We start from the raw sequence: 61,918 nt of genomic DNA, 5'->3' as shown, positions 1-61,918 counted from the left end.
AGATCATTATAGATTGAAAAATAGATCAATAGCTATGTATGTATACACAGTTTATTATAACTTGCACTGATTAGATTTACTGTTTTGTCCAAAATGAAGGGGTTTTTTTTCCTACAGCTATGGGGTACGACTATCATTTGATCTCTACAATAAACATATTCTCAGCCAGGGTATAGGTTAAGAACCCTTTTTCTAGTCGTATAGATGAGCAAAATGGAGGCAAACCTGGTGCTAAGTGGCATGTAGAGGCTGGCAAAGCTTTACAATTTTGCGCAATGTCAAATTCAAACTTTTTGTTCTATAAAAGTGTTTCTTTTATAGAACAAAAAGTTTGAATTTAACATTGTGCAAAATTAATAATTACAATTTTGTGTATCTGTTCTTGATGCTCCTGTGTTTGTTTTTGTTTTGTTTTTTATACTGGATATGTAAATATTGTTTGAGTTTTTAGTTGTTTGTTTTCTCGTTTTCTTCCTTTTTACATACTACTGATAACGGCATCCCCAAAGTCTTTCTTCATCTATACCACAAGACTCCCCGTTGAAAACATATACATAAGGAACAGAGCCAGAAATGTATTAATATGTATAGATTAATAATGTATTTAGATATCACATATTATAGACCTAAACAATGTTCTTGAAAAGCTGTATTTCCTTACAGTTGATGCTGCACTGAAAAATTCATATGTAAAGGCAAAGCTTGGAACGGCTACATGCCAGATATTTATGGTGCTGACTGCAACTTCAAGTTTGTGTATAATCAGATTAAGATTCTGAACTCTATTAAAGGGGAACTCCCACATGATTTTATGGCCTTCAGTTATTTCCTATGTTGGAGGAATATACATGTATTGGTGGCAAAAAAAGCACAGATAGTAAATCATGAGGGCCCACCTACCCATGTTCTTCTTTGTGGCGCTTTTTCTTGTGACTTGGATGCCTCTTGGGCCGCACTCATTGCATTGTACATGATGAAGTATTTGTGCAAATATTTATGCAGCTAATGTCATCACATGTCATTCTGCAAGGCCACAGTTCAATTTTATAGCATATGCGACAACACACTGTGTTCACGGACAGCGATTCTCATGTCTGCCCAGGCTAGTACAGCCTCTTAGCTTCTGAAGTCTGGTTAGGAGAGGTGATACTCAACCCTGGTGAAAACGGGAATCTCCTTCAAAAACTTACTTGGCCCATATCGCTCGGCATTCTCCTGACATTAAAATGGTGGGAGTTCCTCTTTAACATCACTTAAGGAACTAAAATGTTATTACTTAAATCTCTCTTTTGCACTTGCTCCTCGTTGCTAGAACTCTCAGGACTTGTGGGTGGCTGGAGAGGCTATATGGCATTTATGTATTAAAAAAAAAACAACAATGAGAATTTGTACTGTTGAGTGATTCTGCGATATAAGACTTCTTTATTTTGGATTTTTTTTAAGTTGGTGGTTAAGGCATGTGCTGTGATGGTTACCTATAATACCCTCAAATATATATCCCACTGAGAAAAGAAAGTACTTGTTATAATAGACGTTGACCATAAACTACGACCTGACCAAAAATATCTTTCAGAGCACAAGAAATGTCCTGGGGAGATGAGCTGAGGTATGATATCTTCAGAACCCAAACGTCTATGGAAGTGAGCCAGTGTTATTTGTGTGTGAGACCAGGTAATCTCTTCCAAGGCCACTCAGTGTGTCTTTACATCTCATTTGCCAATATGTTAAGAGCTTTTAGTCTTTTGTTGTGCCTTTGTCAGGCAGATGTCGCCTCTGAAGAACATATGCAAGTTTTTAGGCCTATTAATACTTTTCATTAGAATGACACTGTTAACCTATGGGTTTTCAGGGTTATAACCAGTCTTCTGGTGCCCCTACAGCTAATACATGCATGACATTCATATAACCCAGTGCTACCACCTCTTGTTTTCATACTAGCTGCTAATGAGCTCCACTCTTGTTTATGAAGAGCTTGGCGGTTATGCTGTACCTCAGGGAGAATGGCAACCATTCCTGTTTCTAGAACGGTGAGGTTATGAATTCAATAACTGTGCTGGCTTAGTAATTTGGTAACTGTCCCTGCCTGGGAGACACGAGTGGTGAGACAGCCACTCCATTTAACAACATAGTACAATTAAATATCTTCAAGTTGTTGTGATGTTGGACCAGAGTGGCCAGCTTGCAAACTGGGAAAATGCCCAGTGGGCTGATGGCACAGAGCACATACCCTTTCTGCTGTTCAAGTAGCACATCAAGCCCTTCAGTGTGCGTCCCTATTTTAAAGTGCTGCCCTGGCTCTTCATCCTTCATTTCATCACTTGGATCACTCCTGTCAACGCCCCCCCATGTATAACATAAACACTCAGCTGAGACATCAGTGGCGCTAACACCATTTGTTTCACTAGATCCTGGAAAGAATCTGGTGGGATTAGCTCAATGTAGATAAGGTTCTCCATAACTCTGAAACATCCCATTGCCAAGCTTTTCTTGAATGGATAACAAACTGGACACACTACAACAATTTCATGTGGCGTTTTATACTTTTCAAGAACTTAAGTGTAACTTAACTGGAAAAGTGTCACTTTTTTATTTTTATTATATTTGAAAACAGGGTCCAGATGTTGGATCGCAGCCAGTTGTTAAACTTCATGGGATGCACAATGTGCACTTGGGATGGGAACTAGCGATAATAGAGATCTCCTGACAACGTTCCCTTTAGTAAATAGACCTCCGGGAGTTCTAGTGTTGTTAACCACAAGATTTTTGGAATAGAGGAGAAACATGGTTTCTCCCTCTGGTCTCCTCTGCACTGTTCTCCTTGTTATCAGGAAGCAGAGCTCCATATCAATGGCTGATTTCTGTTAGTGATGCTGGCTCCTGTTGACAGGGGAGAGTCCAGCCTGATCTCCTATGCCAGGGGCGTCCAACCTGCTGCCCTCCAGCTGCTGCAGTACTACATCTCCCATCCTCCTCTGCCAGCCCCTTAGCTGAAAGAGCATTATGGGAGATGTAGTCCTGCAGCAGCTGGAGGGCCGCAGGTTGGACGGCCCTGTCCTATGCGGTGGAAAATAGCGAATATATTAATACTTCCTAAGGGCCGCCCTAGCACCTTTTTCATGGATGTGCATAGGGTGATCAACAGGTCAATTTGATACTAGCAGTAACCAAGGTGCTGGGTTATAGTACTCCAGCTGCATCTACTGACTACAGCCCCTATCATCGTTGGCCCAAGCCGAGCAACCCATTTTGAAGAAAGTGGTTGATGCTTAAAAAACTATAGCTTGGCCAGACATAATAGGTTTTTAAAGTCCATTTTATATTATAAGATTTTAGAATCTGAATCGTAAAAAAAAAAAAAAAGCTAGTAACTGCAAAACTGATCAATCTACTATTTATTTTGAAGATGCTACTCTATCTCTAAAATGCATATGATGAGTGTTACCTTATGTTTTATTCATCCTCTATAGACATTTAGGATTCCCCGTCCTCTCCTCCACGCCTTTGCATTGCTGGAGATACTTTTAGCTGAATTCTGCAATGCACAAGGTGGCTCTTGTGTGATTTCCAGGGGTCAAACATTTTACATATTTAAAAATGTCAGTAATTTATTTATTTGGCGTTTGAAAGATTAAATCTATAGAGAATTATACCGTGTCTGCAATTCCCTGTTCAACTCACTGATCCCTTGTATAAGAGGGGTGAGGAAGATGCCATGCTATAAAGTGGAATCAAGTTGCATTTTTAAAGATACATATAATTAACTCCATCACTAAGTGAAATGAAAAACACAGTTCATGGGTAATCTAAAATTTGAAAGACTGTTCACAAAGTTAGATACCAGGGAAACTGGAAAAAAAAACCCTGCTTGCCACAAATAAAGTTTTTAGCAGCTTTTACATTTCTTGCTCCATACATTATCGTCATCAAGGCACTCTTGCTTTTTTTTTTCTATAATTTTACTCAAAAAACATTTAAGAATGGGTTTCTAAGGGTTAAACTAAACAAATGTTTCTAATACTAGTTTTAGATGTGTAACTGCATTATCTTCAGTGGGTCAAGGACTCAGGGATTTTTTTCAGTAGTTTGACTATACTTGTACTGTATTTTTATTATTGTTTTTATGGTGGTAAGAGCGCTTGGAAACATAGAATTTGGCAGCAGATAAGAATCACTCGGCCTATGCAGTCTGCCCATTTATTCTGATGTAAAGACTCGGACTTTAACCAGTCCTCGGTCTCATCCTAGATCCAGGATTTTTTTTCCTGGAGCTTTTTGTCTATCCCATGCATATTTGAATTTCCTCACTGTATTACAACTTCTATTAGTGAGCTTCTTGGGCAAGAAAGATTGAGCTGACCTTGAATAACGTATAGATAAATCTGTGAAAAGTTGTAAAAAACCTTCCATGTTACCTATGCATTATACAAGACAAACCCAAGAAAGCCCCAGAGGAGAAGCTCACCAGGGTTTGCACTCAATCACAGACTAATATCAGGAAGCTTGTATGTTCAATTCTCCTTCACATGCCCTTTTTAGTGAATAGACCCAGTTGTGTATTCTGGCCCTATGGGGACAGTTTCAAGGGCTCGGCAGCCCCTCTTCCCGGGGATAGATTGTCCTACTGGGTTACCAAACTTCCCAATGCATCCTTTCTTCATGGGCCAGTTAAGGAGATAAACCATCCCTGGTTCAGACCTAGCACAGCGCCCTGCAAAGATACTGAATAGTCCTCTTTGTATAAATTCTAAGTGTGTATAATGCTAATTTCAGCAAGACAGTCCTGGCTATCCATTTTCCATTTCAACAGGAAACCTCCCCAACTTTTATGGGCTTGTTTTCAATGAGCAATCTCTTTTAATGACAGTCTATGAGAAATATTCAGAGCAGGTACCTCTACTTCTATAATTATTCATATCTTTGCTTCTTCTAATAAAGCAGGTTTTTACACAAGTTATTTTAACTTATATATATATATGTACCTCTTGCACCAAAGTCCTCTTATGAACTTCCTGGGGAAAAGTTTAAAGTTAGGTACAGTGGAACAATGATAAAAACTTCTATAACAGCGCAAATTAGCTTTCTTCAGCTTGCTGGGAAAATACAGCAACATATGACCCTTTATCATCTATCTTCCTAAGGTTGAACATACCATTTCATATAGGACAGGTTATATTTTAGGTATAGGTTTCCTTTAAGTAAATATTCAAGAGAAGGTACTTTAGTTAAAATAATAAAATAAACTATATAGTAAAAAAGTTTTATAATACAATACCTAAAATAGATATACTCGACTAAATGGGTTTTTAATGCAAAATATATGCTCAAATTCTGATGGCCTTTTGCATTTTTTTTTTGAAAGCCATGCCATAATCGTACATGCTTTCTGCAAATTTTCAACTTGGTTTCTCAACCCCAGGGCTATTAAGCAATCTTTGAAAATAAGGATTGCTTTATATAGTGTTTTATAGTGTTTATAGTGTTAGTGTTTTTTTTCCGGGCTACCAATGCAAATGTTATGCCCAACTGCTGTTTTTAACCTGAACAGTGTACATTTGTGTATATTCAACTGTAAATAAAATGTTTTTAATATTTACACAGTTTGTACTTTTGTCACTTTTCTTATTTAGTGTTTCTTTAAATGTTACCGTTGTATTACTCCATGGCATTTAAAAAAAAAAATCCAATTAAAAAGTAATAATTGTACTAACAGGTTTATTGCACATTTATAACAATTAATTTTAATTCTAAATATTAATTTAGGAAAAAACAAAAAGCCTGAATATAGGGAAAAAGTTTTACTAGTAAATATTAATTCATGTAAACAATTTTTTCATATTTAATAAAAGCTATGATTGAGAAAAATATATTTTTTTATTTCCTTTTATTTGCCAACCTGGCCCCCCAGTTATACACATCTGCCCCCAGAAATGCCTACCCCCTATTTGCCACTCTGCCCCATGATGTGCCTTTAACCCTCTATATGCCACTCTGCCTCCAGAAATGTCTTATACCCTCCTATATGCCACTCTGCCCCATGATATGCCTTTTAACCCCCTATATGCCAGAGTGGCATATAGGGGGTTAAAAGGCATATCATGGGACAGAGTGGCATATAGGGGATTAAAAGGCATTTCTGGAGGTATATATATATATATATACATATATAACTGCTAACAGCAATCACACTCCTATCAAGCCAAGGCAGCCAGTACATGCTGGAACCTGGGGATGATAGTAGTGTGATTACAGCCTCCCTATGCCATGCTACCACCCCTACCCCCCTTACACATCCATGCTATCACACACACACACACACACATTCACAAACATTTAAATACTCATTCGTTCCATTAATCACACATACTTGCTCAAAAACCCTCCCCCACCCCCTTACCTGAACTGCAGATCTCTCACTCGCAGACTTCTGCAGGGGCCCGGCTGTGCGAGCAACTTCTCTGGCCCCGCCCCCAGAGGAAGGAGGGGGAGGCAGAGTTATGTGAGGACTTTGCTAGCTTCCTGTTCTCCTGCAGATAGTAGGAGCGACGCTGCTCGCGACCAAAGCCCGGTAAGCATCCTGGCCCCAGCGGACATTTTTTTGAGGTCTGATTAGAAGCCGACCTCGATTATAAGACGAGGGGTATTTTTCAGAGCATTTGCTCTGAAAAAAACCTCGTCTTATAATCGAGCAAATACAGTATTTCATATTTAGGTTTAAATTACACCTCAAGAGGGACATTTTGAAATTTAGAGTCTATGTTTTTGTTCAACAATCCATATTTAACCAATTAATTATATCAATGCATTCTGTTCCAGGCTCATTTGGTAGGAAGCAGATAAACACACTGTGGTAACATTCATATACCTGTATTGACAATAACTGGAATACATAAGTTGTCATTTTCCACACTATGAACTTCCAACCACACAGCCAAGTTATAATAGGTGAAATTAGTTATAATTAGTGAAATACTGGTGATGGTACTCTTGTTTCATCCACGGACAGTCCTTGGCTCCAAGTATAAAGTTTCTCAGCTTCTTCTTCCCAGTCTTCATCTGAAAAGGCCACCTGATCCAGCTTCTCATTTAAATTGTAGACCTGGCTGGTGTTGACTTCTGTGGATGTGTGATCCTTGAATTCCAAAGGGAAGAGAATTAGCATTAGATTGAAATAGATTCTAGTTTGTGGTGTAACAGAACAAATTTACTTGACTAGCAAAAAAGACACAGACAATGTGAGGCATTGCTGTTTCATAGGGAGAACAATGTGCACGATTGTAGATAAGCCTGTGTGTCAATCCTCCTGGTTTAGTGGGAGAAACAGAAGCACAACCATAGCCAACTTAAGCACTTCCCCTGACAGCAAGACCTCGAGTACATGTGCCGGAATCACAATTCTGACTAGGGTCTACTTCGATTGTTTATAAAATGTGATCTGATAGAAATCTATATACTGTATAGATTCATACTGTATAGTAAAATGAAGGAGTTGAAACCACAACTCCGCTGCAAACTCTCCTGTCAACTCTCCTTTAGCAAGTAGACCCCAATGGCTCAGTATTCAAGTATTGTCTTATATCTGCTTTCATCTGGGTTTTTTTTTAGCAGTAAGTTGCACATTTTTTTATTAGTTTACCTCTTTATCTAAACCATAAATTCTCCTCATTTTTGCTACTTTCAAGCGAGCCTTTTGAGAGCGTCGTGATGAGTGTCTAGGAGCATGTGGAGAAGATAGAAACGCAGAGACTGCTGAAGAAGGTGGTGGTGCAGGAGATCTAAGACAAAAGTTGTTTATATAGATTATTTGAAATATCAAGTGCACACTTTGCAAAAAGAAAGTCACAATACACAATTTTGTTGTCTGTACATACAAGCAAAGATTACTAACTCTAGAGCCTCAACTTCTGCTCAGTGGATGACACATCCATACCTTGAATACCGATTCATTAGGTTGGGACTTGTGACATGCAGCTGGGTGAGTTGTACTGAGGTACCCTGGGGTGGCCTTGAGGCAATATTATGGGCTTTGTATTAACCATAGGGCAGAGGATTTCTGATGGCAGCCCTGATACAAGGCTTAGCGCATCTCAGCATACACAGTGTTCTATTAATGTTTTGCCTGTATCTTAAAAAAATGACTTCGTTAATGTGCAAGGTCCCTTCTCTGGAAGGGCTGATTTGGACCCGCATAAAGTATAGTTAAATCTAGAAGAAAGCTAAGCAATTTTACTATGCAGGCAGGAGAACGATGAAAACCTTAGCCAACTTTGACTTGGCATCTGCCTGCAAAATGATTGCTACCCCTGACCTACCTTATAGGGATTACTTTAAAATGTATCTGGGAAATTTTACAAACCTGACTTGGGTTATAGCACTGAGTTGCCTTCGTTGAATATCTTCTGTGTTAGGGACCTGCAGGAGTAACTTCATTTCCTGTTTAAGTCTATCTGAAAGCGTTCCAGACTCCGCGTAGTCTACAATATCATACATAATCGTTGTTCTTGGCACATTTTTGAGAGACAGCCTCCTCCAGCAGTTATCACGTCCTCCAAGGTGAGCAGGTGTCTCATCTAGGTGACTGATATACTGAAACGGCACAAATTGTAACAAAAAAGTATTCTTCTGGATATCTGTGAATATCCCACTTCCTCGACCCTCACACACAACGTTATTAAAGAAATGTAATGATCATTTTCATACTTGCATGTAATCTTTCAAAGTTGCGACATCTATGACATCTGTTATTCTATGTTTACGATACTCGAGTTCATCACATATCATTTGCTCGTAGTAAGCACGATGCCCCATTAGTTTGCAGGCATCCTCTGCACCCTACAACAGAATAAGATAAAATGGAAATATTACTCATATGATGGATGAATAATTCTATAATCTTCCATTCTATTAGTTAGAGCGCCTAGTGCCTAGTGTCCTGGTGAAATACATGGAGTCATGGTATGTGTGGGAGAAGTTGGGCAAGAGAATAAGTTTAAAAAAGTAGATTTTAGGGACAGATCCAAAAAAGAAGGCCATGTCTATGGTAGTAAGGTCTGAATAAGGATGTGGGTACGTTGGCTTTGGCATACTGTCTCTTAGATGCACTAAAATTTGACTCATGAGTTAAGGCTGTCTTCCAGACTCTGAGGCCAGTTGACCATGTGTCTGAATACTGCATGAGAAGCCCTTCTTATACATGTTCTAAAATAGTGGCAAGATGTCTGGAACATTTAATGTTAGTAAGGAATATCCGCAATTAATGCACAAGAGCTACACATATATGTGACCAATGTATATCTGTTACCAGGACTGGATCTATGTAGAATTTGGGAACCGTACAGAACACTTCAGAAAGCATCTTATGATCGTGACACCATAACATTTTTTTAAAAACTTTAATTTATAGTGTTGTATGGGACTTAAAATGTTAATATTATGTCATCACATAATTATTGTATATTATTTCAGAATGTAATAAACATAACAAGACAAAAAATACAATGAATTTTAAATTACCGCACTTGAAGGATTAATTATTCTCTTTCCACTTATGTATCGGTTTCCATAACCACCAGTATGATGAAAGATTTTAAAGACTATGAAAGGCGGAAACTCATAACCTGCAAATCTGTAGGGAAACAAAGCAACTGCTTAATTTTACTTACATTTTGCACATCAATCCTGAGTCCTGGACTTATCTCTTTAGCTGCCTAATTTCAAGGAGGAGGTGGGGTTCAGCGAGGTCACAAAACAGTGAAGACAGGATGTGGCTTTGCAGGGTAAGTGAGTAACATCTGGTTATGTTAGTGTAAGTGTGTGTTTGGGTATGTTAGTGTGTGTCTGGGTATGTTACTGTGTGTGTGGCTGGGTATGTTAATGTGTGACTCTGTGCATGTGTGTTAGTATGAGTGTCTGGGTGTGTGCGTTTACTATGAGTGCCCCTGCTAAGGTGAGGCTCTGAATCTGCCCCTGCTTGCTCAATTAGGTGGTCTTGAGGAGTTGAGTTTGGGACCACCATTGCGGCATATAAACAGGGGCATCTAGAATATTTGGCACCCGAAGCGTGCACTCCCTCCACTTTAAAATGCAAATACACCCACAAAAAAATTAATGTTGGGAAGAATATTTATTTCACAAATTTGTAAATTCTATGTCAACTGAAAAAAATAGAACTTATTAACATAAATAAATAACATTTACTGAACAGATATGGTACAGCATAACTCCCATCATTATATACTGAGCCAGACTTTGATAGTGGTACAGCATAACTCCCATCACTATACACTGAGCCAGACATTGACTGTAGTGCATCATAACTCCCATCACTATATACTAAGCCAGGGAAGCAGGAACCTGGGTCAGGCCGCAAAGACATCTTCTCAGCCGACCCCAGGCCTACCAGGCATGCCCCTGATGAGTGGCACCCAGGCAGACCGTCCTCTCACCCCTACGCTACTGCATATAATTTCTGATCCATATTTAAGTTAATGCAGCTTTGTAGGAAAGCACACACAAATACACATTTAAAGGTGTTGTCACACTAACAGGAAATAAACAGATGAGTCATTGTATTTTTCCCCTGAAAGATTAATGACGTAAAAGCAATAATTTTTTAGGAAACATTATAATTTATTAAAGTATTATTTCTGGGAAGACAATCAACAGTACTAAGAAGGATTTGTCTAATGTTGTATTTAGTTACAAAAGTGTTAAATTCAGCAACGTAGGTGGAAAAGCTCTTGTAACACTCAAATATAATATAAAAAAAAATATAAAATAAAAAAAGTGACATTCCATGAATTTACTGAACAAACATTGTATAGAAACATAGACTTTGATGTCAAATAAGAACCAATCAATCTTGTCTTAGATTCAGGAGAGTCATATCTCATGCATGTTTAAATTCTCTCACTGTATTAACTTTTACCACTGCTGGGAAGCCATTGTACGTATCTACCACCCTGTAGACAAAGTAAATCTTTAAATTACATCTTAACCTCTAACCTTCTAGTTTTCGATTATGCACTCTTGTTCTAACCTCTATCCTCTGAAATAAACTTCCCTTCTGTACTTTATCTCCCTTTAAGTATTTAAATGTTTCCACTACATTTCCCATTTTTCTGCTTTCCCCTAAGCTATACATATTGAGAACCCATTGTCTTTCTTTCTTCATTTTTGTCCTACAATCAAGGTAACATGTTAGTAGCCCTCCTCTGGACTTTTAGTAGCTCTTCTCTGGACTCTCCCCAATATGTCAATATCCTTTTCGAAACTGTGTGTATTGTACCTATTACTCTATCAATACCATACCTGAATCTGACCTTACACTGCATGCCAGGATCTCTTAATAATTCTGCCTCTAATGGGCTAACTTTCTTCAATATATTATATGTTGCAGATGTTTCCTACAAAAAAAAAAGGGAAAAGAACAGATGTTTAGAGAAAACATATTCTGCAATGTAATTGATTTTTTTACTGCTCAAGAAAGTATATTTATTGTCCCATCCATGAACAGGCATTCATTGCATCATACCCATCCAGGAATACATACAACCTCTTCACAATGTGCCATTCCATATAACAATATGCAACAGGGTTCCGACGCACTTGCAAATAATTTAACACTAGAACACCACAGTATTGATGCTCCGTTATGGGTACTTACAGCAGCACGGGCCGCTTGCTTAAGAAGTTTAAACATCTTTCTATTGTGGTAGCATCTCCAAATCCTTTGGATACGAATCACTGCATCTCCCATCTCAATCCTAAAATATTAAATTATTTTAATTAAAAAGCTAAAGAAATATTGAGGATCAGGTTTCTTGAAGGCAAAGGTCTACTAAATGGCAGTAAAAAACTGAATCAGATTTCTAGTCCTGCTGTAGTATAATCAATATTTTGTTAATTAAGTCATATAAGTATAAAAAATATACACTACTGGAAAGAATGGTTTTATAAGGGTAAACCAAACGCACAAGTGCATAAAATGTGTGTAATATGTTCTCTTTGCCTTATAATCCGACTATATGGTTGTCAGCCATCAAATTCTGTATTTGTATGTGACATGATGGAGTGAGACACGACTATACGTAGGGAATTGTTAACTGAACTGACCTTAAAGCTTCAGATATTAACCCTTTCATAATTTATCAAAAAGACTGCATTGTAGTGACTCTAACAGCAGTAACCGAATGGTACTAATAACAGTCCTAAAGAATACCATTTACAAGTTAAGCCCTTAGTGTTATAAATAATAATAATAGTAATAATAATAATATGTATTAATTTAAATATGACTTTACTAGAGCAATTACCTTGGCCTTAAACCCAGCAGCGCACCCTTACTGTGATCTTTAAATTGAAAGGATTCTGCAGAAATGGTGCCGGGCAAACTTATTGCGATGGATGATGTAGACATGCGAGAAAAAGCCATGATCCTGCAAAACAAATGAAACAAAATAAAATATATTCTCAGAATTTTTTCGTGGAAATCAAAATCTTTCAGAATAATCTTTAGAGCTAATTTTAACTTTAACTTGATCCAAAACATTTTTTTTAAATTGTACATTTGGGGGATAGTTAGAAGAATGGCATGCATCCCCTAAAACATTTTCAGGATGTGATTATACTTAACAGTGTGAAATACATAATTTATTTGAAAGGTTTGCTGCCGGGGATGATCATCAGGTCGCTCCCCAGCTGATCTTCAAGCACAACTCTTACTATCCTCAGCCACACTTTGTCATCGCTTTCTATCCATCATTGTTATTCCACTGTGTCAAAATCATTACGAATTCATACTACTGATAATGAATCAAAACCAAGTTCCAAACATTCGACTAACCGATAACCCTCAGTAACGACGAGTCGTTTTCACGCCGTCTGGAATATGTCCAATAAGTGGGTGTAATGGACGGTTTCGCATATTGTCTCAATGCGTTCACATCGTGCTATCTGCCTAAGAGACCTGCTGTCTTGGTATTTATGATATACTCTCTGATTATGTGTTGATTATTAATGCATTCGGTACGGGTGGAGGAAGTTAGTCCCGCGTGAGTCGCCGTCGCTTTCTCGAAGTTGTGCTCTACAGTGGACGCGTTGCTAAGGGAAACGGGGCCTGTCTTCCTCCTGCAGCCTGCCTTCCTGTCTGCTGTCATGTTCAAGGTGAGAAATGAATGCAGGTGTATCGTAGTGTGTCCCGGGGCGCGCTTCTTTCCTCTTTGCAGGGTTTAAGCCTCCGTTGCCTGTAAGGGTTAAATAAGCTCGGTATTGCAGTGTCCCTCGTGTGTGACCCGTGTGTATGCCGTGACCGGGGCACACATTAGCTTGCGCTCTATAGCCTCATATAAGGCGCTTCAGTTTGCGTGTTTCTTGGATTAAATCATTAGCGCTGCCTTTGTTTCTATTGGCCTTCCTTTTGGGGATTCTTTGGTTTATTCTGTGCGTCACGGAGCTCTGAGTGTAATTTCAGGGTGTGTTGATCATTTGAACCATGTCAGGTTTATTGGTATATATGGAGCCGAGTTGTGTTTTAAACTCCCTCACTTGACTCTTCATTAGGAAGGACTATCGTTGCCGGGCTTCTCCAGCAAGAGGGGCTGAGCTGGTCCCTGTATAATGTATACCTCTGCGGTGAGGAGTCTCAGGAGAAATCTCATTGATTTTATTATACAATATACAGGGCCGGCCAAGTTCTTCATGCAGCAGAAGGTCACTATGGTTGAACCTTTACAATGTTTAGTAAAGTCCAGGACTTGGCACCACAACTCTACCTTTTGTAAATAGACCCCCGAATGTTTTCTGTGTGCTTTACCTGCATTACAAATACATTTTTATTTCTTGAGCATATTCACTATGTAGGCTGGTATGGGGTTAGAAAGTAAGGGAAGGGGGGGGGGCGCAATCTTCTTATCTTGGTGGGGAAGGCACCAAAGGCATTGCCTCGGAGCAGCATTGTGTGCATCAAACATACACTATATGAACAAAAGTATTGGGACACCTGGCCATTACCCCAACAGGGACTTTTATGACATCACATTCTAAATACATAGAGGTTAATACTGTATGTACAGCGATAACAGCTTCCACTGGCCTTCCACAAGATTTTGGAGTGTTTCTGGGGGAATTTTTGCCCATTCATCCAGTAGAGCATTTGTGAGATCGCAATCCCAAAGGTGTTGGATGGGGTTGAGGTCAGGGCTCTGTGCGGCCGGTCAAGTTCTTCTACACCCTACTCATCCCACCATGTCTTTATTGACCTTTCTTTGTAGGCTGAGGCACAGTCATTCTGGAATAGAAAAGGGCCTGCGCCAAACTGTTCCCACACAGTTAGAAGCTTAGCATGTCCCCTTCAGCATACCAAGACATTTTGGACAACGCTATATATTTGATGTGCCCACACATATTATTATACATCTTTTAAAAGTCATAGAAATACATAGTGAAATTAGTGATATTAAAAAGACTAAAATAGAAAGAAATATTGAAGTTATTATGTTCGGCAACATCCCCTGTTTACAGTAATACCCCACATACATTTTTTTATGTTCAAGAGGGTCACATCTGTACATATTATCTTATGTCAATAGACAGCTGCATCTCCTGTGCCGTGGCAAAGAGATGTCCCTGCTACAGCAAAAAAGGTCAGGACGAACAGGTACGTCCTAAAGGGCAACTGCAAGTCGGAAGCCTACACAATAATAAACATTAATATAGCCAAATTTAGCCCTAGAGAAAATGGAGTCATATGCAATGGATCATTCTCACTTCTGCATAGGAGGGCATCCTGAAGACATGCCATGTCTGAAAATAGATCTTGGGTAAAGGCATCATTTGTTTCGTGCTGGAGCAGCAGATCGGCATACCTGGGAGCTTCTCGGCTCCGGCTACCCGGAGCCTTCCCTTGTGGGATGCGGCCAGGACCGCACACTGACGTCAGTGGCCAGTCCCGCTGACGGCAGCGGGAAACACCCGCATGTAAAGGAAAAAATGGGCAGGGAGCGGGGCGTGTCAAGACCCCGCTTCCGCGACCCGGAGGATTCGGGTCTGGAACCGGAGTTTCCTTCTTCTAGTTTCCTGAAGCTATTTGCTTAGCCACTAGGGGGCAGTAAGTGCTTTGGGAAAAATGTAACCTTACCATTACTGTTGAACGCAATGCTTGCTTTGGAAGCCATTTACAAAAACACAGTGTTTATCTATAACATATTTGTATTTGTTTGCAATGAAAATAGACCAGGCAATTAAGATGTATACCTGGGAATGCAGCACACATTATATATATAAACAATACATTAAAGGCACCAGCACCAAGTAAGGTGAAGGGAATGAGTCCCACACGGAAAACATTAAAAACAGGGAAAAAAACTATATGTTTTCAGGTACCTTTAGAAACAGTCCTTTCAGACGTCTTTAAGACACAAGTGCTTTGTGCGTATTCCAGACTCATTGGTTGTGGGTATATTATTCATTGTTTTAAATAGCGCCATCAAATTCTGTAGCGCTGTACAATGGTATATATAGGTGATATGCAGTGCGAGCCCACTTCTCTGTTTATCCCAGCCTTGTTTTTGTGGCTCGGTTAACTTGTTCCTTCTATGAATTTGCTGTAGCTGGGGTATTCTATGCCGTTTCTTTTCCCCCATATACAGTATACAGAACATGTGATTTACGGGAGTAATAATGCCCTTTATTACATGTTCTTAACATTCTCTTGCTGTCATCTGCTAACATCTGGTCTTTGTAGTCAGCCTAGTTTTTTTATTTGTTTTATTATTTTGTTGGTTTGTAAGTGTGTGAGCTGTAGTGTAGTTGAACCAAGATGCTGATGAGAACAGTGAACTAAATAAGGTTTATTTGAAAGAATTATTCGTCTGAATTTAATACCGTAAATACACTACAATGATGATAAACTAAGAAACTACTGCTTGACATTATTTATATCCTGTATGTAACAATTTGCAAGTTTTTTCCCAAATTAATATAACCCCCCCCAAAAAAAACCTTGAATTTTTTTTGTCATCCAGCTTCATCTTCACCATACATTAACAAAGGGCCAACCGCAGTGAGCTTCAGTTCCAACGATGGCTTGTATTTTTAAACTAGGTAGAGCTCAGCTCTTTTTGCAGGAGAAACCGGTTAGGGATGGTCCCTTGTAGCATAAAGGTCAGTCTGTGGGGTTTATTCACTAAATGGAGAGTTGGTAGGAGAGTCTGGTTTCAACTTTGCTACTTTTCCTACTATTTAGAATAAGTAAACCCTGTATAACGCACAATTCATTTGGTGCTAATTTAACTATGCCTTATACAGGACCCACCAAGCTCTTCCAGCAGCAGAAATTCACTAGGGTCAGCCTTCGTAATGTATGGTGACACCAAGTAGCTGAACCTGTGACTCTCCTGGATAGGACATTGCTTGTTTAAGATGCTTCCTGTCACCCAATTTATACAGAAGACTGTTTGCAAAACACCAGCACTTACATTATCTGTGCCCTGGTTTTTCATCTTCAGTACAAGGGTGCCTTCGTTAAAACACAGGATGTAAAGCAGGGTGAAAGGACCTGTATTAGTATTAGTAAAAGTATTGTGCCCCCCCCGGTCTCTCTCCTATTTAATTTTGGACCGTAGAAATGATCTCTGCTAGTTGTTTTACATCCGCTCTAATCTAGCTGTTCATTTCACATAACATTTGCCCAAGGCCATGTTTTGTTTCTGCTTATGACCGTAATCTCGAATTTCATTATGTGCTCGTGAAAAATGAACACAAATCAAAACTGTTTTCTTTCCAAGTGAACGTCTCCTGCCCCGTCTGGTATTTTCCATGCACTTGCTGCTGAATAGACTCAGTGTTTTTAGTTTGAGGCTTGGATCACATGACTGGATTGTGTTTATTGCCTTTCGTCTGTGGAACGGAATACGCAACAACTTTAGCGTGACATCAATTTCTGATTTATGTTTTATTATTATCGTACAATCTTCTTGGTTACCAGAGTTATAGATCTAAACACATGTATACCTTTTATATATAAAAAAAAAAACAACCAATAAAATGTAAAATGTCATAGCATACAGTGGATATAAAAAGTCTACACACCCCTGTTAAAATGCCAGGTTCTTGTGATTTTAAAAAATGAGGATTTACCTGAAATTCGCTTAGTTGCATCTCAGAGCAGAAGCCATGGTCCGCAGAGAGCTTTCAAAGCATCAGAGGGATCTCATTGTTGAAAGATATCAGTCAGGAGAAGGGTACAAAATAATTTCCAAAGCATTAGATATACCATGGAACACAATGAAGACATCTTTATCAAGGGGAGACAATATGGCACAACAGAAACATTACCAAGAACTGGACGTCCCTCCAAAATTGATGAAAAGACGAGAAGAAAACTGGTCAGGGAGGCTTACTAGAGGCCTACTGCAACATTAAAGGAACTGCAGGAATTTCTGCCAAGTACTGGCTGTGTGCTACATATGACAACAATCTCCCGTATTCTTCATATGAATGGGCTATGGGGTAGACGGAAGCCTTTTCTTCCAAAGAAAAACATCCAAGCCCGGCTGAAGTTTGCAAAAACAAACATCAAGTCCCTCAAAAGCACGTGGGGAAACGTGTTATGGTCTGATGAAACCAGGGTTGAACTTTTTGGCCATAATCCCAAAAGGTATGTTTGACACAAAAACAACACTGCACATCACCCCAAGAACACCATAACCACGGTGAAGCATGGTGGTGGCAGCATCATGCTTTGGGGCTGTTTTTCTTCAGCTGGAACCGGGGCCTTAGGGTTGAGGGTAGGGCTGCAACAACTAATCGATAAAATCGATAATAATCGATAATGAAAATCGTTGCCAACGAATTTCATTATCGATTAGTTGAATCGATTTTTATCGATTATTAAATGAGGGTTTTTTCAGAGCAAACGCTCTGAAAAATACCCCTCATTATATAATCCGTTTCAGTGACTCACAGCAGCAGCTCCTACTTAACAGTCCCTCCCTGTAATCACTGTGACAACTGGCCCCGCCCCCTTCCTTCTCCCAGAAGGCCAGAACCACATGGCTGTGACACTCATCTAACTGTAAGTATAACATTAATATTTGGGCTGCTGAAAGTTAGGGGAGGTGGGGGTTAATTTAGGGGCAGTTATGGTTAATGGGGTGTTTAGGGTTAATTTAGGGGAAGTTATGGTTAATGGGGTGTTTAGGGGCAGCTATGGTTAATGGGGTGTTTAGGGTTATTTTAGGGACAGGTATGGTTAATAGGGTGTTTAGGGTTAATTTAGGGGCAGCTATGGTTAAATAGGGTGTTTAGGGTTAATTTAGGGGCAGCTATGGTTAATGGTGTGTTTAGGGTTAATTTAGGAGCAGCTGTGGTTAATGGGGTGTTTGGGGTTAATTTGAGGCAGTTTTGGTTAATAGTATGTTTAGGGTTAATTTAGGGGCTGTTGTGGTTCATGGGGTCTTTAGGGTTAATTTAGGGGATGCTGTGGTTGATGGGGTCTTTAGGGTTAATTTAGGGGCAGTTATGGTTAATGGGGTGTTTAGGGTTAATTTAATGATGAGGACTGAGGGTTAATTTTATTAATTTATTAAAGTTAACTTAAGGTGCAGTTAGAGATAAAGGGGGGCAAACTAAGGGGAATCTAAATCCTGGGGGCAGTGAAGATTAACCCAGTACTTATTTATAAAAGTATGGTCTGTGACTCCATGAGGGGACTATGAGATATCTGGGGGGTATAAGGCATATCTGGGGAGGACGGAGTGACATATCTGGGGGTATAAGGCATATAGGGTATATAAGGCATATGTGGGGAGGGCAGTGTGGCATGTCTGGGGAGGACAGAGTGGTGTATCAGGGTGTATAAGGCAGATCTGGGGCCACAGTGGCATATCTGGGGGTAGAGTGGAGTGGCTTATCTGGGGGTAGAGTGGAGTGGCATATGTGGGGAGGGCAGTGTGGCATGTCTGGGGAGGATGGAGTGGTGTATCGGGGTATAAGGTGTATCAGGCACAGTGGCATATGTGGGGGTAGAGTGGAGTGGCATATGTGGGAGGCAGCGTGGAGTGGCATGTGTGGGAGGCAGCGTGGAGTGGCATGTGTGGGAGGCAGCGTGGAGTGGCATATGTGGGAGGCAGCGTGGAGTGGCATATGTGGGAGGCAGCGTGGAGTGGCATATGTGGGAGGCAGCGTGGAGTGGCATATGTGGGAGGCAGAGTGGCATATGTGGAAGGCAGAGTGGCATATGTGGGAGGCAGAGTGGCATATGTGGGAGGCAGCGTGGAGTGGCATATGTGGGAGGCAGAGTGGAGTGGCATATGTGGGAGGCAGCGTAGAGTGGCATATGTGGGAGGCAGAGTGGCATATGTGAGAGGCAGAGTGGAGTGGCATATGTGGGAGGCAGCGTGGAGTGGTATATGTGGGAGGCAGCGTGGAGCGGCATATGTGGGAGGCAGCGGGGAGTGGCATATGTGGGAGGCAGCGTGGAGTGGCATATGTGGGAGGCAGCGTGGAGTGGCATATGTTGGAGGCAGCGTAGAGTGGCATATGTGGGAGGCAGCGTAGAGTGGCATATGTGGGAGGCAGCGTAGAGTGGCATATGTGGGAGGCAGCGTGGCATATGTGGGAGGCAGAGTGGCATATGTGGGAGGCAGAGTGGAGTGGCATATGTGGGAGGCAGAGTGGAGTGGCATGTGTGGGAGGCAGCGTGGAGTGGCATGTGTGGGAGGCAGCGTGGAGTGGCATGTGTGGGAGGCAGCGTGGAGTAGCATATGTGGGAGGCAGAGTGGAGTGGCATTTGTGGGAGGCAGAGTGGAGTGGCATATGTGGGGGGCAGCGTGGAGTGGCATATGTGGGAGGCAGCGTGGAGTGGTATATGTGGGGGGCAGCGTGGCATATGTGGGAGGCAGCGTGGCATGTCTGGGAGGCAGCGTGGCAAGCCTGGGCTCAAACGTGCATAAATTGGGGGGGGCTGGTTGCGAAATAAAGGCAAGAAATGCATTTTATCAAAGTTTTTTTATTATGCTGTTTGTATTTAATATAATTTGTTTATTAAATTATTTTAAATAAATGAAAAATTTACATTCATTTTTTTATCCGATTAATCGAAAAAATAATCGGCCAACTAATCGATTATGAAAATAATCGTTAGTTGCAGCCCTAGTTGAGGGAATTATGAACAGTTCCAAATACCAGGCAATTTTGGCACAAAACCTTCAGGCGTCCGTTAGGAAAGTGAAGAAGAAGAGGACGTTCACCTTTCAGCAAGACAACAACCCAAAGCACACATCCAAATCCACAAAAGCATGGCTTCACCAGAAGAAGATTAACATTTTGGAATGGCCCAGACCTGAATCCAATTGAACATCTGTGGGGTACTTTTGCAAAGAAGAGTGGGCAAATATTGCCACATCAAGCTGTGCCATGCTAATAGACTCCTACCCAAAAAGACTGATTGCTGTAATAAAATCAAAAGGTGCTTCAACAAAGTATTAGTTTAAGGGTGTGCACACTTATACAACCAGGTTTTTGTCCCCTCAAAGATTTCAGTTTGTTTTGCAATTGAATTGTTCATGTTATAGGTCACATTAAAGGTGGAAAAATCACAAGAACCTGGCGTTTCAACAGGGGTGTGTAGACTTTTTATATCCACTGTATACTACGAAGAAGCCATCTGGACAGTATTAAGTCAACTTGTGCAGATGGCGTGTGATTTAGCATATGGGCGTGTGATGTCATAACGGTTTCTCAGTATTTCTTGGCCTTCACTTTAGACTTTGTTTCCTTTCCGTAAAAAAATTGTAGTTATTTAGATATAGGCAATAGGGCAAGTTAAACGCAGACTTTTAGTGGTGGAAACCTGATCTATTAATGTGCCGGTTGCTAGCCTGGGTTTTTGTTGTGCCACAAACCATGGATAAAGAGAAACCAACATCCTTGATTTTGCGCGGCTGCCAAGAACTCCCACACACGAGGCTGGATCTGCAGACAGTGGCGGAGTATTCCAGTTACAGCTGACTTTTGGAATCGTTTTACTTGACATCGGAGGAACACGAGCCCCCTTTCTAAGATTCGCAGACAGGAAGGAAGGTGCTGCTGATTATATTACTGAATAGTCTGGTGTGATTGAGCAAATAATATATTTATTCTTTTCGTTAAATAGGAAGTCTGTCAATGCTGGGAACAAAGTACTGTCAAAGCATTCCTTTTGAAGAGCTAGAAAAACACGTCAAGATATGCGTATCATATTATTCCCGTCTGATCTTTCTGCGACCTTACTTCCTGCCCACAAATAATTATTCTTTAGCTTAAGGTTATCGGGGGTTTTTCCTTTCTTTGTTAAATGTTATAATAAATTTGGAATTGTGTTGGTATATTTGGTGTATGCCCGCTCATATCCCAGCATTGCCACACTGTCCTCTTGGGGCTGGAACCGACCTTGACTTAGATTGTGAGAAAGTAGGGAGACCGGTAAAACAATATTGGAAAGAAACATAAAGAGGGTGCGGGTAGTTAGGAATGGATCATAATGTAAAGTTCTGTGCAGTAATAGTTAAAAAAATATATAAGCTTTGTGGTCCAAAACTGTCTGTAATTACTAAATTTAAATTTGTTAAATAAGTTCAGCCTATACTTGCATCTTATCCTTCTACTTCCAAGGTCATCAAGACCCCTTTAACTGTTTTTCAACATTACTGGGGTACCATACACCTGATTACCCTAAATACAGTTTTTTTTCTTGGTATCATGTATCGGTGGTGTAGCGTGATCTGTGAAGGTCCAGGTGACCCGTTAAAATAGATAGGCTGCCTTAAAAAGTAAGCTATGACGAACAAACTAGCTCTTATTTAATCCTTACATCTGAGCTATTGGTCAAAGATCCAATACAGAACCCAGCAGCTGCAATGGCAGAATATTACTGTCACGTAGGATTACATTTATAAAAGCTGATTCTGTAGCGTTATTACAGTAGCGGAGTGTTGATGATGTACAGCGTTAACATGAACCGGTACAGGAGGAACATGGAGCCCTACTCTTCTACTTTTTACAATGCCTGCACGCCTGGATGTAGTGATGATAAACAAGTTGCATATCATGTAAGTGAAAGACAGGACTTTACAGAAAAACACTTTCACTTATCCTTTAAATATTCTAAGGGTTGCCTGCATTTTCAATCCGGACATCAGGAAATACTACTGTGGGCATTTGTAAATTATGCTCGAAGACAACAAATGGTCCAAAACATTTATTACCGCTTTAATGACATTTCGAATACAGGATCGTTGATTTGCTATTGATTTTTTTTTTTATTTTAGTTTTTTACTGTTGTATGTATATATTCATGCTATGTGTTGTTTCATTTAATTTGAACAGGTGCTGAGACTGGTGGCTGCTCCGGCAAGCCTGAGCTTTGTAGCCCTCCGTGTGCATGCTTCCAGCGAGGAGAAGACAACCCCTAAAGCACTAGTAAAAGTGGAAGAGGTAATGAAAGCCATATGGCTCTGCATAATACATTAAAAGCTACCGGCTGAGATCCTTGTTAACTTGGAGAGTGAAGAGCAAACAAAATCATCCATCTGAGGTGCTGGCCAAGTTTCAAACATATGTATAGGCCCAGAGATAAGTGTGTCTTAACACGTGACACTGCCGTTTTTTATTGATTCCGTCTACTGTCACAAATTGGTGGGCATTAACACCTTTAAAGACTTTTATTTATTCCTGACCTATTTTTTTGCTTGAAGTACTGAATTGATTTCTTATTTTTAAAATGAACTGTATAGACAAGACCCCTTAAAAACCACTGTGCACCACCAGACCTATGTAGCTCCATATGAAATAACTATGGTATTTCTCTATGCATCCGTGTATATGCTTAATGGTTCTTCTGATTAACTTGGTTGCAAACAACTACTTTAGAACATGGTGTATCTGCTAGTGTTGTACAGTGCAATGTACACCCAAGCTTCTTAGCATAAGCACTGTTTATTCTTATTCACATTAAACAAAAAAAACAGGTTTACTGGAAATATGGTTCATTAGCTTCTCTGATATTTTGCCAGTAACAAAGTGTACAAAATATCAGAGACAACAGACGCTAAGGCTTTGCATGCATATTTATAAAAGATATGTTTAGAATTGAAGGAAACCTGGTTACCTGTCTTCTTCAGGTTGCTTGGTCAATCATTCAGAGATCACGTGGTACGAAGGGCTCTAAATAACAAGTATACTTAGTGCTGTAAAGGAATTCCATTTACACCAGTACACATCTACTGTGGTTTTTGTGGATTAATCACATTGTACTGTGGTTTTTGGGGGTTCTGCTTTCCAGTAAATACTTGGTACATGTGCCACATCTAATAAAATGTCATTTTCTAGAGGCATAATTGGCTGTATAAGCTTGTTTTGAAATTACCTGAAAACGAGTAGAAAAAGTCCTTGGTCTTTAACCCCTTAATGACAATTGCTGGTCCTGGCACGGCACGGAAAAGCATGTGCTTTACGACAATTGACGTGCCAGGACCGGCACGTCTTTAAACGGGTGCAGAAAGCGATCTACTATCGCTTTCTGCACCCAAAAAGCGTTGCTGAATGCCTCGACCTCGAGGCATTCAGCAACGCCGCGATCGGCACGAAGGGCATCTCTGGCCCCTCCACGGGGCGTCAACATCCGCCATACTTTGTATGGCGGCGGACGCCCGTTTTAAAAGCGTTTAGGAGGCGATCGACGATCGCCTCCTAAACTTAAATGGTGTCGCTGGAATGCCTCGATCAGGAGGCATCCAGCGACACCAAACACTAACCTTTTGATGGGCTGTGACCGCTCCGGAGAGCGGTCACAGCCGCAGCTGCCGGCAATCTTCGCCATCAAGGAAGATGGCCACCGTCCTGTAACAGGAACCACAAATTTTAAAAGTTCGCTAGATGGTCCAGACCATCTAGAGAACTTTGGCCCCACTTGCAGGTTGAATACAGGTACTGCATTCACCATGCAAGTCAATGGAGCCCAGCTTTCTAATCACAGTGTGATTAGTAAAAATAAATTAAAAAATAAAATAAAATTAATAATAATTAGAAAAAAATAGTAAAAAAACAGTAAAATGTAAAAATCATTTCCCACTGATGTCACTATCAGGGGAACCTCCAAGTTGAAAAAAAATGTTAAATTTTTTTTAAAAAAAAATAATAAAAAAAATATATATATATATAAAAAATATATTTTTGTGAGCAAGTCCTAAAATTAGCATATTAGCTTAAAACAATTCTCGCATGGAAAGAGTTAAAATACTGGCATATTAAATGCCCGTGGGGTGTCTACTTTTAAAAAATGTATGATTTGATGGGGTAAATTGAATGGGCCAGGTTCAACAACGTCCCAATTAACACGGGGGGAAGGATGGCCACACATCTAATTTCCAATTAGAAAAATGCACACGTACCAAATGTGGCCTTTTAGTTCCCCCAAAAAATGACACACCCATGCATGTGGGGTATCACTGCACTCAGGAGATGTTGCTGAACACATTATGGGGTGTCGTGTGACAGCGGCATATACCAGGAGCTGTAAATTCATACATAAAGTAGGTGTGTGTGGGAAAAATACACACACAAAAATATTACTGCAAACTTTGAAAAAATGCTGGTGGTAAAATATGTGCATGCAAAGAGTTAAAATACCAGCATTTAAAATACCCTGTGGTGTCTAGTTTTGAAAAATATATGGTTTTGTTGGGCACACTGAAATGGCCCGGCTCAAAGATGTACCAAATAGGGCATGGGCAGTGGATCCCAAATGCCAAAGTTCAACATTGAAAAAAGCGCATGCCCCAAATGTGGCCCTTTTGCCCCAAAACAGCCAGGCAAAATCATTCATGTGAGGTATCGCTGTACTCAGGAGATGTTGCTGAACACATATTGGGGTGTTTTGTGATAGTGACATATACGAGAACATTTTAATTCATACCTGAATTAAAATGTGTGTGGAAAACCAAATGCAAAAAAATGACTACCACAAAGTTTGACAAAGACTGGTGGTAGATATGGTGCATGGAAAGAGTTAAAATACTAGCATTTGAAATACCCTGGGGTGTCTAGTTTTCAAAAATATATGGGTTTATTGGGCACACTGAAATGGCTCGGCTCAAAGATGTACCAAATAGGGCATGGGCAGTGGATCCCCAAATGCCAAAGTTCAACATTGAAAAATGCGCATGCCCCAAATGTGGCCCTTTTGCCCCCAAACAGCCAGGCAAAATCATTCATGTGGGGTATCGCTGCGCTCAGGAGATGTTGCTGAACACATATTGGGGTGTTTTGTGATAGTGACATAAACTAGAACATTTTAATTCATACCTGAAGTAAAATGTGTATGACAAAACAAATGCAAAAAAATGACTACCATAAAGTTTGACAAAGACTGGTGGTAGATATGGTGCATGGAAAGAGTTAAAATACTAGCATTTTGAATACCCTGGGCTGTCTAGTTTTCAAAAATATATGACTTGATGGGGTAAATTGCATTGGCCGGGTTCAAAGATACCCGAAATGGCACATGGGGGGAAGAATTACCAGATTTGGAAAAAATGGCTTTGAAATAGCAAAACGCTACCTGTACTTATTGCCCCATAATGGGTAGAAAAAAGCAAAAAAACATAAAAACATTGGGTATTTCTAAACTCAGGACAAATAGTAGAATCTATTTAGCAGGTTTTTTCATTACCTTTTATAGATGAGTAAAAGATTTTTCAACTAAAAGTTAGAAACAGTCATTTTTTTCTAAATTTTTCACCATATTTTATAATTTTTTTAATAGTAAATAATATGATACAATCAAAACAATGTCATCTAAAGAAAGCCCTTCTTGTCCTGAAACAAACAATATCTAATGTGTGTGGGTTCAGTAAACGGGAAAGAAGAAAATTACAGCTAAACACGAGCAGCGCAGAAATGTTAAAAAGGCCATTGTCACAAAGGGTACAAAAAGTAAAATCAGCCTTTGTCTCGAAGGGGTTAAAGCAGAAAGAATTGAACGCTAGTCTTTTGCATGCTGCAAACTCGTATGAGCATCTGTGTTTACTCTATCAGTGATATATTACAATATATATTAAAAACTCATGGACCATCACTAATTACACAATGATCAGTTATATATCACAATACAACTATATTGTTACCGTCTTTTTTTTTTTTTTTAATATAAATTTAGTGACTTTATCTGTATCTCCTTGCAGCTTTCTCTGTACTCCAGTCCAGTCCAAGAAACCAAATATGTTGAAAACAAACAGACACAACTGGAAGAGGGAATCTCGTGGCTTAGACATTCAGTAGCACCATATACTGACTGGCTTCAGGTACAGCATTACACAAGTACACATTTCTTTTTTTATATTAATAGTATAACTACTCAAGTAACATTAAAAAAGTATCAGTGAAAGACGCAGGGTAAAGCAGGTATGAGATAAAGAACCTTTAAGGAATCACCTTTAACTAAGGCCCTGTAAAGTGTATTAGCAAACTGTTGTTTCTAAAAGAAAACATATCAAAATTATGGGGATAATTCCATTATTTTGATGCATTAAATGAAAAGGCCGTGCAGATGGAGTAGGGTCAACACTGTCTCTGTGTCATGAATTAAACAGTTCTACATAGATGATATTTGCCTCCAGAGTCAACTTCTCCAACAATGCTGAAGAAGACTCTACAGTCCCAAAGCCCTCATCCATTTCACAAGGATCTCTCTGTCTATTTCTGCTGCCTAAACCAATATTTTTGTCGCCCTGGTTAAATATTACTCTTGTGTAATGAATAACTGAGATGTGTAGAAAACAAGATTGCTTGGCTGAGCTTGTGGAAAGTTAAAGGTTAGTTGAAAAAAGAAAGCTAATACAAATACTGTCCAATCCCTCTTTGTACGTGGAGGTGACAATGAACAAACACTAAGAAAATATTCTCCTCCGTTGATCACATTATCTATTTTAGTCCTTACACCCCACTATAATGGGGTCAACACATAATAATGTAACACGGGGCAGACCCTCAAGAGGCAGGCTCTGGAGACTTTGTCAGCAAACATGCCATTGTCAGTAGTATTAAAGACAGAAGAACAGCACACAAACCTCAGGAGAAACAGGTTCTCTTGTCTGAGGAACAAGAAGAAACATGAGGAGGATGAAGTTCAAAGTGTAGTGAGGGGTAAGTAGGGTCAGTGAGCTGATATCCAAAGCAACATGATACAGAGCTGAGAACATCTGGCTCAAGTTTCCATCTCCCATTCCTTTGTTAACTTTTTACGGTCATGTTCTGAATGAGTTGTTAGGTCCCCAGTCTGCAAACATACTCTAAGACAAACACTGGGGTCTGTTTCAAAAAGGAGTTTTCAAGAGAGTTGAATGTTTCAGCTGCCTGATATCACTTTGGATTAGGAAAGTTCATCCCCTGCAGGAAGGACTAAGCTGATCCCGTGTAATGTACATTACATTAGTGGGGACAGTTTTGGGAAATCTCTCACATTACCTATAAATTACCCAGGGCCAGGGCAGGAGAAACTCACTGGAGTCAATAATGCAGAGAGAGGGAGTTGACATGTTCAACTGTGCCGACAACTCCCAATATAGTGAATAAACCCTATTGTGATATCAAATGGCAAGAAGAATTAACAATGATACTCGTATGGATAGTGCCCACAATCCAAAACAACTGGGGTAGTGTCTTTATTGGTAGCGTTTGTTCTCTCCCAGTCTCTCTCCCAAACCTAAACAAGTGCAGTGAGGAAAAGTAGCAGTGCTTTTTGTTTTGTATTTTATTTTTGTTTAAACTCGTTGTTTTCTACCTGATGTGCAGCACCTGGGTGCTGGGCAAGTCCTATGTGTGCAATCTCTGTTCCAGGACAGGCTTTTGGAATGTGCAACCTGTGATCTATGTGTGAAATTTGTATTATTTAATCTATACCTTCAATGCTGAGTTTACATATAAACCTGCAAAGCTGGGTTTGTGTGTTATTTGGTCGCTTTATACCTGCAATTGCTTGCCGAGGAGCTAATCAATGTGAAACGTGGTGTTACCCTTGTGGCATCTGAAGTCGTTCACCAACCCATTGCTTTCCTCGTGTTAACTCTTCTGGCTTCGGTGAGGACTTGGCTCAGAAACATTAAGAAGGTTAAGAGGCGGATTATTTCATCTGGATTTTAACAGTGAAACAGTCTAGGGCCTACAAAGTGAAAGGGTGTCTTCCTCAGTCTCATCTCATTCCACCCTCAACCTCCTAATAGTTCTTCTCCCATACAAGTATATCTTAATGTGTATGAATCTTATTGATGATTTTAATGTTACTGTTCATTTTTAATGTCACTCCATTGTAACAGCCATGTAGGCTAATGGTGTATCTGATATACATGGTACAGAACAGATCAGGTGGACATAAAGTAATTAAAATATAGCATGATAAAATAAAATGTAAAGATAAAATATCCTTGAACAACTGGTACACAACAAATTCCCATTTTATGAAGAAGGTCGGTGTGGGCCATAACAGCTCATGAACAGCCATCATAAAAATAATGTTTAATAAAGATATTTGTGATACTGTTAAATCACCGACACCGAATTTGCTCCATATTTTTTTAGTACATTTTTAATGAAGTACTCACCTACTGATGACTCATGATCATAATAGTAAGTTTTTAATCAGGCTGTAGATAAAGCTAATAGTTTTAATAGTAATCTTACAATGGACTCTGCCTTTCTATTAATGTATTATTAATAAGCCTCTGGTGCATTTTTTTTTTTATTCTAGTATCGTATGATTGTATCATTGTAAACCGTATGCTTTGTCAAAGGAGTAACACAAAGAATATACCGCTGCATAGAACCTAGATGTATTGTTAACTACTTATTGTGATATCATTCCAGCATACATTATAATATGCACTTCCATAGAAGATGCTTTATCCAAGCCACACACTTGGACCATCCGTGTTCTGTCTTCTTAGATCTCCAAGTTATGGAGACTGAGAGGAAGAACCTTAATTTGTTGGGGTCACAACATGTTGGTATATGAGGCAGTTTGCAGGAGAGTTGCAACTGACATCAGTTTATATTGTGAAGAGCCAACCTCAGTGAACTTAAGCTCCAAGAACAGCCTGGGTGACCTGGATAAAGAATATTTAAATTCGTTGGCTTTCATTAAAGCCACCTCGCTGTGGGAACCATGTGTTATGCAGAGCCAGCTCAGCCCTTCATGCAGAGAAATTAGCCATAAGGCATAGTAAATGTAATTGAAAACCTTCCTGAAACTTTCTTGCCAATTCCTGCTTTAGCAAATAAACCACTGAGATGCAACAGTGCGTTCGTTTTAGGCCATGGTAGGCAGGTGAATGGGAAACTGAACTAGAGTCCTAATAATATTTCCTTGTTATTATGAACAGGATACTTACTCCACAGTCAAGCCGAAAGTAGAAACAGCGGTGGATCACTCCAAAGGTAACCATTAGCGTGTGGGAAAAAGAAAAACAAGTTACCAGTGTTACTACCTATGAAACATGCTTTTCCCTAAGTTTTTAACCCCAGTAATGAACCTGTTCCATAATATGTTTACGGCACGGAAGGTTCTTTTATTTTGTAGAATGATGTAGACCTCTGTCAGACGAGCAGAGAAAAAGAACTACTCTAACTGTGGCTCTGATTTGATGTTTTTCTCCCTAATATTTCTTCTTCTTTGTAGCGTCTTATGAATTTCTGAAGGATGCACCTCCAGGCTTCTATCCGAGACTTGGCATAATTGGATTTGCTGGACTAATTGGGTTGTTTCTTGCCAGAGGTTAGTGAAATATTAATCGAATGCTACTTAATTATTTAAAAGTGCCCCCATGGTCCATGGTTCAGTACTGTCAGTATTCAGGTATTGCATAGAGTACAAAGTACAGAAGATATCTGGACGCACAGAGCTGAAATTATGAACGCCATAGATTTTCACATGAAAGGTTGAAAGCTTGGAAAGTGACTGTTCCTCTGTAAGCGGTATCCGATACACGCATGATCCCAATAAAGATGTTTGGTAGTTGGGGAGATGGCACAACAGTTATGATCTACTTAGAAGTACCAAGGAAAGACATGATTTTTTTTTAAATCATTTTCGAGAGATCGAAGTATTTGTGCCGTTGGATTTTTGTGGTAGCACATACTGTTCTTTCAGGCAGACATTGTACCAATTCGAAACAGACCAAGCTATTCTTTTTAATGTGTTCAAATACGTAAAATAGAAATACTTCTCCGGTACATCTGGTGCTTTTTGTACCTTAGCAATGTGCATTTTGCAGAGAAATGAAAAAGTTTGCCAGCATTATAGCTGCTGATACAGATCACTTGTCTGTTTTGGTACCCTGCTAAATAAACCATTTCTGCCTACCCTTTAGGTTCCAGAATAAAGAAGGTGATCTACCCCCTTGGCTTTATGGGAATAGGTGCTTCTCTTTACTACCCACAACAGGCAGCCACCATTGCAAAGGTAATCTAACATGCAAAAACATGTGTGTGTGTTTTCTTCCTCTAGTTTAATTGATGTTTATTGGTACAAATACATCCAATAAAACAATAAAGAATATAATTTGTGTCTTATCTCTGGTAAGATGTGGATCTTAAAAGCACTCAATATTAAAATTCACATAATCATCTATTCAGTCTTTCTTTACAGTGAACATTTTAACTTTACTAAACTGCCCTTGGTAAAGAATGAAATGGATGGGAAAATCCATAGGATTGACCAGCTGCTGCTCAATTAAATTCCCATTATTACAGTAAAGCCACGGTATTGCACTTTAATATAAATGAACCGCTAGAGATTTTCTTCGACTGCATCAGCAAATGTTTGTTGTTTCTCGAGGATACATTACCCCTGCGTTGTCACTGTTTAGTGAACCCAAATAAATATTTGTATTGTAGAGTAAAATGTGGTACTGAAATTTTACCATTTGGTTATCGGGATGGATAGTTTACGTCGGGGAGGCCTGGTCAAAAAGGGCAACTTCCAAAGCTTTTTTTTTTTTCTTGCTTTTATTTGTTTAACATCAAGAGGTCTAAAATAAAAGCACTTTAAACAGCATTTACACCCTGGCTGGATTCATTATGTGCTCCTTTCATTGATTTTCTCTGCAGTCGGGTTATGTGTGTGAAATACACACTGAGTTTGTTGCCTGTCTTTGAGCCGATGTATTTACTGAGCCATTGGTCTAGCCTTGCCCCTTGGGCTGCAAGGTTGCCAGTCTTCCATTGGTTTACATGTACTAATTTATACTGTGCGTTACAGCGCCCTCCACTAATTGGGATGAGATCTTGTGCTTCTGTAAGGGACAGATTTTCCACCAGGCAGCAGTACCTTGACTCAGGGTCGCTGTTAAATAAATGGATGCAGCTGTTAGGGGCACTCCAGCCATCATACACATTTTAATGCATATGGTAGCTGAGAGGTATCTTAAAATGTACATGGTGTCCCCCTTGCAAACACATGGGGGGATTAAGCAAAATCCCCCTATATGCATTTACCTGCCCACCAGATATTTTTAGTCTCCTGACACTTGCTATACTTTGTGCTGATCAACTCCAGTGCTTGCCCGGCAATGAGTGGGGAGGAATTCTGATTTCAATGGGAATGATTTCCAGCCGCAGACTGGCTGCCCTGTACAATCCCATACAAGCTCAGAGCACTTGTGTCATAGTCCGACTGCTTATCATCCTAACTTATCCAATGTATTTATGTTACACGTGTGGTGGCAAATGTGGCCTCTGTCCCTGGAATAAAAATCTGGTCCTGGCCGCTAAACCAGAATCTGCTTGGTATAGAGGTACCAGATTTGCGTTGAGCAATCCTTAGAAGCAAATGGTATAAATACTTCAATTGTGGCATCAGTGAGGCGGACCTTGTATTCTTTACGTGTAGTATCGATATAGTTCATTTTGTTATTATATAATTTCCAGGAGAGGAAATTAAACGTAATCTTTCGTGTACTTTTACATAAAAGCCTTCCGTATGTAACCACAGTATGAATGAGTCAATCTCCCGCATGATTAAGTAATCAAGATAGAGGCTCCGAGTGATTAATACTTCGCTTATTTCACTTCCAAGTGGGTTTTATGCATCCCATTGATTTGGAATGAAGAGGGCTTTGTGCACATTATCCTGTGACAAACAAAATAGCAATTGTTCCCTTTGCCAGAGCGCATAAGCGTTGGTTCACAGTGGTATTTTGTTCGCCTTTAGATTTAATTGACAGTGAGGTTAGCGTTACTTTGAATCAATGTCAAAATCTAATAAGGCAGTTGATTTATGGAAGAAAATGATTTGCCTCATTAATCTAAAAGTTGACCACTTAGATAACAGATAAAAAACCAAGTGTCTTCTCTTTCTGTTTTTGTGAAACAAATATTATACAGTGCTTCTCAAGGGCCACCTCTATCCTTCGGAATGCCCCATCGTAGATTATCAGACTTTCCTCTTCTGTCTAGTCTTGTGAAGGCAACCGACTGACGGTTTAACTCATCTCCTCTTACCTACCGCTGCCGTGCCACGTTCCTGGTGTCTCCCACCGTACCGTCTTGCTCTTCTTACTCGTCTTATTCCTACATCTAAATAATATAATGTATTTAAACAATCCCTGTCCTGCAATACTGTTGTGCGTCAACCTCAATCACTTTCGCAATTTATTTAATATAACCCACCTTCCAGATTGTAAGATTATTTGAGCAGGGCCTCCACATTTTCTTGTGATGCACGATTTATGGGCTATATAAATGAATAACTAATTCCATACTATACAAGTAATAAATTCCAAGCTATTAAGGAGCACACATCTTTATAGACCTTCAGCCAACCCTACCATGAGAACCTCCTATGGATTAGTTTAATGGAAGTTGAAGTTCTGCAATAGACGAGGGGCTTCAGGGTAACTTATGTTGGACAGTTCAGTCACTCGTCTCAAGCTCGCAATATATGTCTGTTTAACATGTTTTTAGTCTATGGGCATTCAGAACTCTATCTCATGTTTTCTTCGCTGGCTGTAAAATACGTTATAAATATTTATAAACTGATAGATTTCCAGGCAGTCAGGAAGGAGAGCAGAAGCGACAGGAAATACGAGTGTAATATGTTTCTTATAAATATCTTACTACACCCCGACGCTAAATTACATCCAGGCCAAACCACCATATCTATGATAACATAACAGTCTGTTTCATCTTCAGGATACCGGCACAATCTTGTATGACAAAAGCCTGCAAGCCTATGTAAACCTGGAATCTTTATGGAAGGATGGCGGGAAGAAAAAGAAGTCCACTAAAAAGGAAGGTGAAAAGGTAAACTTGTAGGTCCAACATTAGTGTTAGGGAGTCAAGTTCTTGGCTAACATTTACCAAAAACATTCATTTTTACTTGCGTGATAAATGAAAAATGTATTATTGTACTTGTACAGGATAAAAGCAGTGTGATTTGATGTTCTTCACCTTTGAGAATGTTAATTTACTGGATAATCTCTGCTGCTGCTTCGGATTATTGATGATATTGAAATTTCAAGGCCATTAGCAGCCTCACTGGATGACTAATAAAATGTATATAATGGCTGCCACTTCACGAAACCAGACGTAGACGCCAACACGCGTATATTGGTGCAAGTAATCCCAGGACTCCATTTCATCCCGATATAGTATATGCATGGGTTCTGGTTTATGCTGGAATAAATTACCATTTCCAGTGAAGAGGTGGGCAGTGTCTTTTTCTGGTGGATACGCTGGATAGTAATGTTGTAAGAATGGAGAAAGCTGTTTTGGTTTTTTTAAGGAGTATTTGTACTCCTATCCCACATTAACATATGCCAATTAATCCAAGGGTATTATTTAGTGAAGTCTAAACCTCGTCTCTTACATTTCTACTGTTGGGACAGAACATCGACCAAACTATCATCTCAAGCTGCTTTCAGACAGGTTTACACTTTAAAAGTTTGACAAGTTTGATAGCATAATGTGCTTTGGCAACCTTCTTTGTATACCATACCAGGAAAAAACATGTTGTTAAAGAGTTTACTTATATATGGTTAGGGCAGGCAGGGAAGTAAAAGGGCAGGATAGTTTGTTTCCTGCCACCAATTACCTTAACATTTCATTTGACTACAAAACCATGCAGACATCTGATAGGAGTTTGGAGGTATTGGTTTTTCTCTTGTGTGTCGGGTGTATTAAAGAGAACAGCTGGATGATAATCTCACCCAGCACCTGTATTTAAGTGGTTCTCTTTGGATTTCCATACGCACCACGAGCCCCTATTAGCTGAAAAGGTTGAATGTAATGTCACTCTTATGTCTGGGTTGAGCCATAGTTTACCTTTTCCAACAAAAACAAAGGCAAAGTTTTTGCGAGGTCTCTGGTGCACAAAAAGTAAACCCTGGGTTCCGTGATGCCACTGACCATCACACCCTTAGCCGTAAACCGGCAATCATTTTAGTCATTATTATTTAATTCACTGTAGTTTTGCATTATTTAAATAGTTAATGATTATACCTTTTTATGAAGGGTTAATTGCACAGGGATTTAAAAAAAAAAAAAAAAAAAAGCTTCCTCCATTAAGAGTGTCTGAGTCAGAAAACTCTCCTTTGAAGTATCTGCGGCTGTTGTGTGCTGTTAGATAATTGTGTGCTGTTTTGTTTTTATTTTTATCGTAAGTCGGAAGCAAGCTCAGACCCACCAGCGAGCAGTGTCCATCCATCAACTGAAAAGAAGTCCCAGCAGGAAGGATCTCCGTAACCAGGTGGGGGCTGAACAGACCTCCTCAAACTTTTTTCTTTCAGTTTTAGACTGTTATCTTCTACAGATACATCTGTCGGTTTTCTCAAACAAAACCTGATGGAATGACAGCTGCGTCGTGTGAGGCCACAGTAAAAACCGATGTCAAACACCTGGACGTACCAACAAGATGCAAAGCAATAAAACTACCGTTATATCGTACTAGGGTCGCAATAACATGGCTGTGGTGCAGACAGATGATGACCGTAGCCACATGATGTTTAAAGGAACCCTTCGTGCTTTAAACTTTGTAAAGTTTTCTGTTTTGACCACCAGTGCGTTTTATAGTATGCAGAACTTTGCACACATTCATTTTTTGAGTATTTCTCCTCCCTACTTGATTCCCTTACTGTACTAAAGTATTCTTCCTTTGCCTGCACCCTAGCTCATCATCAAGGTTGTGAGCTGAGTGGCCGTTAAAGTGAAATGTGGAGATTTGAAATGAAATACTGTAAATTACACAGGCTTTTTTCCATTAAAATGCAGCAGTCAATTATAATTTATTTTTTTTTAAATGAATATTTGTTGTAAATTGTTCTAAGCAAAATGTAGGATTAACAGAGTTCAGTGGAAGATGAAATCCAATAATATTTTAATGGAGGAAGCATCAAAGCCGTTGTATTCTTTTCTTGCTGACGTTGGCTATCCTAGCGAATAATAATAACGGTGCTTCTGTTGTGCTGGTTGCCCCGACCTGCTTTCAGTTTCCAAATCAGTGGCACTTAGATTTCGGGAGATAAGTGTTCTGGGTGAAGCCTGAACTTGGCCGAAGCACGAGATGTTTTGCTTTCCCTGGAATTCTATGTTGTTTCCCCTGGAATTCTATTAATAATGAAAACACTATAAGGATGTAATGCTGTTTTAAAGTGAAAGCCCAGTTTAAAGAGAGAGCCCCATGGGAAAAAAAAAAATATTTGTTCTTCATAAAATACATTCTTGTATGCAATAATCTAGTTAAACATTGAAACTTTTTTTTCTCATTTTGTTGCAATTAACTGCTTTGTGACCTTAGGATGTATCATTACTATCTTATAAAACAGATGACAGAGGACATAATAGTACATCCTATTGTTTTCATCCCAGCGAGTGTACCCGGGGGATCAGGGCATCTTTTGACAGCCCGGGTCTGCTCTGTTAGCAGGAGCCGGCGTCTCTAGCTTCCTGCTGACCAACCTAATGGCAGGAGTGACAGTCCTCGTATAATTATCATTTATCCTTTATTTTACAGATTGCGGATGTTCCTTCACCCATTCTTTCCCGGTATTTTCAGCAACTTGTGATGGCATCTCAGGAAAAAACAAAACTTGCAGTTATGCAAATCTAATTCATTCAGTGTCTGTGTGAAGATACTGTCATCACTCCTACCAACAATAAGTGATCGCCTAAAGTCAGACACATTTATCTAACTGTATATCACTGTTCATAATAAAATCAACGTTTGTTTTATTTGCATATTGTTCTCCGTTTACTTATAGGACAAAAAAACCAACTTTGACTTGAAGCGTAAATTGGATACATTATCAGATAATGACTACCCAGCCACCCAGTCACTTACTATACAAATAGCAAGAACAAATCAAATGAATATCAAATAATTTTTTTAAAGCCCTTTCTTAAAGCTGGATGTTACTTAAAGGGAAACATGATAACTATCCCCTTTTTTTTTTAATGATGTATTTTTTTATTTTTTTTAACACAATGAAAGATTTAGCTACCTTCTGGCATTCTGCATCCCCAGAACAGTTCTTCCTCTGTGCACAATTTCAGACATACAGTTTTTATGATGTACGATTTAGAATATATATTGGCCAACCAGTTTTGTATAATTATTACTTATGCGGTATTTTTGTTTCTTTAGGTCTTACCTACAATTGGATTTTAATCCACATATACAAGGAGTCATTTTTATGTTTATGTTATTGTCACATTCATCTACTTTTAGACTATTCTGAGTCTAAGATTCCAACTGGAATGTCTGTCGGATACATCAGCCATTGGCTAAAGAATGTTTAGCCCTCATTGTTTACTTAGTTCTGTTAGGTGTTGCCTAGCACCATGAACGTTTCCTGCTTAAGTCTCAGAGAGAAGGAGACACTTAACTCCAAAGAGATTTGCCTCCAGCTCCATTCGGCCTATACATGTCTTTGTCTTTCTAGACCCTGCAGATCCCTTACGTAAAACAGAACATGGGGGCCAGAAAAGACTCTTGGTGGAGAGCAACGTAAACTACTGTCATGGAAAAAACATTGTGTGATTTAAAGCGAATACAATCATGCTTAAAAATATTTTAATCATCCAAAGTAATGTTCCTAGTGACTGGACTGATCATTAGGTGCTGTATTGATAAGATCACTTTTCACAGGGTGTATACATAGCCCCTAAAGTATGGGTTAAGGGATGTCATTTCTTTTATCCCAGATGACCTCTACCGTATGGCTAGTACCTACAGAAGTAATACCATTGCTGGTAGTTTTTTCCTAAAAGGTGGTGCCCCCAGACGCGCATACAGGTAGCACCGTATCCCACATTGTTTTTCTGAATGTGGTCTAACAGGCGGAGAACATTTCTGTTTCCTAATAACAGCATGTGATCCATGTCATTAATTATATGTTAAATATTAAACATTGGCTACCAGATCATTCAGAGAAAAGTTGCCATTCTTCTAACATGAAAATAGGACTGGGGTGTGCATTGAGACTATGTAATGCAGGTTCCTATGAAAATGTAGACTAAATATTTTTATGCAAGTACAACAGTTGGATATCATACATGTAAATGGCTTCTGCTACCACTGATTTAAAAGATGGCTCAGCTCGCTGACTACAATGGGAATGCTGTAGAGCGTGTGGAACACATGTATTCTCTCGGTCAAAGGGCATTTATTTTTAACACACACCCCCCCCACTCCAATGGGCAAGGAGTCAAGGATGTCCCCACTTGGCTCTTGTTTTATTTCAACATCCATTCCACTAACAACAAGATGGTTGGTGAGGTGAAGGCACAACTTGGGTTATATACACCCCAATATTCCACGTACCCCAGTTTTACCTCCTGACCTACCATGCATTGGGTGGGGGAAAAGGGGGAATCATTACAAAAAAAGAACAGAATAAAACACAGTTGCACGAGCTGCAATATTATGGTTAAGCAGATAGTCTGGGTTACAGATTTATGAATGAGAGGTAATGTGAGGACACAGTATTGTAAAGCTAAATAAAGGAACCATATGTTGATTCATTACATATGCATTTGAAAAGATGCAGGGGCGAACAATCCGGTTTCAGCTTCTTTTCTTCCATCATTAACACCACACTAGTGATTTTTTTTGTGTTCTCAACTAGTTATGAGAACCTGAGCTGAGGACCATCGTGTGCTTATGATCCCCACAGGTTTCTCAAATCCCCTGATGTCTGTAGCTCTTTTTTCTCCCCAGTTCCTTTTACCTCCGCTGTAGTCAAACCCAAGAGCCAGCTGTTGTGGGGCCTCTCGGATACTTGGGCCCCTGTCATCTGCCGTTTTAAACTGGCTTAAAGACGGGCCTGGTTGTGACCCAATTACAAGCACCGATATTTTTTGTCACTAACGTTCCTCGTGTGATATCCTTTTTAATAACTTTTCCTTTGTTCTAAGATAAAAATCACGTCTCGACATTTAGTGAAGCACAAAGTATTACTTTACTATGTTTCCCCAAAATAAACTGAATGTTATTTCAGTAAATAGATAGTGAAAGTGTTTTATATGATAAAGTGCTGAATTCATGATGGAGCACATAATAAATGATTCTGTCTCTATCTTGGTTAGCTAAAAATGTGGTTTATGCTTATAATATTTAAATTCTAATAGGTGCTTTAGAGTCTGCAGAGGGAAGGTTCTTGGCTCATAGCTGAATTTCTGCCCTATGGACCTGTCCTGATGCTTATTGTAAAATTGTTAATCTGTCTCATTATGTATCATAAGAAATCATGACAAACGCAGGTTATGTTAAGCTGTAAAAGTTAAACATTAACACGTGCATACTTTCCTTATATTAAAGAAAATGGATCAAACTGGTTCAGCTCCCTTAGCCCCTTAAATCACTCTCCTTGCTACTAAATTCTTAAGGCTTATTCAAACTATTTACTGTCCTGTTTATTCATCCATCCATGTTCATTGATGTGTTGCTTTAGGATCTCCATTAATGCACACTCCACAACCCTACTCTTTTCAATTAACTGTGCTCTTGTCTCTGGCAATTAGTTGTAATCCTAATTTATTGTAAAATATATTGCTGTATTAGAAATACAAAACATTATTGCATGTATACTCCGGTGATATTTCTATATTGATACAGGACATTATAAGGAAAGTCAGCCCTTGTTCCCACATGTTGTTAATTTGGTAACATCCAAAAATATGTCTGCAACAGTTGCATACATTGACAGAATATTGTCGTTTCCATGTAATACACTTTTTGCTTTGTCATCCAGTAGCCTCTCATTTTTCTGTCTCCACCCTTACGTAAAGTGCTTGTCTCATGTTTTCCTTACCACTGGTTGCTGTGCTGCCTGCTGAAAATGCTAATGTCCTCATCCTCAAAGAGCATCTAACAAAGAGGAACGGGAGACATAATATTCTATTAACCCTTGAGTGTCAACCATGTATGGAAACATGGTTGGCCAAGTGGCTCCAGCAGGCCAACCACTTAGCACAGGAGGCAAACCAAATTGTGTTTTGGTACTCTGTTCCTTTCCTTTCAGCAGTCACAATAAGGCTGCCAATTTGCATCCTTCCCCTTTACACCTGATCAAAGTCTTACATGTGTAGCTGTAAACTAAGTTAAACGTGGAAGGTCCAGTTGTAAAAACTATACCAATTATGAAACTTGACCTGCTGGTGTACACGTCCTATAGGCAGCTTCAGGAATTACATTACATTTATTTATAAAGCGCCGGCAGATTCCGCAGCGCTATTGTTCAGTAGAACAATTTAGAAACACATACAATAACAAACTAGTGCAAAGGAGAAGAGGGTGGTTGAAAGGGAAGTGAGACCATAGGAGAGGACAGCTTGGATGTGGATGAGTTGATCTGGTTCTGATGACGTGTTGAAGCTGTTGATTGTTCAGATGGCTTGATTTTGATGATAGTTGGGAGTACTGGGAAGGAATTTTGTGCGCTTCCCTGAACAGGTGGGTTTTCAGAGAGGTTTTGAAAGTTGCGTATGAGGCAGAAAGTCTGATGGAACGGGGAAGGGAATTCCACAGGAGGGGTGCGGGTGAAATCCTGAATACGGGAGTGGGAAGAGGTAACAACAGTAGAAGATAGCCGCAGGTTGGGAGAGGAGCGATGGGGGCAGGTAGGGGTGTATTTGGATAGGAGGATAAAGATTTTAGGAGGTGCAGAGTTGTTGAGGGCTCTCTAGGCCAGGGTCAGAAGTTTAAATTTGATTCTGAAGGGTATGGGGAGCCAATGAAGTGATTGGCATAGTGGGGCAGCGGATGAGAAACGGCGGCAGAGAACAATTAATCTAGCTGCAGTGTTGAGGATGGATCGCTCTGTGATGTGATTGCAGCATTTTAGGGATTATTGTTTGTCTCTTCAGTCCTCACATGTTTGTGGGGACCAAATCACTCAATGCTGTGCTCCTAAGAGTTCAAAACAAAACAAAAATCCCTGAACTGGAAGTGAACGGTACTTCCAGTTCAGTTAAGGCTCTGCTGCAGTTCAAACTGCTGCAGAGCCAATCAAGGGTGCACTGAGCAATCATTTTTTACTTTAAAAAATAAAATTGTAAATAAAAAAAATAAAATTTTATTACTTTATTTAATATATAACTAATTATTATAACTACTTATTAACACTTTAGGCCGCTAATTATTGATTGGTCTCACTGATCAATGTCAGCAGCCTAAATTTGTCACTTACAAGTGTTCAGGTAGTCAAAATTCTAAGTTTGAAAACCGTAATGTGCATTTTCTAATTTTGACCTTGCACTGTCCAAAACCCATGCATCTGGGGTATTGTTGTATTCGGGTGGTGGTGATGAATACAAATCATGATTTGTTTCTTTACAATGGGAAAGAAATCTACTGAAATATTGCAATGTGTTAAAAATGGGGGGGGGAATTTTGCTGGATGTTAGGCACCGCTTGGCTCTAAAATGGTTAAATAAATAACAATTTTGTTCAGCTGTTTTGTTTTTTCTAGTCGCTATTGAGGCCTGTCACATTTTTGGAGTTTGAAACACTGATGACCATCAGTCATATTTAGCCCTGTAACTACACAAACAGATGAGAATACCAGGCATATGAGATGTTTCCAAAATTAGGCCAAATACCAAAAAAAAAAGTAATTTTTTTCCATTTACACCGGCTATGTATTGTTTTTATACAGTGGCGTCGCTACAGGGGGGCAAGGGGGGGCAATTGCCCCCCCTAGGATATTCCTTGCCCCCCCTGTTGCCCCCCCGCCGATTTTGGAGCCACCCAGGACAGTCCCCTTGACAGCTAACGACGGCATGGTGCCGTCGCTAGCAGTATCTTACCTTGATGGAGGTCTGTGGACCCCCATTACCACAAGCCCCGGCAATCTGCCCCTCACACTGAAGGGCATCACCGGGGCCACCCGATCCGGCCGGTGACGGCACGCGCAATGACGCGATGACGTCACCGCGCAACTTTATTAATAACTGACAATTGTCAGTTAATGCGGTATGGGGGCATGCTGCTTAGATGCCTGTATCTCAGGCATCTAAGCAGCTACAGACCCCCAACATATACCGTTGGAAAGGTAATTACCTCACCTTTCCATTGGTATATAGCTTGTAAAAGAATAAAAAAATCTTAAGTTAAAAAAATAAAAATGTAAAAAAAAGTAAAAAAAAATTATTTGGGGGTCTCTAAAGGCAGATAAAAAAAGATCAAAATTGCCTAGAGACCCCCAAATGAAATTATTTAAGCATAAAGTAGTTTAAAAAAAAAAAAAAAAGTTTAAGTATTCTAGCTAAATGATCACTGTGGTAGCCAATGTTACCACAGTGATCATATAGCTATAAAAAGTCACATTCCCTTTCTAAAAATGGCCGATACAAATTTTTAATCCCATGATCCCTTTGATCATGGGGTTAAATTTAGTCAACGGTAGAGGGAGGCAATTTTTTAAATCCTGATGAACTGCAAATATTATTAAAATCAGCCATTTAGCCTGTGCGGTACGTGAGTAACCAATTCATCCCTGGAGCGCCTTGCATTTTTACTGCAAAACTTATTTTTGCTGTAAAAGTGATTTTTTTTCTCCCTTTACCATCGTTTCTTTGGGATTGTAAGGGGAAAGAATGGTGTGTGCTTCTGTGAGTGAATGTATGTAAAGTATGGTATGTGCTTCTGCGAGTGAATGGAGATATGAAAGGCGTGTGAATGATCAGTAATTAGGGTTGAAGCCTTGATGTGGCATTACTGCTCACGTAGGAAGTTAAATTATGGCACAAAAAGTACACATTTACAAGAACTACACCCCTTGGCGCATCAAATGAGGGGCTGTATGTGTTTCTAGTACAAACCTGGTGTGCGCAAGACACAAATGAACATGTCGCTATGGTTAGAAAAAACATATTTTCTAGCCAAAGCGACATATTCCATCATTATTTGTGCACTCAACTTTTGTCCTAGAAATACATGTAGCCCCTCATTTGAAGCTCCAAGGGGTGTAGTTTCTCAAAATGGATGAATTGTCCGAATGAGGGAGAGCATGAGTTAATGTGTGGATGAATTGTCTGAATGAGGGAGAGCATGAGTTAATGTGTGGATGAATTGTCTGAATGAGGGAGAGCATGAGTTAATGTGTTTGTGTGTATCATAGATGTATAATTGTGGAAGGGAAAAGATGGCACTAGCAGGATGTTTGAGCCTTGGGGACCGAGATGGCACAGGCCGGGTGTATATGGGACAAAGATGCCAAATCTTATGTGTGTTATCTGGGTGCTGGCCAGGTTCTATGTGGGCAGTGTGGACGCCAGGGCTGACTTTGGGGTGTGCAACCTGTGATCTATCCCTGTAAATTAGGTAGTTTTAAATATACCTTTAATGCCATGTTTTTATGTTAATTCCAATTGATCTGCACCTACAGAGCTGGGTTTCTGTGTTTCTGTGTTGTAGATCCATATCTGCTATGCTATGTTTCCATACATTATTTATGTATACCTGCAAATACAGGGTTTGTATGTCTTGTTCGGTTGATTAATACCTGCAATGCTGTTTCCATGTATTTATTTGATCTATACCTGCAATGCTACGTTTCATATATTATTATTGTATACCTGCAAATACAGGATTTGTATGTCTGATTCTGTTTATTTGATATATACCTTCAGTGCTGAGATCACAAGTGAATTTCAATTGATCTATACATGCAAAGCTGGGTTTGTGTGTTAATGTGTTGATCTATACCTGCTATCGGCAGCAGGGACTAATATTAATATATATATCGGCAACTGGAGCTAATATTAATATATATGGGCAGCAGGGGCTAATATATATATATATATATATATCAGCAGCAGGATCTAATATTTATATATATATCGGCAGCGGGGTCTAATATTAGGCCCTGAAATAATTTAGTGCAAAAGTTAAGGTATTGTGTTGTTTAAAGGATTTCAAGGATTAGTCGTACTAAATTGTGGCTTCAGGCTTCCCATGTTGAATGATCAAGTATTGTATTGTCCAGTAACAAAAGTATCATTCCATAGCACATTACTTTTGGCAATATATATATATATATGTTTTTTCAGTGGTATGATTTAATGGTGGAAATTATTAATGCCCCCCCAGTTTGACTGTGGTATCTTGTGTGCCCCCCCTATATATTGTTTCTAGAGTCGCCACTGTTTTTATAGGTGAAAATGTTAACTCAATGAGTTAGTGGGAAATCACAGTTACATAAAGACATAACAAAAACACAAAATTACTCTTTTTATGTTATAGAAAACATTGGTCCTTAAGGGGTTAATCAGTTAATGTGCATGTCCAGGTGTTCTACAACCCTGCCCTGTTAAGAATTAAATGTGCTTAAAAATATTAAGGGCGTACAGAGTCAAATGTTTTGAGCAGTGAGTAAAATCAGATGGCTTGGAAATCCTGATTACATCAGACTCAGGGAGCCTTTAAACAGATTAATCAAATCAAGCTGTTTTAAATTTAAAGTAATAGATTAAGGATTTTACTACACATGCACATATTGTGTTGAATTAGTTATAATCCATATTTTTCCAGGCTGGAGGCCAATATATACATATATATACAAATACAAAAAGGAAGCACTCACCTGAACTAGCATTAATTATAAGGGGGTGCTGCTGAAGACCAAAATCATACACAATCTCTAAATCAGCGCACTCACATCAAATAGATTATAAACTCTCATGACTGTAGTTAAAACTACTTAAAAACACCCTTCTAAGATGACAAAATTGTGCTCCATTTGTGAGGTCCTTGGAAACCTATAAATTGCAGGAGTGTCTGTATTTAGGAAGGCCTTTTGGCTCCTGGTAAGTAATGTACTTGCAAAGATTTAACTCCATATAAGCAACAGTATTTCGGTTAGGACCCACCTACATTGGAGTACTTTGGCGTAGTGGTGGGCTTAGCATAATATGGCCATATAATGTGACTAAAACTCCAATTTTGTCATCTTAGAAAGGTGTTTTTAAGTAGTTTTAACTACAGTCATGAGAGTTAATAATCTATTTGATGTGTGTGCGCTGATTTAGAGACTGTGTGTATATATATATATATATATATATATATATATATATATATATATAAAATTTTATTTTATTTTAAAAGATAGAGTTACAACAAACAAGTACTGAGTATCTACACCAGTGAAAAAGCTTTCTTCTTACAAATCTAATATCAAACATCAGGAAAATATAAAACTTTTTTTTTTTTCTTTAATATAATTGTTTTGGGAATGATTGTTCCTTTATGCCACTAAAATGTCACCTGACAGTCTTTCTATTGTGTAATACCAACAATGAAACAATTATACTAACTGCTTTGGATTTAGGGAGAAGTCTCCAGTTACATAAGTAACTTCATGAACAACGTACACTATGTTCAAACAGTTGTGACATGGACCTGTCATCAAAAATTATTCATTTTAAAGTAAAGTATATCTAAAAGCATTTTACGTGAGCAGTTCCAGAAAAAAAGACCTGTTTCAAAAAGAATTTTAATTAACTAGGAATGTTCTCTAGAGGAGATTACTGTAGACAAGTTGAGCCAAGAGAACAAATACTGTACAACCATATTCTTCAATTACATTTTTTATTAAGGAAATTAATCCCTGCCCCTTATGTTAAAATAATTGTTCACCTACTGACTGCTTGGGATTTTTAATACGTGTTTCATTTTATTTTCCAGAATACAACATATGTTCTGCTCTGGAAGCAGTGGAATATTTTAATGACAAGATTCTATGTTCTAGAGTGTGCACGTATCACTCGCTGATTTGGAAACGTGGAAACAGACAGCAGTGATGCACAAACCTTTTCGCTTACAAAATGTTCTGCCTGGATCAGGGTGAATAACTTGGCCACTTCTTAAAATGAGCGCAAGGCACCACTGGTTCAGCTCCATGGTAAGCTATATAGCCAAGGTAGGGTTAGATAGGACTCACCAAGATTGGTCCAAACCGATCAGGCCTACTTGCAGAAGCGGTGAAGCAGGGAGGGAGAGAATGAGAGGGTTGATAAGGAAGTTAGAGAGGGAGTAAGTATGTTTGCGTGTATGTAACAGTAAATGTGCATGTGTTAGCATGAGTTCGTATATGTACCGTATTTGCTCGATTATAAGACAAGGTTTATAATCGTCTTATAATCGCGGTCGTCTTATAATCAGACCTCAAATAGGTCTGACTATGAGACGACTAAGATCCAGATCCCCTGCAGCTGCAGGGGACCTGGATCCTCCTGTCTCCCCACGCCACACTTACCGGTACGTCTGAGTCCCCGGTGTGTAGCTGGGGCAGCGTGTATTTGTCTACGCGATTCGCGTAGACAACTTCCACTGCAGCAGGAAGGAGGTGTGGCTATCAGCGGGGGTTGTCTGCGTCCATCGCGCAGACCTTCTGCGCGATGGACGCAGACAACCCCCGCTGCTAGCCACGCCTCCTTCCAGCTGCAGCGTAAGTGCGTGGGATCTACACGCTGCCCCGGCTACATGACAGAGAAGTCAGAAGCACCGGTAAGTTTGGGGGGGCAGGGGAGTGTTAAATGGGGGGCATAAGGCATTTCTGGAGGCAAAGTGCTCTGTGAAATGCCTTTTAACCCCCTTAATGCCACTCTGCCTCCAGAAATGCCTTTTTAACCCTCTATACCCCACTCTGCTTCCTGAATGCCTTAAACCTCCCTATATGCCACTCTTCCCCATAATATGCCTTTTAACCCTCTAAATGCCAGAGTGGCAAATATGGGTATAAGGCATTTCTGGAGGCAGAGTGGGGTCAAAAGGCATATCATGGGGCACAGTGGCATATAGGGTTAGAAGGCATATCATGGGGCACAGTGGCATTTATAGGGTTAGAAGGCATATCATGGGGCACAATGGCATTTAGAGGCTTAAAAGACATATCATGGGGCACAGTGGCATATAGGGGGTATAAGGCATTTCTGGGGCAGATGTGCATAACTGGGGGGCAGGTTGGAAAATAGAAGGAAATAAAACCAAAATATTTTTCTCAATCATAGCTTTTATTAAAAAAAAATCGTTTAGATGAATTAACATTTACTGGTAAAACTTTTTTCCATATATCGTCTTATATTCAGGCTTTTTCTTTTTTTCCTAAATTAATATTCAGATTTGGGGGGTCATCTTATAATCAGGGTCGTCTTATAATCGAGCAAATACGGTATTTGAGGGAATGTGATCATGACTGTATGTGTTATTATAAGTGCCTGTGTTAGCAGGAATATGTATGTGTAAGTGTGTGGATTAGAATGAGTGTGTATGTGTAAGTATGTGTGTGTTTGTTTCAGTGGATTAACATGAGTTTGCATATGTAAATCTGTGTGTGGTAGTGTGTCTGTGTGAGCCATGAGAAGTATGTGCGTGAGTGTGTGTTAGTATAAGTGAATATGTGTAAGTGTATATTAACATGAGTGTATATGGGTAATTGTGTGTTTGAGTCTGTGTTTACCCATGTTTCTAGAATTAGTGTGTATGTATGTGTGATAGTGTGTATGTTATGGATGGTGGCTACATGGGGCCAATGGGGCCAAAAAGTTAACATTACATCCCCTTCCTGCATCTTGGATCAGTCTACACACCTCACGGAGGAATAGATACGCACCACTCCTGCACTTAAGTGGTGTGGACAGGGACACAGACTGTTTTGGGGCACTGACCAGTTGTTTGAGACAAAGCTGTTTGGAGGTACTGACAAGCTGTTTGGGGACACAGATGACACAGACAAGCGGTTTGGGCAGAAAGATGGATCTGACAATCTGGTGGCAAAGATGGCACCAAGAAGCTGTGACTGACAAGCTGTTTGGATCCACCCTGGATGCCAAATACTCTGCTATGGCTCTCTAGAAAATGTCCCCTTAGATCTTGAGAGTGTTTCCTTTTTGCTAAGCGATAGAGTCGTGTTAGGATTTGATAACTAAATATCTTCATATGATCAGATAAATCCTGTCAGTATCCTCTCTAGACTTGTTTGCTGTCACCATTACACTTAGTCGTTTGTCCACATAGCTGCGCTGAAATGGGTGTTCATGTCCTGTCTTGTCAAAGACAAGACATTTTGTATTATAAACAGCCCTAAGGTTATCCCCTTGACCTTACAGGATGGGAAGTGGTGTTTTTTTTAGGGAAACGGTTGCCAAAACCACATGTATGTTATAAATATATCTATTATTCACCAATCATAGTTTCCCAGAGGCTAGTTATTTATTGTCTTTCTGAAGACAGGGGTGTTGCTGGGCTGATACAAAGACGTATTAATATTACCATAGGCATACACATTAGATACATTCCACTCAATAAAACTTCAAACCATACCATGCACATTGTATTCATGTTACACAAACGCTATGCATCATATACGTATATTGTACGATTTTAATTTTTATGATGCATTCTCCTGTATTCCTGACCACTAGACTTGTGGCTATGCAGACTAAACTCATGGCTTTAGTCCCCTTAGCTAACATCTAGCAGGGTCTCTGATTAGGGATTTCACTAACGAGCTCATGAGGGAGAAATTAGGGTCTGATAAGCAGTTTAGGGTAAATTTCAATGACCTTAACACTGATTGTGCTGGAGGCTAGGCTTGTTAAAGTACTGGCTGTGACCATTATCTCATTCTCAGTTATCAACAAGGGTTTACTCTCAAGTTAACTTTACAGCTAGTGAATATAACTTTAGGGTCCAGTCTTGCTGATGTTCTAGAGGTCAGCTGTATATGGAAGTGGGTTTTTTATAGTGACCTATTAAAGATCCATTATTTTTTAAACATAGACCCCAAAAGTAGAAACTCAGGCAGAGCAGTGACGTAGACCTTTGCTTTTCTGACATTGAAGATGTAATATGTGCAGGTGAAGAATTAAGGAGAATTTAAGGAGAAGCTGCAGCTCCACAGTTGCAGTGGGACACTGTGGTCTGATGTTGCCACTGATTAGCTTCTTGAACCCAATGGGAGCACTATTTTGCAAAGCCAGCACTGGAGCTAACTGGAGGTAGGTACACATCATATTGCAAGCCAAATGGCTGGGGGGGGGGGGGGGACTGAATGGCTAGAATGAGGGGGGGAATGTATAGGATGGATCCTATCAAATCTGTCCATACATTAATGGGGGGGCACCATGAAAATGTAAACGGACAATTCAGCAAATGCATTAAAGTTCATATTATGGCTGGAATGTCCCCTGACATCTTCAATTTGGGGGTATTACTAATAATGCTTGTCATCATACTTTTAAACATGAGATGTTTTTTTCTGTGTAAAACTATGTTTTATTTGATTTACTTTGCCTTTCACTGGTCTCTGCAATGAGGCCAGGAAGACAATATGGACGTTACACCTACGTGTGACATCTGGCTTCCACTAAGAAGTGTAGAAATGCAAACTGCCTGGACATTCTTTTCCAACTATGTATGTAAGATCACAAATATTAAACGTGTTCTTCTTTAAGGCTGTCAAAATATAATATGTCTCCATATGTGCATTACATAGTGCATTGTTTAGAGTGGTTACAAGCAGCGTATGATTCATTAGAAGTCATCCAGGGTGATCTTTGTATGACCAAAAATTGTAGATTAATGTAAGGATTGTGCCTCTGCGAGTTCTGTTCATTGGGCAACTCTTTACCTCTAGGATAGCAATAGATTAAGCATTGCAGGTTCCTTGAGATTTAATGTCTAAATGTAAGTTTCCATTTCCATTCTTTTTCTTGGCATTAAATATAAATTTAAATATGAGTCTCAGGAGGAAACAATTTGATTATTTTGACTTGTTGGCCAGTGTTTACTTAAAGCAAAAAAATACTTTCCCAATAGTTGCATTTTGTAATCAGTCCAAGTCCATAGGTCATACTTAAGAGCTTTATAGAGGGGTATAAAATTTTAATGTTTGATGAGGAGGCAAGTATTTTTCCATCTAAAGTGAAATTACAGAAAACAAACTGTAATGTCTTATGATTCAGGAATGAGTTTAAACATTCACATATTGAGTTTGACCATTTAAAGTCGTGTATATTTGCAAGGTGAATGTCAGCCATAACTAGTTTCCATTAATATTTTGTATTATAATATAAATAAACTGCTATTTTTGTGATAGTAACATACTGATTAATGGGCACGTGATTTTTATTGTGCTACTTTCATTTGCTTTTGTCCAAAATTAGTAAGGAAAAAAACATTATTCTCACAAACTGCTGTAGGGGTTTATTCACTAAAAACTGCAGGTGAGATGCAGTAAGGTAAAAAAAAAAAAAAGTCTACCTGACCATTTTATTTATAAAATACTCTTCGTCTACCCCCATTTATGGAGTAGGAAATGTATATAGAAATGTAAGTGGTTATAACCTTCCATAATCAGGATTTCGCTCCTGCTAACTACTTTTTTTTTAACATATCTTTTTTTTTTTATTTCGGGTTTTTTATTTGTTTTTCCACATTGAGAATACAGAAAGAAAAAGGATGTGGGGAGTGACATACAGTGCATCTACATATCAAATCAAATCATTGTATACAAGTCCACTGTCGCATTTTACAAGGAAGTATATAGAACCCTTACATCGTGACCCCCACATCACAATCACAATTAAGAGCATATGTTCAGTATATTGTATAATAAACACAACAATGATATAACGTGTCTTCCGTGTAATTCCTGGGACCTGAGAGCTTACTACATGGTATATGACACATTCTATTTATCAAGTGTACTGCTAACTACTTTTAAAGTCACTCTAAGAAGAACTGTGTGACCATTACAGCTCCAAACTTCTCATGGGACTTTGGCCAATATAGTAATTATAATTCTGATAACAGTCCGAGAAGATACAGGACTCCACTGGAAGTACGTAGATACTACAGGTTCTAGAAACACGGACAACTCTTTAAACACCTGTATTACACCTGTCCTGTATGTGAACTATTGGGGAGCTCTTTTGGCTCTCGATAAGGTGGACCCACAGATACAGGAACTTCACAATAACTTTGAAAAGTGAAAGATATAGCACACAGATACGCTATATGGACAAAAGTATCGGGACACCTGACCATTACACCAACAGGGACTTTGATGGCATTGCATTCTAAATACATAAACATTAATAAGTAGTTTTTTCCACCCTTTGCAGCGATAACAGCTCCCACTCTTCTGGGAAGGCTTTCCACATGATTTTCGAGTGTTTCTGTGGGAATTTCTGACTATTCACCTAGTAGAGTATTTGTGAGGTCAGGCACTGATGTTGGGTGAAGAGGCCTGGCTCACAATCTCCATTCCAGTTCATCCCAAAGGTGTTTGATGGGGTTGAGGTCAGGGCTCCGTGCGGCCAGTCAAGTTCTTCCACCCCAAACACATCCAACCATGTCTTTATGGACCTTGCTTTGTGCACTGGGGCATAATCATGATGGAATAGAAAGGGCCTTCCCCAAAGCATTGCATGTCCCATTTAGCATTCCAAGACATTTTGGACAGTTTTGGAATAAGTAAAGGAAACTATTATTTATTTTTAATAAATTGCAAGAGGTCCAAGAGGTTTAATCATTATTATTGCTAAGGCTCATTCTCAAATGAATTCATTTTAGATTTATACTTCAGTCATTTGGTTTCCATGGTTTTGTTTTATACATGATTTCTTACATTTACTGGTGCCTGCTGAAAGGTAATTCAAGAGTCAAGTCAGGGATGGGCTTTTTAATTTGATCTTTTTAACTTTCCCATTTGTATAGTTTCCTTTGTGAGTCATATAGAAAATAGTAAGAAGTATTTTTTTTTTACAACTCAGCAGTTTCCCATCTGGAAACACCGCCCGAAGCTCCTTCAATAACAATCCTGCCCAAATCTGTTCTGACAAAGCTTCCAACTCTCTGCTGTTACTTAAGATGCATTTGGTTTGAAAGGGGTAGTTGTGTTTTCCTTTGTACTGAAAGACATGTAACAGAATTTCTAATAAAAGATACACATCAGGCCTGGACAGGTCATCCCGGCACCTTGAGGTCAGTGGGTGCCAGGTGATTGGACTATTGGTTGCTTTGAAGCCATTTTTAAAACTTTTCACCAGAATGCCTTCTTATACATAAACCCCTAATGCCAATATTATGGTGGAGGTGTGTAGTGTAGCCTAACTCTCAAAAGAGCCCTACATCTTTTCACAACGTGGTTCGTTTAAAAGAAGAGACATCTGGTCTCTGGTGACAGATCTTTCTTAATTGCTGGACTTCTTCCAGAATTACTAAAATGTGTATAGATAGATAGATAGATAGATAGATAGATAGATAGATAGATAGATAGATAGATAGATAGACAAATTGTAGAAAATGCAATCTCTGTATTGTGTGCTCTGCGACTGCAACGAGTAGTTTTGTTGGTGAAACCCAATTCCTCCTAGTCATATGACTGAATGTGATACTTCCTGCAAGCTCATTGTGAGGTCATACCATTCTGTTTCTCAAAAAAAGCTGACAAGATATGGAAAACATAAGTAAGCTTGTGAAACCAGACAGCAGAGCCAATCCCCCCCCTTTACTTTAACCCCTGAGAGTATCTTGTACCCTAATGCCAGTTGCACAGGTGACATCAGTGCGCATGATTCAAATGCCTGCTAATCACACGACCAAGAAAAAACTCTATTGCTTACCGTGAGAACCCGCTGTTGGTGGTAAGCAATTTAGCTCTCAATGCTTAACTATGATGCCATCACAGTAGGCCTGTTTTCCTGAAGGTATCAAAAAAGTTTAAAGGGTTGTATGTGTTGTTCCACCTTAATGGTAAATATAGCAATAGAAAAAACTTTCCTATCACTGTGTGTTGCCCAAGGCATTCCCAAAATACTTCTTCAATTATGTAAAGGTTTCTCTGGTTCATAGTTTTTCAGAAATGCTTAAGTATCATGTGACACAGATGAGTTGTTGACATGGAAAAACAATTCTCAAACATGTCAGTGCAGTTTTTATATGATTGAACCTTCAGATGAATAAATAAAATATCCAAACCTCCAAACATTTCAGGTGGCCATCTTCATTGGGGCAAGTTTAGAGGCAAGCATGGGCAGTGATGGTTGTGGCGGGAGCATGACCATATACTTAACTTAATTAAACTTGATTAATTTAAGTGAAATGCTGGGATATGCGTCGCAAGGAGCTATCAAACAATTTCACAGCTTGTTCATATTACTATATCTTCTAATCTCCCTACCAGGCCCATGACAACCTGACAGTGGGGCAGCTAAAACTTGGAACTATCCTTGCTTAACTTAAGATGGCTGGGGGGTGGGGTATGGAAATGCTTACGTTCTATGTTCTGGCTAGAATGTAATACACCGATGCAAAACAGATGACCATTTTATGAGTCGTCAAAATTAATTGTACTGCTTTGTAAAAAGGCAATCACATTTGGTTTGTACATTTGCATAGAACTCCATGTCATGGTGTGCATGCAAAGCAGAACTACTAGTGACAATATGCACAAAGAAAACATACTTTCTATGCATTGCACCAATGGAACAAAACTTGACAAACTTTCAATACATCAGAGGTCTCTTCCTCAGATTTAAACATTCATTCATCCATTCATACAGTTTAGTTTTTTGTTACCGTTGTTATTCTGCTCAATTATTCCCAATTTCAAATCATCCAGTTTCTTACAATCCCACCGCATGTGTAGTAACATTGTCCCTTGTTCCATGCCACATCTCCAAAAAATGAAAATATTGAGAAGACAAGAATGGGTCATTTCCATAAGTTGTCCATCTAATTACGCTTTGAAGATTCAATAAGGTTAATTCAGTACAGAAGCAGAATGGTCTGTATCATTCTTGCAAATACTTGCTTTAATAAACCTCTAAATATTTGCCTTATTGAGCATTGACATTAAGCATGTATTTAGTCATCAAAAGTGTCTGCCTCGAGCATTCTCAATTTTGTAGGTGTTTACCTGTTTACCTATTTATTTTCAAATGGATTTTTTTAAATGTAACTTATATTTCAATTTTTTCATATATATATATATAAATGTTTCTCTTCATATTTTTTCAAAGCAGTGTCCTACTTTTTTCACTCTGATTTCACTGATAAGTACTGGGAGCTTCGTGAAATAGGCTTCTATGGCGGATCAGCTGCCGTCAAGGCAAAGATCACTATGCGCAATGCCATGTGTCGGCTGGAGTGGTGTAAAGAACACCGCCACTGGTTCTCTAGAGTGATGAATATCGCTTCCCTATCTGGAAGTCTGATGGGTGAATCTGGGTTTGGTGGATGCCAGGAGAGCTCTATCAACCAGAATGCATAGTGCCTACTGTAAAGTTTGGCAGAGGAGGGATAATGGTCTGCGGTTTTTTTTTCAGGGTTTGGACCACCAATTTTTAGTAAAGGGTAATATGTTAATGCTGCAGCATACAAAAGCAGTTTGGACAATTGTACGCTTCCAACTTTGTGGGAGAAGTTTGGGGAAGGCCCTGTTCTATTCCAGCATGACTGTGCCCCAGCACACAAAGCAAGGTCCATAAAAATATGGTTGCATGAGTTTGGCGTGGAAGAACTTGACCGGCTGCACAGAGCCCTGACCTCAACCCCATCGAACATCTTTAGGATGAACTGGAATAGAAATTGTAAACCAGGCCTTCTCATCCAACATCAGTGCCTGACTCACAAATGCTCTACTGGATGAATGGGCAAAAATACCTACAGAGATAGGGCCCTATAGACTCTGCATGTAATAACTAAAATATTAATTTTTCCTACGTAGCTATTCTATCGGAGCCTTTGTTTTTTGAAAGACTTTTTATAATATAAATATTAAATATACTGAGAATTCTTTTTTTTCCAGTGTTTATTGTTCGGTAAAAAAGTATTATGGAATGAGAAGGGCTCTGTGAAATTGTGCTAGACACAAACTTCTGCTTCCATAAAGTCCCCAAGTCCAGGGGTGCCAAACCTGGTACCACCCTGCATTCGTTGGACTCCATGTCTTCAAGTTTCAAAATAAATAGAGAAGGATTTTGTCAGGGAAGCAACAGAAGTAGTGAAAAAATACGGGCCTTCACGTTAGGATTGAGATGTTAGCACGCTCCACAAACAACATCTGTCACTTGGTCATTCTAAAAGCGAACAAACATGATCATGAGGAATACGGAGCAGGGGAACGACTTATTCTGCATTCTTCAGTTACAGACACCGAAAGGGCAAATTGCATCGATTGTTTCTTAAGCAGGAAGCGGTGGTTATGTAAACGGATGATTTGCATACGGCTCATAGCAATCTGGTTTGGACAGGCTTTGCGTACATTGTTATTTGCCTTCTCTGTGACTAAACACAAAGTGTACGTTAGAGGAATGCTTTGAGTGCACAGCTAAACAATGGGTAACTCTGGAGAATTAAGGTGGTGAAGAAGGAAGGGTCAAGGAAAAACGAAACAAAAGAAGAAATGGTTTCTTATTTTAATTTTTGCCGATTTTTTAAGTAATTTCTCTTTCATTTATAAAATTCTTCCTATTAATCTAACATCTAACTCACTTGTATTTCATCCCTTTTACTACTCTTTGTTTATTCCCATTGCTACTTCATTTTTCATTTCGTGTTCTTCTCTGTTTTCCAGAATATCCTACTTTTGTTTTAACTCTGAGACTCCTAACTTTCAAGGCCAGATTTCTATTTTGGGTGTCTCTACGGACAAATGGCTGTCCTCAAACATTGAGGTGTAGGATAAAGCTGGGCGGGTTATGTTCAAAAACAATGTATTTGTGATACCCCGTACGACGGCTTGAGTGCTGCTCCCTATAGCTCGATACTAGAAAATTAAAATGGTTCATAATACATATTGGACCGGTGATTGTGCTCTTGATGCAAGTATAACGTCTTCTAGAGATATCACCTAGCTACTGACAATGGGTTAATAGTTTCACGTTGTATGGTGTCATTACCACCAAAGAACAAGGATTATATCCCAAGGAAACTCTCAACATCACAAATACCACCGTTGGGAATTCAGCTGGGCACAGTAGACATGTTCATATTGATTACTCGCTGACCTACTGAAGCTGCTGTCTTCTCATTAGGAAGATTTGCCTTGACAGCTGATGGTCTCTGAGATAATGTTCCTACATGAATCATGGAACTAGATTTCAGCACTAGCCTTTTCCTTCTGTTCCCTAGGCCCCAGCATGTGAATGGCTTTTTTTTTTATTTAAGCCTTTTTTAGCACAGCTTGGCAATACCCCATGAGCACCTATTTAACAATAGCTGCTTCCTAAACAGTCACGGCCTATCATTTGATTAAATTTCCACGGTTACATTTAGTTGTTTAGAGACTAGCGGGTACATAGTGATTGTAACATCAAGTCTAATTTGAACTTTAGTCGAGCAGGAAGTAGGATAGAGAACAGGTTATGCCATTTAAAAATGTGTGGACTAATATTGGCATGAATGGCATATATGAGAAGGAAAATATACTTATAGAAGACAATTTAAAGCCTTCATAATAGTGTGATAAGACTTTATAATTGTAAACTAGGGAGTTTCCAGAAGCAGATTACATAAATCCCACATTTTTGCATATTCAATGTAAACCTCATTCATATGAAGTTAATCTGTCATCCACACGCGTCCGCTGTAAGTATAACACTTCACATATATTGTGCTTGCATAATTACTAGCAGATGTGTATTTACACACGTATGATTTATTGACCAGGCATGTATTCATGAATGGTGTCTGTTTTGGGTCTAATAAGGGTGGGCAGGCAGGTGCTCACCTAGACATCCTGCTGTCACAGAATTAGGGGAACATGCATGTGCGTGGCCCACTGTTGCAATTTCTGCTATCAAACGACCTAGTAAATGAGTCTGTTAAAGCACCATGTGCTTCAAAATGTATTTCCATTGCTTCCTCTTTTGATCTTACACAACATATTAACTCCCCTACTTATGATGGTTTCACCCCGGAGCTTATTGTTTCCAGCATGTTCTTTCACGGACTTCTAATTCCCCCTCTGACCACCGCTTCCCATCATGCTCTAGCCCTGCCCCCCAACCTCACACCAGCTCTATTAACCTTCAGAAACTGGGGAGCTACTTGTACCGGTTCAAAATTGTTTAAAAAGGGCCCTTCTGACCTGGACTGCACCAACACAGGTCGGAAGGGCCGTTTCCAAACTATTTTGAACCTGCACAGGAAGTACATACCTGCAGCAACAGGGCCCTTCATTGCTCTTGCATCTGAATGTCAATTGCTGTATTGTACATTTTCTTTGTACAGCACTGTAGAACCTGTTGGCGCTTTAAGTATAATATCTGGTTCATGTTACATCACCTGACCCCATGTTGAAAACAAGGCGACCCGTACTCTGCGCAAGAAGCCAAAGCTGCAGGAACAGTGAATTAACTGTGTGATCATCACTCATCCCCTAATGCTAGCTGCCTCGGCATCAGTTGCCCATATCCACCCCTTCCTAATGCAATATGCCACTTGTCCAAGCCCTCATCTCCCACCCTTCCACAATCAACCATGAACGCTACCAGATTAATCTATACTAGAGTTGCTGGTCCATCCTTAACAGGGACACTTACCTTGTGTAAGAAAGTGTAACTAGATTGTCATCTTGTTTGAGAAGGGCCTCATGTTTCTGCAAGTCAATTATATACTAGTTGTGTCTACCCATCGTACAGAGCTACAGAACAGGATGTTGCTATTCAAAACAAGAGTACTTTGCATCTTGTCCACATTACCAGTTGATCTGCAGGCAACCTATAGAGAAACGTGCACCTGAGCTTCTACAACCCCCATGTATCCCCTATTAATAGGAGTACGACACCCAAGTTAACAGCATGCTGCTCTTTAATTTGTAAAAACAAGTTATACAAAAACCCTACACACCAGTATGTACATTGTACACAATCAAATGACTTACAAGAATGAAGTTACATATATACACACACACCTGAGGATCTCTGGTTGAAGGAACTGTAGGAGTTAAGGTCTTTCACAATTATTGAGCCAAATTAACTTTAAGAAAACAAAAACTGGAATAAAAGTGATAAATCTCAAGTTACAATGCAACTGTTAAAGCTTTAAAATTAGTGATCATGCACATACTCTACTGAATCATAAGCATAAAAGGGAAACTTTATTTTTTAACAATCGGCTGTTCCACAAAGAGGATCTTCACTCTTCAGATGCCATCTTGCAGAGGTACTCTTTATCAATTTTGAAAAGGCGCCACCCTTCTTCTGTAGACAGATCAGAAGCTCCACGTCTCTTGTAGAACTTTATGGATGGCTCATTCCATTCGGCAACCAGGAAGTGCATGCTACTGCAGCGACACTTCACAGCGATCTAGATGGCAAAGTTAAGTCTATTAAGACATCAAGCCTAACAATTATTCAATCTGCATGTATGCCTGGATTTTGTGTGTGTTAAAAGTCTAAGCCCCACACTTAGCATTTACAAATATTTAACAGGTGCAAAAAACTCGAATTCCAGAGAGGCCACTTTGGGTGTAACACTTACGCAAATGGAAATTTGCCACTATATTTTTCTCCAACTCTTATGGTTGCAAGTTTTGCAGTTTCACATGCTATTATGGCTATACTTATTCATGAATGCAACTGTACCGCAAATAAAATATCCTTTAGCTTACCTGACTAAGGTGCTTGAACACCTCCGAACCAATGCCAAATCCTGGGCAGAGAGGGAAAGCAAAAGTTAGTATTAGCCACTGGCCTGTAGCATATAAGTATATAACTGTAGCTCTTTAGCCATGGATGATTAACATAAGTCTACATGACTACATGATTGAAGCAAAGGGGGGGGAGCTGAGAAGGTGAGTTTAATCATTAACCCTGGTGAGAATGATTATTTACCTCTGAACTCATCCATCACAAAGAAATCTTCAAGATAAAGAAGTTTTCCAATCCATGGGTCATATGTGAAGTAATACATCGCAAACCCAACAATAGTGTATCCTGTGGACAAGAGAACAGTTAATTATGCAAGACAAGATAGTAGATGAACACAACATTCATTAAGCATGCGGAAGCTATAACATATCAATTTTTTTTTTATTGTATCTGTAGGCCCCCCCACTCAAGTGTGGAAACAAGCCTTCAAACAGCTCCTAATTAAGGATGTTATCCCCCAAAAACACATACTCAGTGAGCCATGCTTGCACATGACAGTTCAGAGCATTGTCACTCCTTGAAGACTTGTGTCCCGCAACAAAAACCACCAGAGTATAAAGCCACGTGTGCAACATTCTTCAATTACACCTTCATGTTGCAAACAAACAAAACTGGAGGGGGGAAGTTCAATCAAAATCACAAGTCCAATACAATAACAGTGCAGTTCACCAAGAAAGAGGGGGCCCCTCTGAGGAGCCATGGTAAAAATAAGTTCGTTAGTATAAAGTCAGTTGTCCTGTTGCCTTGGAAGGAAAATATAAAAACCCGAGGCTCTTGTGTGATTTCTGATCTAGCGTGTTGTCTATTTCAGGTTTCAGGGATCAACCCTGTTAGCCTTACCTCGTTTCATGATCATCTACTTTATTGTGTAACGGATCTTTTAGTTACCTCCCCGCCCACCCATGTACACGGAAGGGCCATGTACATGGCGAAGCTAGAGACTGTAACCTGAAGATTGGGGACAAATTAAAGAGAAAATGTGATTTAACAAGGATAGCATCAGCTTATGGGTCACAAAAAAAGCTGCAAGGCTTAGCAAAAGGATTAGTATATATACTACAGAGGATTAAGTGCATTACCATCAGCAGTCTGGTTGTCCTTCGGTACCTCGGCTACAAGACAGTGGTAAAAAGGGTGCTCACCAAACCCATCTTCGAGTAGATCTTGAGGGAGGGGAAAAAAAAAAAGTCAAGTCAATGGAAGCTTGTTATAAACCTGAAACCTTATTTACAATCCTCCCAGACCTTAGTGATCCTCATTACATCTACTTTGCAATTAGACAAACTGCATTGCAAAGGCTCATGGGAACGCTCTGGCACGCTGCTAGCGTAACATGAGCAGCCATTAAATGTAAACATCCCAGGCAAGAGATAACACATTTAAATGATTATCAACACAGCACAGAACCGGTCCTTACCTTTCTCTGTTAGAACTACTTGGTTCTCCATTTCTTCATATTTTGCAAGTTCCTGCAAGGAAGAAAAGGAAGCTTCAGTACCACAAGCAATGAAGGATCAAAGCCTCCAGCCATTAACAGGCTTGGCCTTCTTCACTTATGTTAAGTGTAAAGAACAAAAGACGTAGCTAGTCCCAAAAGCTTGCCATCTGTTATACACGAACAGGCTTTGTTCTTTCACAGAAGCTAGAGCCATAAAGTAAGCCAGATGGCCGCCTAATGCAGCCGCCCAAACAATTAGTCCCGTTTTTGTTCCTCAGCCGGTTTATACCGGTCAGAATGTGTACACGCGCTGACCAGGCATCCATTTTTACAAGACAACACACCAACTATATACACAATTCTAAAGGAAGTAGCACAAACACCACTTCACACAGTAAAGGTCGTTTTGCTTTGAACAGAAGTGGACTCGGTTAGTCGTGTCGGAGGCCGCTGTAGGCAGCGATGGGTTATTTAAGGCGCCCAAATTTAGCTATTGTTTTTACTGCCATGTAATCCCGTCTCACTCCTTTCCGCCATTGACCTGCATGCGCCGACGTGGCGTTACGCGATTAAGATTTATATATTCAAAGATTTGCGAGTCAAAGCTAGGCCACAGACAACCGTCAAAAACCTAGGATTGTCTTAATACTGAATCTTCTTCAAAAGCTATATTTTGAAGGCATTCTATAAGTGAATGCTGGGCTGCCTTTAAACAACATTTTCTCTATCGTAATAATCCAATTTAAAGGCGTTATCGATCTGACGCAGCAGGAACAAGTGACCCGCATATGAAACATATTGGATAACAAGTGCAGCAGCGGATTATTTGGCGTAACCAAAGGTCTCCCTATGGACGGATCTGGATTTATCACACCCGAAAACAATGTGCATTCACCTTTATGAGTCGCAAGATGTCTTTACAGTCCCCGGGAATTGCGGATCGTATGATAAAATTGGCCATTTTCGTCTTTTGCTCTTTTTTCCTTTTCTGACAAGACCCCTGTACGTGAAGAGTAGTAAGAGGTGTTTCTTCATTCGTTTCCCAGGAGCTTCCTCCCCTTAGTCAGTCTGGGACCCTGACCCGGCAGAGACTGCACTTCGAATCCACCGTGAACTTTTTAACTCCAACGGAAAAGTAGCAGGACGGCTCCGCGCACCTCCATTTATAGCTATTAGCGCCTTTTGGTCCCCACCCTTTTCGCTTCTCTGAACCAATAGAACGCAGCCGTTGCGCAATCGTACACGCCTTATAAGTCTGGAATTGACGTCACTACTTCCGGAATCTGAAACCTTGACTCACAGAAGACGTAGCCGGGAACATTTGACTACACGCTAGCGCCACTTAGCGGTTATCTAAGGGAAGCGCAACATAAGTCACATAAACAATTCGTATGGATATTTTAGTGTATTTACGTATATGAGAAGCCATTACCCGGAAACCACTAGTAAGGATTACTATCAACTGAATATGGAGTACCGGGGCTTAACTGGGTCTATTCACTAAAGGAAGAGTTGGCAGAAGAGTTGTGGTTTTAACCCCCTCACTTAAATATTTACATGAAGGGCCAACCCCAGTCATCTCCTTGCAGCAGGAAGAGCTTGGCTGGACCTGTTATAATGTATAGGTAAATCAGTGAAATTTTTCCATCTCCTCGCCCATTAAATTATACATTATACGGGGCCAGCTCATCCCTTCATGTTGGAGAAATCTGCCAGCATTGGCCCTGCCTAATGAACAGTGACGTGAAACCGCTCTCTCTTTGAAACTCTTCTTCCAACTTTTTTCAGACGCCATTATTTACCTGCTACAGCCACAATGTCCCAAAACCAAGATTGTCTGACTAATAGCTGTATTTCTCTCCAACAGAAAGTAAAAGGTTTCATCAACTGCAGCATCATCTGCTTTATGATTCGCTCCCCTCCCCCACAACTAAGCATCCCCAGGCAGAGTAGTATAGGGAGCACCCTGGCCTGCAGGATGTTTATTGGGGCAATACGACCTAAAACACACCTTTCTTGCTGCACCAATTTGTATAGTACTCGTTAACCCCTTCATGACAAGGGGTATTTTACACCCAAAAAGACTCAAGCTTACACATTTAACCATTATTCCTCTTTTTTTTGTTTAAATGGAACTGCCAAAGATTAAATTATTTCAAGGTTTCATATTAAACTATATTCATGCTGATTAATATTATTTATTGGGGCATGTTCTTGGACTTGTTTATTCTCTCACATACGCTGTGCAGGAAAACATGTTAGTGCTTCTAAATATGAAATCACCTTATACATAAGAAC

At 39.6% G+C, this 61,918-nt stretch overlaps 3 protein-coding genes across 3 annotated transcripts; 1 reads left to right on the top strand and 2 right to left on the bottom strand.

Moving 5' to 3' along the window:
- Positions 1-2,748: 2,748 nt before the first annotated feature.
- LOC149289737 (uncharacterized protein CXorf58-like) lies at positions 2,749-14,859 on the bottom strand. Its single transcript, XM_089490253.1, has 7 exons — positions 14,764-14,859; positions 11,308-11,402; positions 9,511-9,622; positions 8,698-8,829; positions 8,354-8,583; positions 7,634-7,772; positions 2,749-2,817 (listed from the first exon to the last, which is right to left on the bottom strand). Exons 1-7 carry the CDS (start codon positions 14,857-14,859, stop codon positions 2,749-2,751), a joined length of 873 nt encoding a protein of 290 aa, XP_089346379.1.
- Positions 14,860-21,989: 7,130 nt separating this feature from the next.
- Positions 21,990-36,130, top strand: LOC149289736 (MICOS complex subunit MIC26-like). Its single transcript, XM_089490252.1, has 8 exons — positions 21,990-22,085; positions 22,363-22,470; positions 26,217-26,336; positions 29,409-29,463; positions 29,705-29,800; positions 30,396-30,487; positions 33,217-33,327; positions 36,035-36,130. The coding sequence occupies exons 1-8, from the start codon at positions 21,990-21,992 to the stop codon at positions 36,128-36,130; spliced, it is 774 nt and encodes a 257-aa protein (XP_089346378.1).
- A 21,537-nt stretch (positions 36,131-57,667) lies between these two features.
- Positions 57,668-60,581, bottom strand: LOC149289735 (diamine acetyltransferase 1-like). Its single transcript, XM_089490314.1, has 6 exons — positions 60,516-60,581; positions 59,600-59,651; positions 59,262-59,345; positions 58,366-58,467; positions 58,143-58,183; positions 57,668-57,838 (listed from the first exon to the last, which is right to left on the bottom strand). Exons 1-6 carry the CDS (start codon positions 60,579-60,581, stop codon positions 57,668-57,670), a joined length of 516 nt encoding a protein of 171 aa, XP_089346440.1.
- Positions 60,582-61,918: the final 1,337 nt, after the last annotated feature.

The sequence above is a fragment of the Sceloporus occidentalis genome, unplaced genomic scaffold (genome assembly GCF_023333645.1).
Source record: "Sceloporus occidentalis isolate IW3139 unplaced genomic scaffold, rSceOcc1.0.p SCAF_43, whole genome shotgun sequence".
NCBI lineage: Eukaryota > Metazoa > Chordata > Lepidosauria > Squamata > Phrynosomatidae > Sceloporus > Sceloporus occidentalis.
The sequence above is the reverse complement of the archived record's forward strand: the minus strand, read 5'-3'. Positions and strand labels throughout refer to the sequence as shown.

Bases quoted from the DNA above. Each gene is read 5' to 3' on its own strand.
- LOC149289735 (XM_089490314.1), bottom strand. From the start codon at position 60,581: ATGGCCAATTTTATCATACGATCCGCAATTCCCGGGGACTGTAAAGAC. The intron at 58,468-59,261 runs GTAATGCACTTA...TCTTGTCCACAG, and splicing joins GGACAACCAGACTGCTGATG to GATACACTATTGTTGGGTTT. The intron at 58,184-58,365 runs GTAAATAATCAT...CTCTCTGCCCAG, and splicing joins TGTGATGGATGAGTTCAGAG to GATTTGGCATTGGTTCGGAG.
- LOC149289737 (XM_089490253.1), bottom strand. From the start codon at position 14,859: ATGCCGATCTGCTGCTCCAGCACGAAACAAATGATGCCTTTACCCAAG. The intron at 8,830-9,510 runs GTAATTTAAAAT...ATTCTGTTGTAG, and splicing joins TAATTAATCCTTCAAGTGCG to GGTGCAGAGGATGCCTGCAA. The intron at 8,584-8,697 runs GTATGAAAATGA...GTGCCGTTTCAG, and splicing joins CTTTGAAAGATTACATGCAA to TATATCAGTCACCTAGATGA.
- LOC149289736 (XM_089490252.1), top strand. From the start codon at position 21,990: ATGAACCGGTACAGGAGGAACATGGAGCCCTACTCTTCTACTTTTTAC. The intron at 26,337-29,408 runs GTACAGCATTAC...TATTATGAACAG, and splicing joins CATATACTGACTGGCTTCAG to GATACTTACTCCACAGTCAA. The intron at 29,464-29,704 runs GTAACCATTAGC...TCTTCTTTGTAG, and splicing joins AGCGGTGGATCACTCCAAAG to CGTCTTATGAATTTCTGAAG.